Source organism: Salvia splendens, chromosome 2, assembly GCF_004379255.2.
Source record: "Salvia splendens isolate huo1 chromosome 2, SspV2, whole genome shotgun sequence".
In the NCBI taxonomy this organism is placed as follows: Eukaryota; Viridiplantae; Streptophyta; class Magnoliopsida; order Lamiales; family Lamiaceae; genus Salvia; species Salvia splendens.
In genome coordinates this window covers 10520255-10591983 of record NC_056033.1, presented here as the reverse complement: position 1 = coordinate 10591983, position 71729 = coordinate 10520255, and the positions used below count along the sequence as shown (strand labels likewise).

Genomic DNA, 71729 nt, shown 5'->3' with positions numbered 1-71729 from the left:
ATCTGATCATCTGTCTTAATTTGACCAGCGAAAACGACTAATACTTGTGAAAGTAGAAAAGTATATTTATTGTTTAAACTTTTTCACTGACATAATAAAGAGTATTCAAATATTGACTACAGTCTACATGCACGGTTCATTATTTTATAAAGAATAGGGAGTAATCGAATTACTTTTCCTAAAAATATAAAAATTTTGTCATAAGTAAATTATAGCAAAATGTTAAAAATTCACTATCAAAAGTAAAAACATATTGATTCAATTAATTCAGCCAAATGACCGATTCAATGTCTGGTCGAGATTCAAAAACATTTAATATATGCAACTCTAGCCTCTAGGACTATAGTCATTTCAGTCTTTCCGTACTGTTTATTGATGATAATTTAGAATTAATGGGCATTTATTTGATAAGTCTTGTAATTTAACAATCACACAATAAAGATTAAATACCCAACAAAACTCGACAACACAATTCTCTACAGTCGTTTTAAAAATACATCAATGTTTATTATCATTATAAATTTGTAATTCTATACTTTTTTTTTCGTATTGTGGCCTCTAGATTATACCAAAACACATAATAGGAACAGGCCCAAGATGTTTAGTTTTGGGAATATTGCTGGGTTATATAATTGAGCAGGCCCACAGCCAAAAGGTAATTTATCAAATAAATTGAGCCCAATATGGCCCAGTTTAATGTTTCATTTCATGCTTCTATCTTCTACTAGTATACGGGAGTACATTTTACATTACAATAATGATTCATGCATATAAATTATCCACGAGATATTAGTGAGTGGATCTAGTTATTTGGTATAATCTAACTAATTTTTTTTCGCGGAATGATCTCCATTGTATTAGGAATAAAATGATTTTTATTTAACTAAATGATGTGGTAAGATTAAAAGATACAAAAAATATTGGTTTACGCACTCCGTCTCGGATTAATTGTCACTCTTTTACCGGGCATGAGTTTTAAAAAATGTAAAGAAAAGTTTGTTGAAAAAGTTAGTGGAGCTTGAGACCTAGTTTTTTATATTGATTTTATAATAAAATGTGAGTGAAGTGAGTTAATGAAATGTGAAACATACTTACCATTTATAGTAAAAATGAAGTGTGACAATTATTGAAGGACAGACCGAAATGGAAAAGAGTGACAATTAATCGGGGAAGGAAGGAGCAATAGACTAGTAGTGATGATGCGTATAAAGATAGAGATGGGGACATGCATGGCAAATAGTTAATGATTTGTAATTATGGGGCATGAAAGTGTGTGCACTTTGCTTTGTAACCCAAATGCCCCACCTTATCATCACAATATCGATGATGAACTAATAGATTAATTTTAGTTTTTTTTAATTGGATTAAACCAACCCAGCATTCCTCTTGGAGGTTGAAAAGGAGAATTTTGGGTGTCGCTCTTCCTGTTTTAGAAATGTTATATATAATTACCATCGGCCTAGCTCATCAGAATTCAGAAATATATACCTCGTCCGTTTCATAATAAATGACATACTTTGTTATTTCATAATAAATGACATACTTTATTAATAATAGGTGATTTTAAGAGATATTGTTTTCTATGTTAAGTAAAGATAGAAAATATTATATTTATTAATATAATAGAAACTTCTTTTTACATTGTTGGTTCTGTGGATTACAAGAGATACAACCGGGCGTAATACAACCCAAAAGAAAGAATACAAAAGGAGAAACTGAACTTAAAATTACAACGGAAAAACGAAACAACTAAACCGTGAATTAGCCGAGTCGAGGAGGCCTCTTCCCGCAAGACGAGATACGCCCCGGTAGTGCTCTCGGTTTGGCGTGTCGTCCCCAAAGGTAAAACGGCTACGTCTCTTTTGATGCAGCACCGCAATCAGCAGAGCTCCGGCGAACTGGATGGAGGAGAGGGCAGAGCTTCGACAGAAAGACAATGCAGAGAGGGAGAGAGCTTATGATGCAGATGCTTGTGAATGTTATAGTGCAAATGCATGGAGTGGCTAGCCTATTTATAGGCTCAGTCCACTGCTGTGGGTCAACAACCATGAAGGCTCATCATGGCAGATTCGTAACCGCCCGACGGTTACGAGCGTGTGGCAGGAGTGTGCCTTTCGCGTGCGGAGCGTGTGCTTTTCTCACGTGGCAGCTCTGACATGCCACGCTTGACGACGTGTCAAGCCACTTGGATTGCTGACTCTGCGGTGGTATAAAAAGATTAAGTTGGGGCTAGGGACAAGCCCAAGCACCAAGCCCAAAGACCACCCAAAGACCAATTGCCAAGATCCAAGTCCAAGTCCAAGTCCAAGATCAAGATCGAGATCGAGATCGAGATCGGGACCGGGACCGGGGCCCGCGACCACGGGCACGGGCTCGGGCTCGGGCAGGCGGGCGGCGGCGGCGGCGCGCGCGTGTGCGCCCGTGTGGGCTCTTTCACCCATCTTGGTCCACTATAATTATTAAGTAACATAAAGTCACTTAATTTAAACACATTAAAAGATGTGTTAATCCTCCAATATGGGATAATTAACACTAGTTAATTATTCCCTAAGCTCCAACTCCAAGCTTTAATTAAAAGCTAATTATGCTCAACTTTAATCCACTATTTCTCACTCACCGAAAATCGGATTTGAGAAAGTGAATATACTACATTTATCTACGTAAAATGTAGATCGACGCTATGTCATTTAATTTCACAAAATTAAATGTCTCATCACATTTATTATTTGGTCAAAATCCATTGACCGGGCATATTTAATCCATGATTTTTACAATCCCCCACATGAGTGGAAATAGCCGAATGCATATGCATGCAGACACAAGCTCAACCCTCGAGAGGTATATAAGCATAAGGATAGGTAGTTGTTGGCTTTGAACCCTCCATAGTCGACACCATCGGATACACAAGCGGCTTAGTAGCGCGATGCTTTGAACTAATCCCCCACAGCGTGCACCGAGACAATGGTGTTAACGTTTAAACACCTCAACCTCATCCGTTCTTACGTTTTGTGTCCATTGCGGTCTTGGACACCACTTTGGATTCATAAGTGTGTTTTATGAAGCGACCACACTTCGCACTTACATAGGTGATTCTTAGTCAAGTACCTTGCCATACTTGGTCTCTTTGAGAACTTCATCTCTTTGGGATCCTTAAGAACCATTAAAAGTCATAGACTTAGCCTTTACCACTAGGCAAGTTCTCCAACACTCTATTGCTCTCTAGGGAATAGATATAGTTGAGTGTTTCTCATGAACTCTCATAGCTTAGTTGTCCCTTTGAACCAAGTTCTTGGGATCTCCAGTCATCATGGTTGGGTTACCACTATGATAATTCTTTAGTTTGTGGATTTCAAACCCATTCCCTCTAGCAACTTATTCATTTGATCACGGTTTAACCCTTTGGTTAGCGGATCCGCTAGATTATCTATTGACTTCACATAGTCAATTGTAATCACCCTTGTTGTGATCAAATGTCTCACGGTGTTATGTCGTCGACGTAGATGTCGAAACTTACCGTTATAGAAACCATTGTTTGCCCTTCCAATAGCCGCTTGGCTATCGCAGTGGATCAGCACTGGTGGCACTGGCTTAGACCAACATGGAATATCTTCAAGGAAGTTCTTAAGCCACTCGGCTTCCTCACCCGCCTTATCTAAGGCAATGAACTCCGATTCCATTTTTGATCGGGCTATACATGTCTGTTTTGTGGATTTCCACGATACAGCTCCACCCCCAATAGTAAAGACGTATCCACTTGTTGAAAGTGAGTCTCTATTATCGGATATCCAATTGGCATCACAGTACCCTTCAAGTACCGGGGGGTATCTCGAGAAGTGTATCCCAAGATTTTGAGTGTGTTTTAAATATCTCAAAACCCTCACAAGAGCTCTCCAATGCTCTTTGCTTGGATTGCTCGTGTAACGACTCAACTTGTTCACGGCACAAGCAATGTCAGGTCGAGTGCAATTAGTCAAGTACATAATGCACCCGATGACCCGTGCATACTCTTCTTGTGCAACGGGCTCGCCTTTGTTCTTGCTCAAGTGAACGTCGAGTTCAATTGGAGTCTTAACCGGCGCGCCATCATAGGCCTTGAATTTGTTCAATATCTTCTCAACATAATGTGATTGTGTTAAGATGATTCCATCAGACGTTCTTAGAATCTTCATTCCAAGAATTATATCAGCTAGACTCATGTCTTCATGTCAAAGTTTCTCTTTAACATGGTCTTTGTATCGTTAATTACTTGAGTGTTACTACCTAAGATTAACATATCATCAACGTATAGACACACTATAACATGGTCGTTATTAGTGCTCTTGATGTAGACACATTTGTCACACTCGTTGATTTTAAACCCATTTGATAACATCACATTATCAAACTTCAAGTGCCACTGCAATGGCGCTTGTTTCAATCCATATAGAGACTTTACGAGCTTGCATACATTTTTCTCTTGTCCAGGTACTACAAACCCTTCGGGTTGCTCCATATATATTTCATCTTCTAATTCACCATTTAGAAACGCGGTCTTTACATCCATTTGATGAATCTCAAGATTGTGCAATGCAGCAATAGCGAGAAGCACTCGGATAGATGTAATCCTTGTTACAGGTGAATATGTATCGAAGAAGTCATGTCCTTCCTTTTGTTTAAAACCCTTTACTACTAATCGGGCTTTATACTTATCAACTGTTCCATCGGCCTTAAACTTTCTTTTAAGGACCCATTTGCATCCTAAAGGTTTAGCACCTTCGGGCAAATCAACCAACACCCATGTGTGGTTTAGCAAAATTGAATCAATTTCGCTTTGAACAGCTTCTCTCCAATGCAGCCCATCTGGGCCAGCAAAGGCTACTTTTATCGATGTTGGTTCTTCATCCAACATGAAAGCAATGTAGTCAGGACCGAAAGTTTTTGGTGTTTTGACTCTATTACCACGTCTTAGTACTGTATCTTTTGGATCGGGCCTTGCACGCTGATGTGTAATTTTTGAGTTCAAATATTAATGGTAAAGTTCACCCAAGTTTAATAAATTGACTCTAATATTACAACGAATCTGCAAGAGTACAGAGTCGATTGTAGTACTTCGAGTGTCGAACCACAGGGAGGCGTAGGCTATTTAACTCCAAAACAAAGGAAAAGCATACTAAAAATGATCTTGATTTGAAGGTTTTGATTTCTACAAATTAAAGATGATCTAAAGCTACAAGTTAACGAAAGACGGACTTTTTGAATGGGGAATTATGTCACTCCAAGTTGCTTACTAGGCTTGTATTGCTCTACACCTATATTAAAAGCACATATTTGGGATTAATTAATCAACCTAATCGCGTGCACTGAACATGTTTGCGACGTATAATTCACAGTCAGCTGAACACTTGTTGCATGAATTAATTTTCGAAGATATTAAATTCCTGCAGAAGCGCGGGAATTAAAGATCATCTACTATGCGAACTTACCTAATCCACCATTAAATTATCCTCTGAACAATTCTAATTCAATAGCAATCCAACAATCAAACACTCCTAAACTATGTTAAAGAGACAATAGCAAAGGAATTAACATCACAACGTTATTAGCCAAAAACATAGTGAATAAATATTGAGCACATTGTTGGACACAAACATATGATTTCAATGGTGTAAGAACATCTTTACAAATCCTAGATTACAACTTGGAGCAACATAGAGAGCTTAGCCTAAAAACATTGTGAAATATGCAATAAAAACCGTAGGATTCAAGCTCTCGTTGAGTGGAATCGGGATTTGGAGACGGATAGTCGGAATGTTGGCCGGAACTTCTTCCTCCTCTCTTTCTCCCTTTTCTCTCTTTTTTCCTCTGCCAAAAAACGTCACATCCACCCCCCCCTTTTTCAATCTCCTCCTGCCACTTTCTTTTATCCATTCAATTCCCACTTTTTCTGCCAAACCGTGTCTCTCTCTCCTTGGGAAAAGAAACTGCCACATGAAACTGTCTATTTGCAGTTCAAATCAACTGCCCGGCCGGGTGTATTTTTGGGCATTAAATTAACCCGGCCGGGTGGCCAATTTTGAGAGCTTTCTGTCCTCTCGCTGCCTTCCAGAAATCACCCGGCCGGGTACATTATTGGGCATGAAATTCACCTGGCCGGGTGGCCACTTTTGAGAGCTTTCTGCACAGCTTTTCACCCTCCGAGCTTCCTTCTTTGTTTCACCATTTACTCCTCTTCCTACACCATAAACCACACTTTTGCAAGCATCAAACTATATAAATCATGTAAAGTTATGGGAATAACAATGTAAATTTGATTCACATCACACGCTTGCGCGATTCAGGTTTCGCATCCGCTGATTTAGAACTAGTGGCTTCTTCTTCCACTGGTTTAGAACTAGTGGCTTCTTCTTCAATTCTTGTCTCAGAATTGGTTACGACATTTTCTTTGTCTTTGCAAGGAAATGTATTTTCGAGAAATACGGCATTCCTTGACTCAATTGTTGTCCCTACTGTTATAGTCGATATTTCGGACTTGTGAACAACAAATCGATATGCACTACTATTAAGTGCATATCCAATGAAGATGCAATCAACCGTCTTAGGTCCGATTGTAACCTCTTTGGGCGGAGGAACCATCACCTTTGCCAAACACCCCCACACTTTGAGGTATTTGTAGGATGGTTTCCTTCCCTTCCACAACTCATAAGGAGTAACATCTTTTCCTTTGAGAGGGATCTTATTCAAGATATAGTTGGCTGTCAAAACAACTTCCTCCCACATGTTATGTGGTAATCCTGATGTTAGAAGCAGTGCATTCATCATCTCTTTTAGAGTTCGATTTTTGCGTTCTGCAACACCATTAGATTGTGGTGAATATGGTGCAGTCGTTTGATGGATTATACCACTTGCGTTGCATAATTCCTCAAACGGGGCTACATATTCGCCTCTTCTATCGCTTCGAATCGATTTGATTTTACAACCAAGTTGATTCTCAACTTCGTTCTTATAGTTTTTGAACGCTTCTTTTGCTTCATCTTTACTTCTTAAAAGATAAATGTAGCAATACCTTGTGCAATCATCTATGAAAGTGATAAAGTACTTTTTACCACCTCTAATTTGCACCATCTTTAAATCACATACGTCCGTGTGAATTAATTCAAGGGGTTTTGTGCTTCGTTCAACCGAGTGAAACGGCAACTTAGTCATTTTTGCTTCAAGACAAATTTCACATTTATCTTGGATATCCAATTCATTAGCCTTTAGTAAATCTAAATTTACTAATCTTTTAATGGCTTTTGAATTTACATGTCCCAATCTACAATGCCATAAATTTGAAGACTCGGTCAAATAGGAGGAAGTAGATGCTTTATTATTATTCGCCAATGGCTTTGCAACACTGCGAGTTGCCACACTAAGCTTGAAAAGCCCATCGGTTACATAACCTTTTCCGAGGGATTTTCCAAACTTATACAAAGCAAACCTATCAGACTCAAATACAAGTTTAAACCCCTTATTAACTAGTATTGATCCTGACACTAGGTTCTTGCGGATGTCCGGGACATGCAGCACATCCTTCAAAGTGATTGTGACGCCAGACGTCATCATGAGAATCACGTTGCCAACGCCGAGGATTTCGGACGATGCTTGATTCCCCATGTTGATTTTCCTCCCTTCAACAGCCGTGTAGGAGGCAAACTTGCTCCTATCTGAGCAGACATGAGCAGTAGCGCCGGTGTCGATGTACCAGCCACCCTTGTTATCAACAAGGTTAACCTCTTCAGTGACCACAGCAATGAGGTCGTTCTCGTCCCAGTCTTTGAACTCCTTCTCAACGACGTGGGCAGCCGGCTTCTTCTTCTTGCTGCGGCAGTCTTTAGCAAAGTGGCCTTGTTTGCCACATTTGTAGCAGTCGCCTTCGAACTTCTTTGAAGGCTGTTTTCCCTTCCCTTTGTCATTTGGACGGCTTGGGTGAGGGCGTTTGTTGGAGGGACCGCCCCGCTCCAACAGATTGGCTTTGGCTTCAAGTGGGGTGAACCCCTTAGCCTTTTGGTCGCTTTTGCGCACATCAGCCTCAATGCGCAACTTCACGATCAAGTCTTCAATGGTCATCTGCTTTCGCTTGTGTTTGAGATAGCTCTTGAAGTCCTTCCAACTAGGAGAAAGTTTGTCAATGATCGTGCACCTTAGGAATTTGTCGGGCAAGATCATCCCTTCAGCCACTAATGCGTGGATGATCATTTGGAGCTCTTGGACTTGCTCCATGATGGGTCGAGAGTCGACCATCTTGTAGTCTATAAATTTGGATGCTACAACTTGTTCAGTCCCTGCATCATTATCTATGCTATATTTCTTTTCTAGGCTTTCCCACATTTGTGTAGATGTGGTTACATTGGAGTATACATTGTACAAACTATCATCTAAAGCACTTAGAATGAAATTTTTACAAAGATAATCTCCTTTCCTCCAAGCCTCATAGTCCGCCATGACTTCGAGCCTAGTCTCTTGGTCGCTTGGCACGGGCGGCTCGTTCTCCGTGAGGAAGTTGGCGACGCCCAATGTTGTCAAGTAGAACAACATCTTTTGGTACCACCTCTTGAAGTCAGATCCTCCAAACTTGGGTGGTTTCTCGGCAGGTGGCATCATTCTTGGTGCCAAAGGTGCCGAACTTGGTCCATGGAAGGAACCAATTCCGTTGCCCCCGAAGGAGCCAACAACGTGGTTGGGCATAGAGCCCCCACCATTCATGTTGGGCATAGAGCCCGTCATGGTCGTACGAGCCACGAAGGGACTAGCACCCGCATGAGACCCGAAGGCCCCAGCACTCGTGTGAGACCCGAAGGCCCCAGCACTCGATCCATTAAAGGATCCGAAGGAACCACTAAAAGTGGAACCAACCGAACCACCAAAGGTGGAACCAGTGGACGCCCCGAAAGGGTTGTCCCAAACCCTTGGGACAGTTGAAGAGGCGGCTGGGAAGCCGGGGGTTGGCATCATCGAGGGGATCGTGTATATTATACTGTCGTATATTACAAAGTGGTTTCATGTATATTATACTGTCGAAATAAATTTTAAATCGCCCATTATATATGGAGCTTTTTATTAGGGAGAGATTATGTATTAAACTTTTTTGATAGCATATTAGTTTTCTTAAGAATGAATAAGTACAGAGTCACGCATTGTGATTTGTTTGTTGTGATTGTTGTGATTCTATTGTAGCAACTTCATCCGTTTTATAATATATCCGTTTTATAATATATCTGTTTTATAATAGATATATTATAAAAGATGACAAATTTTCTTTTTTGAAAAAAGTTCTTTCTTCTCACATTAATGTAAGTACAATTTTCTCTTTTCACTTAACACACAAAATAACACCTTTCTTAAAATTATGTATGTACTCTACCCGTCTCATAAAAATATGTGCACTTTCCATTTTCGTCCGTCTCACAAAAATAGGTACATTCTATTTTTGGAAAAGTTATATTAATTAAATAATACAGGTCCCACATTTCACTAACTATATTTTAACTATCATTCTCCTCTTTTCTCTTACTTTATCATACTATTCTCATTATCTCTCTTACTTTACCAATTTTGTCCTAATTCCCTTACCATTCCCAATGCCCATATTTTTATGGGACAAATGGAGTATTAAACTTTTGATTTTGAGAAACTAACCACTCTTCCACCAATACACGCACACAAACTTTAAATTTTTTTGTTTTTAAGCTCGATAGTCAGGACACACATAAGAGCATTTGCAGTGGCATCTCGCTGCGAGCTCGTCTCGCCGGGACGAGACCGAGCCCGCAACGAGACGCCGCTGCAGGTGCTCTATCTCGTCGTTTAGATCGGGGGGAAGCGGTGGGATGCGGGTTGTCTCGCACGCGCGTCGGCCACGTGGCGAGCAGCGGTTGGGGCGTGACGCCCACTCGCCGGCTGTGCGAGTGGGCGTCGATTTTGGCTATTTTTAATAATTAATTTTTTAAATATGAATAATAAAAAATTGGTCTTTTTTCCGGCCGTTTTTTACCGTTTTTTTTTTATTTTTTTCTTTTTTCCCACATTCATCTATAAATAACACTACACACACAATTCTCCCACCATTTTTTCCACACACAAACACTACACTCTCACAAACACTTTATCATCTCTATTTCCTCTCCAATTTCTGCAAAAATGTATGGTGAAGGAAACTCCGTCGGCGAGGGCAGCGGCTACGACTTGGACGCGTTTGTCGACTGGGGGCATGTACAATGTTTTGGGTACTTCCGATTCCGGTTCGTCGCCAGGTACCCAAGGCTCGTCCACGCCGGCGTACCAAACACCATCTTTTCCAGTTGATGCATACTATCGTCTCCCCGGTCCGAGGAATATGCAAACGCAGAGATTATCCCAAATTAGGGAGGATGTTCAGGAGGAACACACTCCTCAGGCGGTGGAGGACCGTGAGGACGACGACTGTCATCCATACACACAAGCGGAGACGATGGCTCTGTTCGACGCTTGGATCAGCACGTTGAACGATCTAATCCTCGGGAATCAACAAACCCGCAAGTGTTTTTGGGATAAGATCACCAACGTATACAATGCAAAAAAGTCAACAGGGGCCTTTAGTCGCAACCTGAAGATGCTTCGCGCTCATTTTGAGCCAGCCGACAGAGATGTCAAAATATTTTGTGGGATCTACAAGAGGGAAGCGGAACGGTACCAAAACGGAGCCAATGGATCCGACATACTGAGAGCGTCTTTGCGAGTCTTCAAATCCGACACCGGTAAAGATTTCAAATTTCCCGATGTTTGAGAGGCGGTCAAACATCTTGATAGGTGAGCTGGCAGTTTTGATTCCAGCACGGGCTCGAGCTTGAAATGCACGAAGCATGCGGCAGGTGGCCAATACTCGTCTAGTGGGGGCGGGGAAGGCAACGCCTCACAAGAGGTTGAGTTCCCAACATCAGATGCAGGGGGCTCCTCCTGTACACGACGTCGGCCGCAAGGGAACAAGGCGGCAAAGACGGCTAGGGTGAGGGGCCGAGGCCGAGACGAACAAGCCAGGCGGGCTCCCAAGGGTCGTCGTCCACCCTAATGTCCATGTACTTCACTGCCACAATGTCTGACACTTCTCACATGACGTCTGCCCAATTTCAAGTCCATTACGCAGGGTGATGATTCGCCGGTGGAGTTGGTTTTAAAATTTAAGTGTGCAATTTTTAATTTCTAGTATTTTAAATTATGTCTTTTTTATTTATTTTTTAGATTTTAATTATGTGTTTTTTAATATTGTTAGGATTTTAAATTGTAATTTTATTTTATCTAGTGTGTTTTTATTAATTGAATTTGTTGAAAATAAAAATAAAAAATGAAATTGAATGAATAGTTAAGGGTTGGGATGGTTAAGAGATGGAGGAATGCAGATGTTGTCTCTTAGTTAAGAGATGGGGTAAAAAGTGCAGTGGAACTCATGAATAGTTAAAGGATGAGACGGTTAAGAGACGGTATTGAGACATGAATGTGGATGACGTAATTAGCTAGCCCCATAGACAGATAATTAAGTTAAGGTGACGGTATTGAGACATGGATGTGGATGACCTAATTAGCTAGGCCATAGAAAGATAATTAAGTTAAGGTGCATTGAATAGACATTTAGCTAATCCTTTATTGACATTATCTCCCTAGACTTCATATTTCACCATTTCATCTTCCTATCTCATAATGATTGACATCAATATCATGAGCCCTTCCTTTTCCTGCTCCAACATTATGAAATCCAGAAAAAATTAATGTCCCCTCCCCTCCACTAAATTTGGGGTAAAAAAATAGAAAAGGAAATCACCAGACCCAAATTCCAAGTGTGGGAATCCTAAGATATGAAAAGGCGCCGTGCTAAGAAATGATGCATGTTGCCACTTAATATAATGTACACTTGATGAACAACAAAATAGCATGCTTCTTTGGAGTGGGCCATGTGCATGAGTGTTATTGTTTTTATTCAGGAACAAGATTGAATGGACGAAGTTATATTTTTGTTTTGTTTATAGAAAGCTGCAAAATGCAATCGAAATATCGCAGTTGAAAAAATTGCCACAGAAAGTCTGCCTTCACCATTAAGCTTGTGCGAGTTGTCTAGAATGAATATGATCAGTGGGAAAATTGGAATATTGAAGTTATTTATAGAGAGGATTGGGTGGCAACTAATCCATTAGGTTTGGTATATTATCCCAATTTCACATGGGAGATAAACAACTTTTTTAGTAGATAAGGAATCTCCAATTTCATCAGTTGAGGAGTATCCTATGAAATGTTTCTGAATGGTCATTTCGCTCAGTTTTGACTAATGATTTTGTCAATGCAATGTGATAGGTCTTCAATCTAACTAGTCTTCTATTTTCTTTTTTATAAATAAATATAAACATAAAATTATAAATGCCAAATCATAGTGGACTTGATCCTGAGACCTTTGCCTCATACATTAATCTAAGCCAACCCATAAACACAGATATTTTCTATTTTACTCCTGATCAATAATAATTAATGTGCAATGTTAAATGCTCAATGCAAATCACCCAAAAACATATTGCAGTATATAAATTAATGCGTAATGCTATTTACGCATACATTTCATTGATCAATACCTATATGGAGTATAAAGCAACACCGGATTAAATTTAAAGGAAGAAAGTTCTAACCTTTTATACTTACATGCAGAAAATAAACAAAAATAAAGTGCATCTTTTCCTATATAGCAAGTGTAAGATGCACCAAATTAGTTAGTAGAGAATCATAAGGGACAGCGAAAAATCACTCTTTTATGGCTTTTTAATGTGATTTAAGGGAACTTGAAACGTTTTCTTTGCATTGGATTCCTCACCAAAAAGGACCTTTTCTTGTTCATTATTCATACTCATCTCACTCTCACAACCAACAAAAAAACATTGGAAAAAAAAAAGGCAAAATCAGAAAAAAGAAGTCAACAAAATTAATCAAGAGAGATATAGCAAGATTATATTTGTTGAAAAACTCTCCCCCTCATTATATTAAGCAACAACAATTTTCAAACTCAAGCAACACCAAATGTCAAACACCTCTTGCTTCCTCCCAAGAAATTGCAACGTGAGTTACGTTCACCAAATCCAAAACCCAACATATTTGATCTGCACTAATATTCTTGTCATAGTTTAAATCTTTGATGCAAGCAAATTTGAAGGCATTTTCCCAAATGGGACTGCCCAAGAAGATGAGTTGTAAGGAGATAAATCTGCACGTGACAACCAAAGGAGATGTCTACAAAGAAGAAACCCTAAAGGTTGATGAAGGTGGAGGGTGCACTACGCCCAAGACAGAGATGGTTTTACCGAAATGCCCTCCTCCTCCACCGCGAAAACCCAAATCAGTGCCACAGCCAATGCACAAGAGGAAGGCGCAGATGGTTTTGCTAGATTTGTCTCATGAAATTGAGGCCATGTTTCCTTCCAATATTCTCAGGGATTTTAGGTGTGGTAAGATCAAGAAAATTAGGATTTGAATTAATATGATGCTCCCAACTTATATGAAAATGAAGTGCCCTTTTCTATATATAACTCTTTTCTTTTGCTTCTTGGTGATAATTCAAGAATGGTACTTACAATTTTGTTAGAAAATGCAAGTTTTGTTCATGCATACGATGTTCTTTTTTATCTGTCTTTTTATGGGATAGCTTGCCTAATTGGATCCTACATTTCAAAATCTTGTTAATTCATTTGTATTGATATTTTGACTTTGTCACATATCTTTAGAAAACGATGCATGCTTCTTATAGTTACCTTTTCTTCTTTTTGTCATTCTTTTCTGTTCCTCGGTTAAGAGTTAAGACCATCCCAGCGTGGATGTTCCAGCTCGTCCCGTAGAGACTTCGCGCTCTGAATGCGTTGTAAGAGATAGACATTAGTAGTGGCAAAACCAGGACTTTATATTCTGGGGGTACGACCAATAGTTATATATACGAGTATCAAAATCTGAATAGTCTTTTTTATTCTTTTAGTTATGAATGTCTTGTATAGATGCGAGTATAATGACTAAACAAAAGAAATCATGTAGTTTAGAAATAAATCTTTTAATCATAAATTGTAAGTCATTTCTGGGTATAAAATTTTAGAGTAAAGTTTGAATTGTTCTTTTAGATAACATTGTCATTAGAAGTAAATCTTGCGAACATAAATAATTTTTTGATTATTTAAGACTTTACTCATGCAGAATATATAAATTTATTCTTTAAATTGTTTTAACAAAAAAAGAATAATACATATATTCTATCGATTATTTTAATAATACAAAATAAAAAATAAATAAATCAATTGTTTTGATAAAACAACATATAAAAAGAAGTAAAATGCTAGTATAAAACTTTTAATTGTTTGAATAAAATAAAACATGAAAAAAGGTAAACAAGTTCTTTTAACAAAACAAAATAGGAAAAGAATTGAAATAAGTAAAAAGATATAGAACTTTTGATTGTTAGAATAAAACAAAACTTGAAAAAAAATTTAAAAAAAATTGCAATGTGCATTAAGAGTGATTCTCATGTGAAACCTCTGTCTTGAAACTGGCGAGTAAACCAACATACCGTCAATGCTTTAGGTGGATCTGCCACTGGTTGTCACTATAACTATTATACATATTCTATATAGTGTGGAAGAGTGCTTAAAAATAACTAATCTTAAAGGTCATAACATACTTCCAACCTCACGTTACACATATAATACAAAATAATAATATTATAATAAAAATACAGTAGTAGATATCATAGATAGAATTGTGTGTTGATTCTTAAGTAATGAATGTTGTAGAGCTAAGGAATGGATAAAAACGATGGATCGTGGATGCTCTAAATCACTATTTTAAGATGGACATGGTCAATATATAATCAAACAATTTTAGGAAATAAGGTTATAATCATGGACATGTTTAGTTCGGCCCTAACAATAATGAGTTTTCAAGTGAAAAACAATGATGACTTTTTGAACCCTAATAATAATAATGATATCAATCGAGAGATAATAGATATTTATGTCAACTAATTAGCCATAGTATTATACGTAGAGGATGCGTTATAATGCTAATTTTTCTTATATTGCTAACGTGTTAACTCATCAACGTAATGTATTAAAAATGTCAACACAATCACATTAAAACGTCAACCCATATTTGTGTTGACATTTTAATAAGCTGTGTTGACATTCAAATATTAACGTCAGCATAATGTATTAAAATATCAACTTAAGTTTATATTGACATTTCATTATCATAGTGTTGACATTTTTAATACACGACGTTGATGAGTTATCAAGTTAACAACTTAAGAAAAGTTAGCAACGGATGACACCTCATTACACGTAGTATTTTGAATAGAAGACTAAACAATGTTATTATTACATGTAATGTTTGTTTGAAACTAGAAGACTTAACAAAGTTAATGTGCAATTTGCAATTTGCAAACCCTAATTCAGAAGGTGTTTTAAACACAAATAAGGGGGAAGAAAATATATGCTAAAAAGATGTGTCATTACTCATTATTAACTTCAAATTCATGACGAATAGCTAAGAAACAAAAAAAAAGGAAACCTTATAATCATTCGTCATTATTTTGGGGGCATGAGTTGTTCGACTATAATTTATTACTGATGTATATGAAAAAATCTCTTAACTTGTTCGTGAATGCAAGGATTGAGTTGTGAAAAGCATGGAAGATTGCAACGTTTCGAACAAAAACTGGGGGTGATTAGATACATGGTTCAATTGGCATTCACAATGTCATCATAGCTTGGCCACTTTCACTCTCTCTAATTTAAACCAATAAATTACTTTAATTAGGATGGGGCAGATGATCTTCCACCTTGCCCTTCTAACCAAGCTATAACTCCAAAAACAAGATTCATCAGCTATTTTAAGCCTGATTCTGTGTTTGATTCTCCGCCTTCTGTGTCTCCACAAATCTGTTCATCCGCTCCAGCAGCTGGGTGGCTTTCCTCTTACCTCTATCCGTGCCATGCTGAGCCAAATCGAGCAGCGGCCCCATCACGCCGAGTTCCTCCGCCTTGCCAAGGTATTGCTGCTCTCCCGAGCACAGGTGCGCCAGCACGGCGGCCGCATTTTCTTTATTCCTGGGTGAGCCGTTGCCGATGACGTCCACCAAAACCGGTACTGCTTCAGCAGCTCCAATGGCTGCCTTTCCTTCCGGGTGGCTGGACAAAATCGCCAGAATCGCGAGCGCTTCATCTACCATGGTGCCTTGAGGCTCGGTCAGCAGTCGCATCAATGTGGGAATGACGCGCGCCCTCACAGCCTTACCCTTGTTGCCTTGGTATATGCACAAGTTGAAGAGCGCTGTCGCGGCATCTTTCTTTCCCCGTTGGGTGCCTTCGCTAAGTAGTGTCACCATTGGTGGAATGGCCCCTGCAGCACCGATAGTTACCTTGTTTTCGTCTATTACCGAGAGGCTAAACAGTGTGGCGGCAGCATTTTCTCGGGCTTCCATGCTCCCTTTCTTGAGCACGTGAACTATCCTAGGCACTGCGCCAGAAGATATTATGCTTCCTTTGTTATCTTCGAATATGGAAAGGTTGAGAAGTGCAGTAACAGCATGCTCCTGTGTGCGGGAATCAGAAGTCGTCAAAAGCTGGACAAGCAGAGGGATGGCGCCAGCTTCAGCAATAGCCACACGGTTGTCAGCATTACGCTTTGCAAGGAGGCGGATTTCACCTGCTGCAGACCGCTGATCTTCAGGGTTGCCAGATGTAAGCTTACAGAGAAGGTCGACTATCTTGGAACACTCCGCGGGGGAGCATGCAGATCCAGGCTTGGGGCGAGAGCTGCCCGGTGGCTTAGGTGGTTCGATGCCGTATGACTCGCACCATTGTGCTATGAGACTTCTGAGAACGTAATTTGGTGTTACAGTAGTGTTAGTAAGAGCTTGCTGCGTCTTGGGACACGTACTATGCCCTGCTTCCAGCCATTTCTCGATACACGACCTTTCATATGTCTGCAGGAGAGGGAATAGACGAGTCAAAATCTAGTCATTTAATCATACAACTTCAGCAGATTCTACGGTATTGACAGTTCATGAAGCATATTAATATATTGACACTTAAGAAGTGCATATGATCAGTGAATAAGGAAAAGCACGTGCGTGCGTGTGTCAGCATGTTGGGTTTCCGTTTTAGCTGAAGAGAGTGCATCCATCACAATGAAATGCAAATAACTGCAAAGAGTTTAGTGCATGCAATCTTCTCAATTAGAAAAGAAGTCCACATACAGACACAAAGAGGGAAAAATTACTAAAAGAAGACAAAAGAAATCCAATAAAATCTTCGCAAGACTACATATGGGTCAGAGCACTAAACCCAACTTCCTTATAGATGCACAAATCTGATGAGGATCTAAACGTAAACTTCCAAATGGCACAAACAAACCCCAAAAGACGTAAGCTCCAAATGTACCGGAGAAAGAAGATCCTAGAAGGGAGAGGGGAAGATACTTCCACTTAAGATGACAGAAGAAAACTACTTCCACATAGGAAAGAAAAGGAAAACTTATACCATCAGTAGAGGATAGGGGAAATAGAGAGCCTTGCAGCTTAGAGTTTTTCCGGAGAGAAGTTTTGAGAGAGGATGTGTCTATGTGTGAGCATGAGGCATTAAAAATACAACATGGCATACTGCAGTTGCTATAAATACAAGAAAATTTTGACAGAAAACTAGAGGGATGACAATTTGATGTAGACACTGGCGTCACACATGAACAGAGGCATGAATTTGATTGAAACAAAAAAGGACCCATATAGACCAGTTTTTCCTTATAGCAAATTGCCATTGGATAGCACTCTACGAGCTGACTTCAAGATGCTGTGTTACTCAAAACCAAAGCTTATCAAAGAAGTTAAGCATCTTAATGCAATTCCATTGTTGAGATTTTATCAATACAAAAGTCAAGTTAAGTGATACTATGGCTGCAAGACAGTCAACATTGTCTGTCCCTAATGCAATGAAAGTAATTAGAAGCAGAAGAATAAATGATATTACCAGGCATCATTCAGTGATTAAACAGATGAGCATTACAATTACAAAATAACAAAAAAACTTGTCGAAGTTAGGGCATAGCTTTATTGGTGAAGGAAGAGAATCTAAGAAGGTACCTGTCCAGTTGAGACAATGACAGGATCCACCATCAGCTCTAAGGAGATAGGACATCGAAAGTCATCTGGTATAACAAAGTTCTTCTGATTTGCTTCAATCCGTTCTTTTCCACCACTACTTTTCAGGGAAGAATTCTCAGCTGCAGTGGAATCAAGATTTGGATTTGTTGTCTGCACAAATTCCTTAACTTTCTTTAACAGCATTGACATCTTCTCTATGCTCTCCTCTGGGTCTCCACCAGTGGCTCCAACCATCTCATGCAAAGCTAGTGATTCTTGAGTTAAGTCGGCAATACCACTAAGCTGTAGTCTGTCAACCAATCTCCTTAATACATCTATATCTTCTTCAGCATCATTGTTCTTGTTGTAAATACACATAAGATCCTCGTACAGCTCAGCATCTGGTGCATCTACCCTTCCCTTGGCTCTTCTGAACTGAGCAAGAACAAGCTCAACCTGGAAATACATAGATACACGTAGTAATTTGAGATAGTTTGGTAAGTCAAAGAGACCATTACAATTTAGACAACAAGAGTGCAGTAGTTAACTCATCCCATAATTCATAATTCATCACTGGAACTGGAGAAACTGAATGTGGAGTTTGCAGTAAATAACAATAATTCAAGCAATAATCTGAAGGATAATAGCTTACCTGCTCCTTCACTTCATCTGATATGTCAAGTTTCTCAAAAGAAATTCCACTCAGAGCTTGCTCTAACTCAGCTGTCACTTCTTTAAATCTATTCATAATTTTATCTCTCTCTAAGACCTGCATGCATACACTTAGATTATATTGCAATTGGAGAACCACGTGTATCTGTACCAAACGGCACCCACATTTTAAGTTTTGAAGAAGGTGATCAAATAAAGAAAAACATGCTGCAAAGTTTCTCGAGCTAAATTAACATTAAGAAAATATGTAAGTTTCATGATTAGCAATTGAGATTATTCACCAGTTTCTTCTCCTTATTTCTCTCACTTCATGCATCGAGATTATTTTTCTCCTGGTCATTGGAATTTTCCTAAGGTCCTCTTGTGAGCAATAAGCAGATAAAACTTGGTGATGCAAAAGACAAACTTATGAAAAAGAAAAAACAAAGTTTACGTCACTAATTTGCGAACTTTATCTGGTTGTCATAAAATTTGGAATTTCCAATTACTGGCACTATTTAAACAGCTGGAGTGGGGACATTAAATTTATGGTTAAATCGGTTAAATGCCACATGTTTTTCAATCACTTCCCCAAAGAAAAATGAAGAACATACAAAAAATTGATGTTAAATACAATTATTTAGAACAATACTTCATAGGATGAAGAAGTGCTTTGGTTTATGTTATGTACAAAGAATTTATTGATTAACAAGGATCAACCAAAATGAATTTTATGTTCCGATGAAAGGAATGTATGCAGCTTCGATGCTTTCCTGCTTTTATACCAACAATTCCAAGGAAAGTATAGGAAAAAATGGAGGAAGAAAGTCTGACATTTAAAAGTATATTAAGATATAAAATATGTAACGTACGATATAATATATATCGATTTATGTGTGACAAATTATGCGCATACAGATAGAGAGATTTTGACATACTAGACCATTCCTAGCACCATGGATCTAGAAAAGGAAAAGATTAAATAGATCTTATGTAACTTATACGCCCCTAGAGTCATTATTATTATTCAGAAGATCTATAAAATTTCATGGGAACCATTTATATACCACTTATGAAATCATATACGGATCATGTGAATGCCGTGACTTTACTTCAGGACAAGCAAAATAATTTCCTTTTCCACATAACATAATAAATGCGGCTGAGGTTGTCAATCAATGAAAAAGGACGCGTCAAATAATCTTGTTTCGTATCATGTTTCTGTCTCTGATGCAAGGGCTTTTTGCTCAGTAATTTACAAATTTTGGACACGTCAAAAGAATCAACTAGTGTGGACTGTGGACTTCCCACGTGAGACATCTTAATAATTAGCACAATCTGAAATGCTAGCGCATTCCATAATGCATCCAAGCTCAAAGGTTAAATACAGCTGTAACCACCCTAACGCTCTTGCAAAATAGTTCAATATCTTTTTCCTCAACTTTTTGACTTGAGAACTGGAGCATAGAGCATTAATAAAACAAGACACCGAGAATTGCATTAATAAAACAAGTTAAGCCCTCATGATTTCTACATTGGATGAAGATTTTTAATATGGAAAAGAGAATATTCCAAGAATGTGATGCCTTTCATTATTCCAGAAGAAATTGTGGCTGTCTTTCACGACAAATGGAGAAGCACCATTAGCACTTTATCCGACTAGAGTTCTACCGACTTGCAACCTTTCAGATTTAATCTATTGCAGTCTGGAAGTCTATTGCAATTAGTGTTTCATCTTACAGAATCCAGTATTATTTCTTTCACTGTGGTATTGCCGTTTTGGGCTACAAATTTAAGATTAAAAGATCATAAAATTGGGAAAACTAGCTGCAAATGCAATTATGACAATGAAGCTGCAAACTTTCGGGCATTTGACATGTCGGACAAAATTTCATCTGCCCAAGGCATATTCCTAGTTCTTCACTAGACTTTTACATCAATCCCAGTGAACTGCGGGAGTAAGTACGCTTCAAAGCATAACAGCAAACAAGATCCCACCAATGGATACAGATCTTGCATGGACTCCAATCTCTTATATGAAAATAATGAAATTAGCTTGATTCAATTTGCTTCCTTCATTTGCTCCGACTAATGCCAGGAAATCGTGTACATAAACAAGTCTTGCAACGGCTTCCCGGACCACCAAAACTAGCATGTATGAGATCCTAAGAGCTGTTAACAACCCATCCTTATGTGTACTTTCTAACGAGGTTGATCAAAGAGAACTGTTTGGGACAATCAACTACAGGTAAACCCCATAAACAATTATAGCCCAAACACAAATTCAAGCAGATCAAACAAACTAACAAAAATCACCGAAAACAATCACTGAATGATCCAAGACCAGAGATATATAAGTAACAAGAAATGCCACAAAATAAAAGAGTAAACAATAAACCACGGCATACCGACCAGATAAATTTTGCTGCCCTCGCTACCGAAGCGGAGCAATTCCTTAGCCGAGGCGAGCGCGGTGACGAGAGCCGCCAGCGCTCTGATGGAGTCCTCGGGCAGCGCCTCTTTAGTATCTCGAATCTCTTCGAACATTGGGATCAACAGCTTGAGGCGGCGAGCTAGATTGGTGTACTGCCTCTTGACGGAGATTCTGTAGTCGGGAATCGATGAGATGTCGGCAACCAGATCGATGAGTTTCCGAGACAACACGGACTTGTCTTCCTCGTCCATCGGGAGATCTGGGGAGGAATTGGCGAAGAAGAATCGCCGAAATAGAAAAGAAATTGTGAGGTTGGAGTCAACTAAATCAGAGTTGGAGTGTAGTTGGAATAGGTGGTCCGCGTCAGGGTCTGGGTAGAAGAATCCTCCATGAGAGAGAGAGCGATAGAGAATGAAGATCTCTTCACTTTTAGCTCAGCGACAATGGTGGAAGCCCAAACTTTAACATTTTACGCCTTTTTTCCGTAATCCCTAAATACTTTGTTTTTATATTTTAGCGTTTAAATATTAGATAAAAACCATAATTATGTAGTGATGGTGTCCACTATAAGGGGCGGACACGCCCAATAGCCCCGCCCCAGTTTTTTTCCATAGCCCCAATTTTATTGTCCATAGCCCCAAAATTCTATTTTTGCCACTATAGTGGACAACTCCAATAGCCCCCAAATTTTATAATCAATTTTCATTTTTAAATATTTTTTAGTTTCAATCCAGTGTAATTTAAATAATCGCAGTGTAAATAACTAGAATACGAGGTAATTAGAGCCGAATATTCGTTGTATTGCAAACCGGTAAAATTATACAACGAATAATTAAAATAAAATACAACTACAAAACTCCGGCACCGTCTACTCGGTGTCGGAGTCGGCTTCCTCGTCTTCCTCTTCTTCTTCTTCTCCTACCTCCTCGGGTCGGAACGGGTGTTTCCACCCGCGCTGCCGACGTATCTGGGATGCCGGAACTGGCGGCGAATGATGGGCCGACGGCTGAGATGGATTGCTGTCATATCACGATTCCTCAGTGTCGGGTGATTCGTCGTCTCCTCGGTGCATTTTGTAGAGAGTGTTTTTTGTAGAAAGTGGGTGTATGGATTTTGTGAAAATGGGAGTGGGGAGGAGGGAGAGTGGTATTTATATAGAGGAAAAAACGGAAAAAAAAATTCAAAAAATCCGGCTATAGCCGCGGCGGATATCCGCCACTATAAAAGTCGTGGCTATTGCCGTGCCTATACACCCACCGTCGCGTCCTCGCCCCACTCGCGGCGAAGCCTCGTCCGCCGCCCTCCCCCCACCAGCCGCGTCCACCCTCGCGGCGGACGCCCTCCACTATAATAGCCGCGCCTACCGCTCCCACCGCCCCCCTTCGCGGCTTCCGCCGCGTCCACTCCATAGTGGACGCTCTGAGAGCGTCAGTTATAGTCATTTACTTTAATCACAACTGTTTAATGAAGGTGATCGGAGTTTAGGAAGGCTAACAGAACATATTAGCGAAATGCAACAAGGTTTAATTGTGTTATGCTGCTTAATAGTATGTACTAGTATAAAAAACAAAATGTTTATTGCAGCAAAACAAATTACGAGTAGTATTTTTGCAATTTAAAGTCCACCCCAATTTTAGTAGGTCAATAGAAAGTTGACCAGTACGAGTATGTAGTATCTAAAATATCAAGATTTGGTACTTGACACCTCAATTTCCGATGCTTGTAAAACGATTGGGGGTGTAACTTTTTCAAAAATGAAAAACGTGACATCATTACATTTCAAGTATAAGGTCATCCGCAATGGTGCCTAGCGCACCGCCTAGCCGAGCGCCGGCGCTAGGCGGTCCATTGCAACCCCCCAGCGGATTTCGGAAGTTAAAACTGCCGAGTGCTCGGCGGTTCCGCGGCGCTAGGCGGTGCGCTGGGCGATCCGCTCGGCGCTATTGCAGCGCCCGGATCACCTAGCGCACCGCCGAGCGGATTTTTTTAATTTTTTTTATTTTCGAAATACTATATATACGCGGTTTGCACGTCATTTTCATTCTCACCACTTGTTTTAACGAGTATTCTCTCTATCTTACTTTATGTACAAGAGCAACACCGAGAAATGAGTAACGCCGGTGGTAGTAGTGGTGGTAGTGGTGGGGATGCTGAGGAGCACGATCGTATAATGAACGAAAGGCTAGAGGCCTATACAAACCGTGAGATTGATCAATGGATGCAGAGGGCCTTGCAGCCGGAGGTACCTCGACCTCGCCCAATGGTCCACCGCCGACAAGTGATTGATCGTGATCACGTAGCTGCACATCAGCGCCTATACGAAGAATACTTCGCAGAGGAGCCGCGGTTCAACGCCAACCATTTCAGGCGCCGTTTTAGGATGAGCAGGGCACTGTTTATGCGTATTGTTAACGCTTTGGAGCATTGATATATGTATTTCCGCTTCAGGCACGATGCGGCTGCCAGACCCGGCCACACACTTATTCAAAAGTGCACTGCGGCAATCCGGCAGTTGGCCTACGGAGGCGCGGCAGACATGTGGGACGAGTACCTCCACATCGGTGAGACGACTGCCCTTGAATGTATGAAGTATTTTTGTCTGGGCGTGATTGAAATATTCAGTGATCAATACCTTAGAAGCCCTACTCCCGAAGACTGCCAGGATCTTTGCGGATGCACGGGGAACAACATGGGTTCCCGGGGATGTTAGGCAGCATAGATTGTATGCATTGGGAGTGGAAGAACTGTCCCGCTTCCTGGAAGGGGTTCTACACGACCGACTACAAGGGAAAGACTCCCACGATGATCCTCGAGGCCGTAGCTGATTACCGGCTGCGGATTTGGCATGCGTATTTTGGGATAGCCGATTCGAACAACGACCTCAACGTCCTCAACTCGTCGTCACTTTTCAACGAGCAGTGCCAGGGTGTCGGTCCGACCATCAGTTTTGTCGCCAACGGCAATCGGCGTGATATGGGCTACTACTTAGCGGATGGGATATACCCTAGGTGGCCCGTCTTTGTGAAGACGATCCGATGCGGATCAAATGAGAGGAAGGTCTACTTTGCGGCACAGCAGGAGTCGGCGCGCAAGGACGTGGAGCGCGCATTTGGTGTGCTCCAGTCTCGATGGGCGGCAGTTAGGGGTCCAACGCGTTTGTGGCATGTCGACTGCATTGCTGATATAATGTACGCATGTATTATCATGCACAACATGATTGTCGAAGATGAAGGTGTACAACTGACTAGTTGAACCAACGACGATAATGAAGCCGGTCCAAGCCACGGCGTGGCCACCCCCAAAGTACGGAGTGGGGTACCTCACGATGAAGCCGGCCGCCTCCAAGCACATGCCGACATGCGCCAAACGGAGGCTCATATTCGACTCCAAAAGGATTCAATTGAAGAGTTATGGGCGCCAAAAGGCTCATATAATTTATAGTAATAAATATTTTTAGAAAATATTATGGAATAATTCTAATCTAACTATTTATATTAAACTCAAACTAAAAAATATTACTGTCCGTGATTGGCATAGAGTATATAACTAAAAAAAATAAACACAATGAAATATGAATCATTGCCCAAATAAAATTTGATAGACGCATAAATAATTATAGAAACCCATATAGGGAGTAATAACTATACTAATAAGTGTCTTATTTGCCATCGTCGTCTTATCCACGCCACATGATTTCCTCAGTTCAAGTAGCCAATTTCAGACCTACTTTCCCATCGATACCTCCTCGTCCTTCCCCGGCATGACACCGCGACCTGCTTGACTGACTTGCAAATCTGCTCTCGCCATTACATATCCACCGCTGCCCATCTCTCCGAAGCTATCACAACTTGGTAACTGGTAGTAGTATTTTTTATACTACCTGTGGGCCTCTGCTAGACTGCTACAATCCGAGAAGTTGAACCACATGATTTCATCAGCTTGCCAAAAAAATAGCTATTCATACTCACTAACTCACATTCTTTATGTCGTTACAGTATGAGTAATTGGTTGAACTAAGAAAAATTATAGTACGTAATAAAACTACAAAACATAATGAAAATTGAAAACGATGAAGATAGCAAAGCTCAAAAAATTGGGAGTAAAATAGTGGACTGAACATATTTCACTGGATAAGCCAATTAGTAACTGAATATTTATAATGGATTAGTTGAAGCTTTGTATAGAAGCCAAATACTCTATAAAAACAATTTTAAAAAATGATTTCAAGCTGTAATACCCAATGTGTGCAGAGCACTACTTATTTCTCATGAAGTAACAGAACAGAGAAGGAATGAAATCATATAGTACGTGTCAGCTACTAAGTGGGTGTAGCGTTTAATAGAGGATTTATTCTCTCCTTCTCTGGTGTTTTTTTTGGGTAATATGCAAAATGTGCAGTGTGCTTTTTCTTGGTAATATGCAAAATGTGCTACAGCGTTGGCTATAGAGGGAAAAGTGATAAATAGGCGTGATAAAAGAACACACACTTCATCTCATTTCCCGCCAAAAAGGGCAGAATTGGTATTTTTTAAAAATGGCAAAAAACTCTCCCTTTACATAATGAAAGATAAGTTTTATAATAGAGCAAACAAGGTAACAAATAGTGTATAATAATCTAATTATATGTGGTGAATTGGTGATACATGCTCCAATTTGGGCACTCAGAAGGAGTATTATATTTGGATTTTTATTAATATTTTTATGTAATTTTAGATTTTTTGAATCAGATTAAATTTGATATTTTTATACACTTCGGATTGGATTCATTTTTCATAAAATTTTAAAAGTTTCACAAAAAATGAGAGCATCCGCAATGGGCGGACGATGGCACGCCCGATGGCGCGCATCGTCCGCGCCATGCATCGTCCGCACCCATTGCGGGTGCGTACCATAGGGCGCGGACGATAGTCGCGCCCTATACTTCGGTCGCGGAGGATAGCGCGGACGATGGCCATCGTCCGCGCCATCGTCCGCCCCATTGAGGCTGTCGCGGACGATGGCCGCGGACGATGGTCATCGTCCGCCCCATTGTGGAGGTCGCGGACGATCGACTCGGACGATGGCACGCGGTTTTGATTCTCTATTTAAATCTCGTTTCTCATTCAGTTGTGCATACGAACATATCTCATATAGTGAAGGCGGAAGCATCACCGACTGGAATGAAGACGACCGTGCATCTAGCTCTTCCGGCTCATCGACCGACACACCCGATAGAGGGTTACCGTTAGGCTTCGAAGAGGTTCTATCTAGACAGGCCTCAATGCGCAACCAACATGAGCATGCACAGCTCATGAGTGACATGATTGAAGAAGTGTGGGCTCGTAACCGTCGTCGCTGAGTTTGCGTTTTTTTAAATTCGCATTGTAATGTATTAATTTTTATTAAATGAAGTTTATGAAATTCGTATTTTAATGTATTATTTTTTTAAAATTCGTATGGATTTTGTAAATATTAAAAAAATGATGACGTGGCGCGCTATAGGGCGCGCCTTAGGGCGCCCCACTGCAGGTGGAGAGGTAGGAGGATAAAACTGCTGACGTGGCGCGCCCCATTGCTAATGCCCTGAATCCAAATGCTCATCCCTAGCACTAATAAGCACATCAGCATTAAGAATCTTAGGGCACCCGCAACGCGTCTCGCGGGTGTCCCTTATCTCGTCCCTCCGAGACGAGACGGGAGCGGGACGCGTTGCAGCGTCCCGTCTCGTCCCCAGCCCGCCGAGACACCCGTCCCGCCGAGACGGTGCGCGAGACAGCTCGCCACGCGCCTGCGCGAAGTGACGCCCACTCGCAGGCCCTCGAGTGGGCATCGTCACGCTGACGCAATAAATCATTTTTTTAAAATTCGAATTTAATAAAAAAATAAAAAATAAAAAACAGTAATATGATCGTTCAACGGTCATTTATTTAAAAAAATTATTTTTTTCTTTTTTTATTCTATAAATACTCCTCTTTCACACACACAAACACACATCTATTCTTCTCAAATCATCTTTCTTTCCACTCCAATTTTCATCTGAAATCATATCTTTTATTATTCTCACAAATTTAAGCCATTCATGGATCTATTTGAGCAAATGCGTCATATAATGGAAGAATCGCTTGAAGAAGATCGACGTAGGGAGGCGGAGGAAGCCGCGCCGCCCCAAAGACGATCCCGGACTTACATCCATCGTAACCGGGAGGAAGCCGCCGCAAGGTTATTATGTGACTACTTTTGTGATAACCCGGTATGGGAAGATATCTATTTCCGTCGTCGTTTCCGCATGCGGAAACCGCTATTTCTCCACATCGCAAATACATTGGCAGCCCGGGAAGAGTTCTTCCAAGAAGGGTCCGACGCTGTTGGCCGTCCCAGCCATACGACGCTGCAGAAATGTACTGCAGCAATCAGTCAGCTTGCTACTGGACAAACGGCGGATTTGTTCGACGAATACCTCCACATTGGAGAAAGCACTAGGAGAATGTGCTTGATGAACTTCTGCAAAGGCGTCCGGGCAGTCTTCACCGAAGAATTTCTCCGGAAGCCAAGCACGGCGGATTGTCAGTTTCTGCTCCACCTTCACGAAGAAGTGCACGGATTCCCCGGGATGCTTGACAGCGTCGATTTCATGCATTGGCAATGGAAGAATTGCCCTGTGGCGTGGAGGGGGTCATACACGAGCGGCCACAAATGCACCCACCCCACCGTTATACTCGAGACCGTTGCCGACTACCGGCTATGGATTTGGCATGCGTACTTCGGGGTCCCCGGATCGAACAACGATGTCAACGTGCTCAACCAATCCGACCTCTTAGCCGGAGTTTTGGATGGTAAAGCGTCGGCCATCAACTTCATCGCTAACAACGAGTGGTATAAAATGGGGTACTATCTTGCCAACGACATCTACCTGAAGTGGTCAACCTTCGTGAAGACGTTCAACAGCCGGTGAATGAAAAACAAGCTCTTTTTGCGCAGAAGCAAGAGGCTGCTCGAAAGGATGTGGAGAGGGCATTCAGGGTTCTCCAAGCGCGCTTCAACATTATCAAAGCCCCGGCTCGTATGTGGTTCATGGAGAGTATGGTCGACATCATGTATACGTGCCTAATCTTGCACAACATGATTGTCGCCGACGAAGGACCTGAGGCGGGAAATTAGTTCTACCCTGAAACCCCCGGAAGCTCTACCGCAAGTAGTCCGCCTCGCAGTGGAGTGCATCCGTCTTTGCAAGATCGGTTGTCTATTCGGGCAAGGACACGTGATTCTACCGCCCACGCCCAACTCCAAGATGATCTAATGGAGCACATTTGGGCAAAATATGGCAACCGGTAGAGAGAGTGAGCGGAAGAAATTAAATTATGTATTTTTTTATTTTTTAGGATTTTTAATTATGTTTTTTTAATTTTTTTTTACGAATTTTAAGTTGTAATTTTTTTTTATTTAATGAAGTGTGTTTTTATTAATTGAATTTATTGGAAATAAAAATAAAAAATGAAATTGAATGAATAGTTAAAGGATGAGATGGTTAAGAGATGGATGGTTGTAGGTTCTATCTCTTAGTTAAGAGATGGAGTGAAAAGTACAGTGGGCCCATGAATAATTAAGGGATAAGACGGTTAAGAGATGGATAAGAGACAGCGTTGCAGATGGTCTTAGGCATTTGCTTTAGTAATCAACACATTATGACTCACTAATCGGGTAAAAATCCAATAGAGTACTAATTAATAGGTACAAAATATGTCCTTTATTATTCATTGTGAATGTGTATCGACATTAATTATTATAAAAAAACAATAAAACTTTGTGCTCAGTTTTTATATTTTCCCACTTAACTTTCAAGATAAGGCTATAAAAAGTCAGTTGAACTTTCTCCATTTATTAAAGACATGCGGTCATTGACGGAGATTTCTGTGAAACAATTATATCATATTCTTGTCTCACTAAATTACAACTCAAGTAAAAATAGAAAATTTTAATTAACAGTTTATAGTACTCCAAAATATACGATAGTGACTAATGGCGGATCCAGAAAATGAAATTTATGGGGTCGGCTGTAATAAAGAATATTTTTAATATTTCTCAACTCTGGTGGCATCCTTTTCGTTTTTTATGCTTTCTCTTTTGCTGTCATCTTCATAAATCCTACTAAAGTAATCAGATATGCAAATATTATCAGCATCTAAAATGTTCTTTTCATGCCTAATCAGAGAAGATCACAGCTACTATATTATATACTACTAATATTTTAAATGACGTTGTATCCTTTTTCTACTTCATTGCTAAAGCAATAAAGAGTAGTAAGATAGGACAAATATATCTGACATTTAAAATTGTTATTTGTGATTTGTTTATATTAGACAAAAATAATATGTTGCATTTAATAACTAATTAAAATATTCCGTGATACATGGATTAGAAATAGCAACTCGCCTTAAATGACTTTGTATCCTTTTTCTACTTCATTGCTAAAGCAATAAAGAGTAGTAAGATAGGACAAATATATATGACATTTAAAATTGTTATTTGTGATTTGTTTATATTAGACAAAAATAATATGTTGCATTTAATAACTAATTAAAATATTATGGAATTATTAAAACAACCTTTTAATATTATGAAATCATATATTGTTATTCATTTTAATAAATAAGATAGATATGTATAAAAAATTATCAATCTATTATATGAAAAAAATAGTAATTAAATTTCTTAGTTGGCCGACCCCACCTGGATCCGATAGTGATATATAAACTAAAAATTTAAGGCAAAAATAGATTTATACTAGTGATATATGTACGCATATACTATTCCAAAAATATTTAAAGCAGTAGACTTTACAGCAGAATTTTGAGGTGTGGGGATTAGTAGATAGGTCCCACTTTTAGGTACAGCCTATACTGATTTGCCTAAAATACTGCCTTTCTTCATACTATATTAGTAGTATCCCGCTTCATTTTCCAACAAATGCCCACATTTTTAATTTATTTGGATTTTTGTAATTTAAATTCATATTCCAATACTTTTAGATTTGTAACTAAAAAAAGAAAGAAGCTCATTGATTCCGAGAGTAGCTTCTTCCGACGATAACTTCTACCCAGAGAAGATCACAGCTACTATATTATATACTACTAATATTTTAATAATTAGATCATAGAGTTTCTAAATTTTGCAACGTTAGGATAAAATAATATTTCATCCATCCAAAGCGAGATACTCCAAAACAACATAGTAAGAAAAAATAAGTGTTAACAATAATAAATAAATAAATAATAATAATAACCAGCCCAATAATTTTCACAAAACAACTATGGTGATACAGGAAGAAATCATTTTTTACCCACAATTCAATATGGGCTCCAGAAAGTGCTGTTAAAATGGTGGAAAGGCCCGTATACGGATGGGCTGGGCTGAATACCCACTGATCCCATATTCCCATACCAATATCAATTCCAAGCTATTGCTTTACACTTCTTAAATCATGCTTTTTAAACTTTATAATATTGCTACACGATCACAAGTCAAATGTTTAATTTTTATGCAACACAAATAAGCTACTTCATTCATCTCTTCCATAAAAATAGACTTATTTTATCGTTTCAACCCATCTAATAAAAATAAATACTTTTATTTTTAGCGTGTCCAATAAGATCATAGTTTGGTTCTATTTTCTAATAATAATATTTCAATAAATTTTTTTTATCTCTTTCATACTTTGAATGTGCACTAAAATCATGTCATTTATTTGAATATAATTTTTTCTTAAATGTCATTGAAAAAAATCTAATTATTTGAATATATGGAAAGAACAAAAATAAAACTTTATTTCCAACCTTATTTTCATGATTTTTAAAATTATTTTGCCAAAATCTTATTTTAAATCTATAAATCCTTTTTCATTATGAGTGATTAATGCCAATAAATAGAAACATATCTACAATCATATGTCTAGTCAGTGGCGGAGCCAGAGATTTCATAATGGGGGTCCAAAATTAAACTTCAAAAAAAATTACATAAATTAAATTATAAGGTTCAAAATGTAAAAGTCAAATGCAATCACATCATAACATTTGTCTTTTATTCTTCATCTCCTGAAACCGCTGCATAATAGTTTCATTGGTAACTTTAACAAACACATCCTTTTCGATGTAAGGAACTAAGCAATCATTCAATAGTTGGTCTCCCATGCTATTACGTAGAGAAGTCTTGATGATCTTCATTGCTGAAAAGGCTCTTTCTACTGATGCAGTGGCAACTGGTAAGATCAATGACAACTTAACTAATGAATAAACCATTGGAAAAACTTCATGTTTCCTTGTAGAAACCATCTTTTGAGCAAGACCACTGATTCCTGATATTTGTGAAAACTTTTCATCTATGCGCACATCGAAAATAAAGTTCTCAAGTTGACTTTTAAGCTCGGACAAAGCAACTTCAGAAAATTCAGAAGGATAATACCGTGCAAGACGAAGCAGCTTCTCCAAATCAAATGCAGAAAATAAATCCCTAGGATCAAAACATGACATGCATAAAACTAAGTCTGTGTTGACTTCATAAAAACGTTGATTCAACTCTTGAGCTTGCAAGTCAATAACAGAACAAAAGAGCTCAACTCGATAATAGTGAAGATTCTTCATTTTCTCAGCTCTACGTCTTCCTTTTTTTCGAGCTACAAACTCATCTTCCATGTCAAGCACATCCAGTTCATATTTGCTACAAAACTTAGAAACATCAGCAAGCAATACATCCCAATCTTTTTCCCTCATTATTTGCAGACGTGATTTTGCTACCTTGACAAGATTCATCGCATTAACAATGTCTTGATCTTTCTTTTGTAGCACTTGGGAGAGTTCATGTGTGATTCCCAAGATTTGCTTCATAAGATGTAACATAAAGACAAACTCAAAACTATTTATAATTTCTAGCACATCATCAGCTTCAGCCCTTATTGAATCGTCATGACCATTCTCCCCAACATACTCAAGAACATCAACAATAGAAGAATATAAATGTATCAAGTTGACAAGAGTACCGTAATGTGAACTCCAACGAGTATCTCCAGGTCGCTTCAATGACATTTCTTGATTTAGTCCTCTTCCTGTGCTTATTTCATCACTTGCAATCTCTTTAATAATATTCTCTCTCTGTTTCTCCCGAAGTATATCTCTGCGCTTACAAGAACCTCCAACAGTATTACACAAACGAGAGATAGAATTATAAAAAGATCCGACAATTTTATGTTTTTTAGCAACAACAACAATCGTGAGCTGAAGCTGATGAGCAAAGCAATGTACATAATAAGCACTGGAATTTCTCTTGAGTATCAAACTCTTCAACCCATTGAATTCTCCTCTCATGTTGCTTGCGCCATCATATCCTTGACCTCTCAAACTAGATATACTTAAATCATAAGTAGATAACAAATAATCAAGTGCTTTCTCAAGTGAGGTTGCAGTTGTATCACTAACATGAACAACACCAAGAAAACGTTCTATAACACATCCATTCTTGTCCACATATCGCACCACAACACCCATTTGCTCTTTGGCAGATACATCTCGACACTCATCAACTAATATGGAGAAAAATTCACTTCTCATATCATGTACAATAGCTTTCGTTGTCTCAACAGCAAATGCATTTATAATATCTCTCTGAATATCTAGTGATGTAAGTTTGAGATTGTCTGGAGCATTTTTTAGCACAACACTAGCTATCTCTTCATTGCAAGAAGAAATAACTTTCAAGAACTCAAAAAAATTACCTTGATTTAATGATTCTTCTGACTCATCATGACCGCAGAAAGGCAATCCTTGCATTATAAGATAACGAAGAGAAATAATCGTTGCATTTAATCGCAGGCGGTAGTCAAGCTTAGAATGTGTTGACTGTTTTGCCAAAGAGACCTCAATGTGTTGGGCTTGATTCATCAAATCCTCACATGCTAATCTGCACCTGTTATGAGCACTTTTATGGTTTCCAACATGATCTCTTAATCTTTCTTTCTTGCGCCAGACCGTAAATCCCCCTGATACAAAAGCATCTTGTCCATTTCCGTGGAGTCTTGAAAAAAGATAGCAATATAAACAAAAAGCTGCTTCCTTTGTAACACTATATTCCAACCAATCCTTAAATTCATCAAACCAATGTGAGACAAATTTACGTTTTCGATTTCCATCTACTGTAGGACGAAAATCATGATTACGTGGTTGACACGGACCTTTAAGTAAGTAAGCTCTGCGAACTTGTTCTATTAAATTTGGTGGATAACTCATTATATCAGGTCGTTCTCCTGGATCACTTGGAAGATTCTCTAAATCAACCTTACTTTTATCTTCATTCGATAATTCTTGAGGTTGAAGAAGTGAAGGTTCAACTGATGAAGAATCAACGGAAGAAAGTTTCTTGAAATAACGATCCATATACCTACAAAAATAGTCAACACTGATTAAGTTCAAAATATTTGATATTTTCTGTATGCAAAACTATTAACACACACATCAAATAAAGAATTGGAGTTATAAAATTCCAACTACAGAACCACCGTAGCCATTGAATTACATAAGCTATCTTCTTTCTCCCCCTTTGAATTATTATTGCAGCCAAACAAAAAAACAACCTATGTAGAAAAATTAATTGAATTATATTTGAGTTTTGAATATACCTAGTTCTAGTTTACCAAATTTCAGACTTGGAACGGCAGAATTAATACGCTAAATTCAGACTTGGATTGGAACGACAGAATGAATAGCTAAATTAAGAGGCACGATTCATATATATTTTGCTGAAACCTATCTCTAATATCATATTTATTATAAATTATAATTATTGTGAAATTACTAAAATACCCCTAAGTTTTTTAAGAATTAGTGGGAGGACCATGGGCCCCCCTGGCCCCACCCTCCCTTCGCCCCTGTGTCTAGTCCTAGTGAGTAAAAATGTAGTAAATACCAAGTTGGCATAATGATGTGGTATGTCATATTAATAATTAATTGATAAATGGAAAGTCCATACCCTATTAGAGCATCTCCAATGGCGGACGTCCGGTCGAACTTCCGCGACGGGCGACCGGGACGTTCGCCATTGTAACATATACAATCGGATACGGACGTCCCATAAGGACGTTGGATGTCCTCGGATATCCGCGCGACGGGCGGGTGGATGTCCGCCATTGTGGCGTGGGTCGGACGTCCTGGATTAATTTTTTTTTAAAAACTCTATATATACGGCTCGTTGAACTTCATTTCATTCGCACCACTTGTGTTAACAAGTTTCTCTCTCTACATCTCTATTTTCAAGTATATCTAGAATGACTAGTAGTCGTGCGGGTGATAGTGGCGGGGGCGCTAGTGACAGTGATAGCGAGGATGAATTGGAGGTCGCTGTGGAAGTTGCGATAGATAGGCTGCTACACCAAAGGGAGCAGCGGCGGCAGTAGGCGGCGGTACATCGGCCGATCCGTCGTCGAACTACAATACCCCGTGACCATCATGCTGCACATATTCAGTTGTATCAGGACTACTTCGCTCCGCAGCCGCGTTTTGGGGATGCCTTATTCCGGCGACGTTTTAGGATGCATCGTCCGCTGTTTATGCATATCGTGGGTGCTTTAGAGAGAAGATACCTGTATTTTAGGATCAGGGAGGATGCAGTTGGCAAACCCGGACTCACGCCCTTACAGAAGTGCACTGTCGCAATCAGACAATTGGCGTACGGAGGCGCGGCCGACATGTTTCGACGAGTACCTCCACATTGGCGAGTCGACAGCCGTCGAGTGTCTGCAGAATTTTTGCGCAGGCGTGAGAGCGATATTCGGGGAGCGGTATCTTCGGAGTCCGAGCCCCGAAGACTGCCAGAGGCTGATAGATATGCATGGGTCGGTGCACGGGTTCCCTGGGATGTTGGGCATCATAGATTGTATGCATTGGGAGTGGAAGAACTGCCCCGCCGCCTGGAAGAGGATGTACACTACCGGCTTCAAAGCCAAGCATCCCACGATGATCCTTGAAGCTGTAGCTGACTACCGGCTGTGGATATGGCATGCTTATTTTGGAGTCGCCGGGTCGAACAACGACATCAACGTTCTCCAGTCGTCGCCCCTGTTCAACGCTCAGTGCAATGGCGTTGGTCCCGCCATCAGTTTCGTCGCCAACGGCAACCAGCACAATATGGGATACTATTTGGCGGATGGGATATACCCAAACTGGCCCGTCTTTGTAAAGACAATCAAGCATCCGCTCGGACAAAAGAAGACATACTTTGCGAGCCGTCAGGAAGCAGATCGCAAGGATGTGGAGCGGGCATTTGGTGTGCTCCAGAGTCAATGGGCGGTAGTGAAGGGTCCTGCACGACAGTGGTATATTCCCAACATCGGCGATGTCATGTACGCATGTATCATAATGCACAACATGATTGTCGAAAATGAAGCCGCAGAACTGACTCAGTGGACCAATGAAGATGATACGGGTGCAGGTCCAAGTCACGGCGTGGCCACCTCGAATGTGAATATGGGGGTACCTCATGGAGAGGTCAAGAGGACGCGTGCATTTGCCGGCATGCGGCAAACAGATGCCAATGTTCGACTTCAGCACGATATTATCGAAGAGGTTTGGACGCGGAGGGGTTGGCGTTGATGTGATTAATTTTTTTTGTTTTATTACTATGTAAATTTTTTTTTCGAATTATGTATGTTTTTTTTAATGAAGTTGTTAATTTTTCCTGTTCGTATTCGTGTTGAAATTTTATTTCCATAAACGTAAATTGCTTTATTTGTGAATTTGTGATTTTTTTTATTGCGGGAAGTCCTAGTGGGAAGGACGATGGAAAGGGCGGATTGTGCATGGGAAGTCCTAGTGACGTGTCAGTGGGATGTGAAGTCCTAGTGACGTGGCAGGAAGTGTTTTTGGGAAGTCCTAGTGGATGTCCGAGTTGGACATCCGCGCATTGGAGATGCTCTTAGCTAATGAGAAATTCTCTTTTTTATGGAATGAAATAAATACTTTCAAAATATGGTATGTTTTAGACTTCCTAACTATATAATATATGAACTTTTATTTATATTACACATAGTAGCTAGTGTATAAAGACCCTAATATGTGACAATAGTCTAGAGCCTTTGTCCTAGCGGCAATGAGTTTAGACATTAATATATGAGGTGCCGAGTTCGAGCCCTCTTGACATAAGTTTCAATTTCCTCCTTTCTATAGTATAGGAGTTTATTTGTAATTTCCTCCTTTATATAGGAGTTAATTTTTTTAACCCTAACATGTGACAATGGCACTCCTTTTTCCGTGTACAAAGTTAGGCTATTAATATAAGTTGTCATTTTTACGAAAATTGATCCTTTATAAATGAGATTCGCACGTTTTAGATCTTTGAAATTGAAAAAATATCATTATAAGTCTCTAGAAAATTATTAATTACGTTTAAGGTCCTTCTTCATTTATTCTTTTTCATTTTGACCTTTTAACTCCTTAGGCCATTAGTAATGGGGTGCCCTAAGGCACGCCCTATGCACCGCGACGTCATCATTTTTATCCTCCTACCCTCTCACCTGCAGTGGGGCGCCTTAAGGGCGCGCCCTATGCATTTTCTTTTATTTGAATATTTAAATAACTACAAAAATTGGGGAAAAAACTTCATTTCATTTATAATAATTAATACATTACAATACGAATTTAAAAAATACGCAAACTCAGCGACGACGGTTACGGGCCCACACTTCTTCAGTCATGTCGTTCATGAGCTGAGCATGATCTTGTTGGTTGCGCATTGAGGTCTGTCTAGATAGAACCTCATTGAAGCTCGTCGGTAATCCTCTAGCGGGGAGCTCGGTCGCCGTGCTGGACGAGCTAGATGGTCAAGACGATGGCCGAGTGGCGGGCGGCGGTGGACCCCGTGGAGAAGAGTTTTCTTCAAACATTGCTCCTGAGCATGCAGGAGGATTTGGAGGCGCCACGGAGGGAAGCTGCCGGGAGTAGAGGCGACGGCGACGGAGGCGGAGGCGATGGTGCCGTAAAGCCTTCCCCCTGAAGGGGGTGTACAAGGACTTCACCTACTGGAACTGCTATCTTGTGCTGAACGACTCCGAGAAGTTCCGAGTAGGTGTCGACTCTGGCTGGCCGAAGAAGCAACGGCTGAACTATTCCGGTGATTTCAGCGGCAGTAGCGGCGGTTCCCACGACCTCCCTGAGACGGCCCAGGAGGTCCCGACCCCTCGTTCGTTTGCTCGCCGTACTCGCCCGGTTGGGCACAGGCGGGAGGCGATGGGGGTCGCCGGGGGTACACAGGAGGTCCAGTCGGCAGCCCCCCTTGGCCAATCCACAGCGGATCTCAAATTCTTCGCGCGTCAACAAACGCGCGCTCAGATGGTCAAGACGATGGCCGAGTGGCGGGCGGCGGTGGACCCCGTGGAGAAGAGTTTGCTTCAAACATTGCTCCTGAGCATGCAGGAGGATTTGGAGGCGGCACGGAGGGAAGCTGCCGGGAGTAGAGGCGACGGCGACGGAGGCGGAGGCGATGGTGCCGTAAAGCCTTCCCCCTGAAGGGGGTGTACAAGGACTTCACCTACTGGAACTGCTATCTTGTGCTGAACGACTCCGAGAAGTTCCGAGTAGGTGTCGACTCTGGCTGGCCGAAGAAGCAACGGCTGAACTATTCCGGTGATTTCAGCGGCAGTAGCGGCGGTTCCCACGACCTCCCTGAGACGGCCCAGGAGGTCCCGACCCCTCGTTCGTTTGCTCGCCGTACTCGCCCGGTTGGGCACAGGCGGGAGGCGATGGGGGTCGCCGGGGGTACACAGGAGGTCCAGTCGGCAGCCCCCCTTGGCCAATCCACAGCGGATCTCAAATTCTTCGCGCGTCAACAAACGCGCGCTCAGATGGTCAAGACGATGGCCGAGTGGCGGGCGGCGGTGGACCCCGTGGAGAAGAGTTTGCTTCAAACATTGCTCCTGAGCATGCAGGAGGATTTGGAGGCGGCACGGAGGGAAGCTGCCGGGAGTAGAGGCGACGGCGACGGAGGCGGAGGCGATGGTGGCGACAGCGACGGAGGAGACGACGACGGCGACGAGGAGTGAATTATTGTACTTTTTTTTAATTATTGTACTTTTTTTTTAATTATTGTAATATTTTTAAATTATTGTACTTTTTAAATTTTTAATCGTATTATTAATGTTTCCCGTATATGTCTCGTAAATTAAATTCCGTATATTGTGTGATTGTTAATTATGTCATTTTATATAACTCCTTTTGCTCCGACTCCGAACCCTAAGGGTGTCCACTATAATGAGGCGCGGCTATAGCCGCGTTGGGGGAAAAAGCGGGGCGGGTTATAGTGGGAAGGGTGTCCGCCGCGGGGGTGGACGCGGCGAGTGGGGCGAGATGCGGCGGATGCGCGATAGCCGTGTGCGCGGCGAGGACGCGGCGGGGGTGCTATAGCCGCGCCTATAGGCGCGGCGCCTATAGTGGAGACATTAGCCGCGGCGGTTGCATGCGATTTTTTATTTTTATTTTTTTCACTTCAATTCACCTATAAATACACCCCACTCCATTCATTATTTTCACACTATTCAAACACAACATCTATACAAATTTCTCTCACTACAATTTGGGGTCGGAAATGAACAATTTGTGGAGAGACAACTGGAATGCTCTGATTCAACAGGTGCAACACCAGGCCGCCCAGGAGGTAGCGGCCCGTTTGGCGGAGGAGGCGGAGGATGCGGAGGATCCGATCCCTCGCACCATTACTCATCGGCGGACAATCCCACGACACGTCGGTGCTCACCAACGTTTAATGGATGATTACTTCGTGGATAACCCCCGTTATCCACCCGAGATATTCCGCCGGAGATTCAGGATGTCGCAGCGGCTGTTCAATTATATAGCGACGAATTTGGCGGAGCGTTACCGGTGCTTCACCCTCCGGCGTGATGCGGCTGGCCGGATCGGGCTGTCCACACAACAGAAGTGCACCGCTGCAATCCGACAGCTTGCCTACGCCGGACCAGCGGACATGTTCGATGAATACCTACAGATGGGTGAGACTACTGGCCTCACGGTGCTTAGGCAGTTCTGTAAGGGGATCCGGGAAATTTTCGGTGGGGAGTTTCTACGGAAGCCCAACCCGGATGAGTGTCAGCGCCTACTTGATATGCACGGGTCGGTGCACGGCTTCCCAGGAATGTTAGGAAGCATCGATTGCATGCATTGGGAGTGGAGGAACTGCCCCGTGGCATGGAAAGGCCAGTTCACTACTGGATTCAAAAGCAAACATCCAACGATGATACTGGAAGCCGTTGCGGACTACCGACTGAAGATCTGGCATGCGTATTTCGGCGTGGCAGGTTCGAACAACGACATCAATGTTCTTCAGTCGTCACCTCTCTTCAACGAGGAGTGCCGGGGGGGAGGGGCCAGAAATCAGCTTCGTAGCCAACGGTACGCAGTACAGTAGGGGCTACTATTTGGCAGATGGAATATATCCGCGGTGGCCCGTATTCGTGAAGACTGTCCGCCAACCGGTAGGACCGAAGAAACAATATTTTGCGCACAAACAAGAGAGTGCTAGGAAGGACGTTGAGCGGGCTTTTGGTGTCCTCCAATCGCGGTGGGCTATTATACGGTGTCCGGCACGAGTTTGGCACGAAGATGATGTCGCGAATATTATGTTAGCCTGCATCATATTGCATAATACAAGTCACGGTGTCGCCTCCGCGCCGATCCAGATGGGCGTACCACGGAGCAATGAATATTTGATCAAACGCTTCGCTGATATGCGCAGGACCACATCACATAACACAATGCAGGCCGATTTGATTGAAGAAGTGTGGGCACGTAGGGGAGGTGGTGGCGTTGTGTAAACTTGATAGTGATTTGTACTAGATTCAATGTAGTGTGTGATTTTAATTTTAAATATAATTTAGTGTGTAATCCTAATTTTAATTTTAATTTGTATTTTATTTTTATTTTTATTTTTTATTTTTATTTTTTATTTTTATTTTTATTTTTTATTTTTATTTTTATTTTTAATTCGTATAGTCGGCTTCTTCTAATTACGTATAGCCCGATAAAGTTGTTCATAATTACTTGAAATATTATAAAATAAAAGTTGATTATAAAATTTTGGGGCTATTGGAGGTGTCCACCATAGTGGTGGACACAAAATTTTGGGGCTATGGACAACAAAATTGGGGCTATTGACAAAAACTGGGGCGGGGCTATTGGGCGTGTCCGCCTTATAGTGGACACTCTAAATTCATCGGCACCTGTTTCAGATCTTTCTCGCTCGAATCGTTTGTACGAACCCTACGCAAGCGAAGATGTCAGGCGCTGCGCTCGACATGTCTCTCGACGACCTAATTAAGAACAACAAGAAATCTGGCGTCGCCCGTGGCAGAGGTCGCGCCGCCGGTTCTGGCCCCGCTCGCCGCCCCACGAACCGTTTCGCGAATCGCGTTACACCCTATTCCGCTCCCAAGGTCAGATCGTCTTCCGTATTTTAGTTTTTACTTCAGTTATTGTTTAATTTGCTCGATTTTGTTTTCGCCTGTTGAAAGTAGCTGACTTGATAGGGTTTAAAGAGTAGGGGATGTTTAGCTTGTTAGTTTTGCAATTAGTTTCTTCGCAGTGTGGTGTTGTAATAGGAGTAGTAATTTACTGATACGTCATGGTTGTGATAATGTAGGCTCCTGAGACGGCTTGTGGCCATGACATGTTCCCAGCTGGCGGCCGATCTTCCAGTATAGAGACAGGGACCAAGCTGTATATTTCCAATTTGGATTATGGGGTATCGAATGAGGATATTAAGATGTTTCTCGCAAAGCCCGTTCTTTTTAATGCCTTTTTCTACAAATGTTTCTCGATTAATCAAACTGTTAATGATGAGGTTGCTCACTCAGACATCTTGGACAAACATTGTGGAACCTGATATGATTAAGATACTGAGAATACAAACTAAGACTCACAATTCTTTCTGGGTTATAAAGCTATGTATACTGTCGAAAATTGCGTTACCTTTGAACTCACAAGGTAATTTTTGCAATGATAGGAACTGTTTTCGGAGGTTGGCGACCTGAAAAGATACGTTGTACACTATGATAGGAGTGGGCGATCGAAGGTATTTAAATTTCAGCACTTCTTACTTGTTCTGTAGTTTGTGTTGCAAATTGCAATTGCTTAGGAAAAATGATTTTTTACAGGGTACCGCTGGAGTAGTCTTCTCAAGACGACAAGATGCTATGGCTGCTATCAAGCGATATAATAATGTTCAGCTTGATGGGAAACCAATGAAACTAGAACTTGTTGGAACAAACGTTACAGCACATGATGCTGGCGCTGGAGGGTTTGCTTCTGCTGGCTCTTTTGGTGATTCAAATGTAGCTCCTCGAAGGTGTGTATCTACTCCTGACTTGACATTTGTTTTTAATATTTTGGCATTTTCAAGTGTTTCTCTTTAGGAAGGGTCTCAATTGCTCCTTTGATCTTCTTGGGCAATAATTGATGCAACATTTTGGTTCTAGTGAGTTGTTGCTAGTGAAACACATTGCTTGTGTTCCTGTTAGTTTTGATTTGTAAATTCTTCCTTTTGTTAGTGTCTTTGCAATTGCCTTCTTGTAAGTGAATTTTGAGATCAACATATATTCTAGAATCAGTGGTGTTACTTATCTGTTTTATGTGTTTATAGTCTCCTAACTTCGATGAAGAAACACGTTTTATAACTTTGAGTAGAGTTAACCTTGTCCTGTGTAATGGTGTTATTTTTTTTGTTGGATTGCTAGAATGTTGAACTAAAAAGGAATGAGTTGAGAGAACTGTTGTTTAGATAATTGATGCTTCTGAAAGTAACTGTTGCTTGTTGAATAAGCAAACATGTGTGGAAAATGGGATAGATTTCAGTTAGTTTTATGTAATTCTGCATAAGTTTCGAAAGAAACCTTGGGAGATGAAAGATAGTATTTCATATGCTAATTGTTAATTGAATAAGTCACGATTATAACTTTGTTGTATCTTTTATCTTAATATTCATGAATTTTTCATGTACAGTGGACAAGGAAGAGGTGGTTTTGGAAGGCCACGAGGCGGAAGAGGTCGTGGATTTGGAAGAGGCCGTGGACAGGGAGGTGGACAAGGAAGGGGGGGCCGCAGTGGTGAGAAGGTATCTGCTGAAGATCTTGATGCTGATCTAGAGAAGTACCATGCAGACGCAATGCAGACAAACTAATTGTTCCTTTAGCACAATTGCTGGATTTACTTGCACCTGCATGTTGGGGGAACGAAGTCTGTTACATTAGCTCCTTTAAAGAAGGCAGAGATCTATAGTGCAGGGGCAGCGAGGAAACTAGTTTTATTTGATCGACTGTAACTTCCGTTGGATAAAGAGACAAGTGTGTAATTTGGATTTATGTATCTTGTCTTAACTAAGAGGAAAACAGTGTGGATACATTGCTGTTGTTGTGCTGCCTGCTTATAGTGTTGATGAGGACATAAGGTGGAGATTCAACTACGTGCGATGAAGAAGTTGGGATCATGGAAGATGAGCAATTCTGAGGGTGCATGTTTTTGCATTGGTGCATCCATTGTATCGGTTAAAAAGGTCGATGTGGGTGTTTTCTATGTGGATTTAACATTGGTGTCATCTCAAGGAACTACTATGAATCTGGCAGTGACGATTTTCATTAGAGAAGTAGTATCTGATGTCTGTTTAGGCTTTCTTATATTGAGATGCAGATTTTCTGTTACCAGAGGTCCTATCTTGTGGTGGTTGTCTGTTTTACAGATCAACCTCATCTTGCTCGGGAAGGAACAACATTAGTATAACACAGCAATTTCTAAAAAATTGTTTTCCTGCAAAATATTCATTACAGATCTGACAATTTATTACTCCCCCGTTTCGGAGGCATTTCTTTTCATTGTGTGATTTAAGAAAAAATTGTGTTAAGTAGGAAATGAAAAGGGTAGGGAGATAAAAGATACTCCCTCCGTCTATAAAAAATAGAGCACATTTGTCATTTTTGGTTGTCCACGAAAAATAGAGTATATTTAAAAAAGAAAAGTTTTCAACACCACCTCACATTCCACTAACACTACTTCTCTCTTACTTCTTCTCATTCTCTCTTAATTTTTTCTTTTCTCTCTTCTTAATAATATAGACCCCATATTCACTTTTACTAAAAAAAGAAATGACTCTACTACAACTACTATAGAACATTAGAATGTACCAAAATGACAAATTGATTCCATTACTATTGAACGAAGGAAGTAGTATTTAATAACTTAATTATTTATTTCTCAAACATTTTAAATTAGTAATACAGATTGGAATCAATTTTGCAAAAACTTTATATTCTCTCGTACTTTACTCTTTTTTCATCTCTTTAACCGAAAAAAAATTCTCAAGTACCTTGGAATAACATACTAGTACATAAGGATTACATATTTACATTATATCAAAGCATCATCAAAATTGTGTGTTTAAATTGATAAGCGGTAAGGAGGTTAATAATGTCTCACGTCAAAGGTTTCAGGTTTGAGTCTTTTGAAGCGCGCCTTTAAATTTATATTTATTTAAGAATGAAAAAAAAGGAAAGAAGAGCATCATCAAAATTCTCTGAAATACACTTATTGGCATCTCATGAATTTTGATAGAATCATTATGAATTCTTCATACCATTCCTCTCACTCGTTTTCTGTATATAATCTCAGCCGCCAAATGAGATTCTTTTCTGCTTATCCCAGAATCGATTTGGCATCTTTGCGCACGGCCGATGATGCTGTCACTCTGTTTCGGGAGATGATGAGATCGCGGCCACGCCCTTCTGTGATTGAGTTCAGCAAATTGTCGCGCTGTGGTGAAGATGCAACATTACCACGTTGCCCTTCACCTGTTCGACGAAATGCTCAAGAGGAATGTTCCTCTAAATCACTACTCCTTGAATATTACAATCGATTGCTTTTGCCGGCTGTAAAGACCTGAGTTCGGGTTTGCAATTTTAGGCAGTTTTTTCAAGCGGGGGGCTCGAGCCTAATGTGGTAACCTTTACCAATCTCATCAAAGGGCTCATGTTGATCGGAAAGATCCCGGAGGCAGCAAAATTGCTATGCAAGTTGTCGGCAGAACAACTCTGCGAGCCCAATGAACGAACGTATCATGTTATGATCAACGGGTTATGCAAAGCGGTGCGTACTCACGAGGCGCTTCAATTGCTCAGTCTACTGGAAAGAGGTAACTGCCAACCTAATGTTTATACTTACAATGCGGTTATTGATGGTCTATGCAAGGATGGAAAGGTAGACGAAGCTCTCCGCCTCTTGTCCACTCTCGGTCGGTGATAACGGGATATCTCCCGATGTTGTGAACTTTAATTCGATAATTGAGGGGTTATACAATCAAAGTAGATGTAGTGAGGCTCTAGATTTGCTAAAGGTGATGCTGGCTAATAAGGTCCATCCAAATGTGATCACCTTTAATATTTGTGTGGTTGCATTGTGTAAAGAGGGAAGGATGGAAGAAGCAGATAAGATTTTGGTGATTATGAAACAAACAGATATCCAACCCAACATTGTCACATACAATGCATTAATGAATGGTTATTGTATGCTAGGCAACATGGTAGAAGCTGAAAATATTTTTCAATTTGTAGCGAAATTCGGCATCGAGCCTAATATTGTGGGCTGCACTAGTTTGATGAATGGATATTTCAAAATGGGACGATGCGATGAAGTTTCGCATCTTTTTGCCATGATTGGTGACAATGGGTTGGAACACAATGCGGGAATAATGCTCCAAACCTTATCTCGTCTAGGCCGATGCGAAGATGGTTTGAATCTGTTCAAAGTTATGCAATCCCAGCCAGTGCCGCCTGGTATATATAATTATAATTTCTTGTGTGGAGCTCATCGTATTGCCGAAGCATTTTCCATGTTGCAAACCGTGGAAGACAGATGCATAGTTCCAAATATAGTAACATATAATATGCTCATTGATGGATTGTGCAATGATGATAAAATTTCACAGGCAAAGGATGTGTTTGACGAACTTCCATCCAAAGGTTTGCGGCCTGATGTTATAACATACTCCTATAACACTCTCATTGGTGCACTATGCAAACAAGGGCAAATTGATGAGGCTAAGGATTTGATGACACAGATGCTAAGCAATGGCTGCTTGCCTAATTCCGTGACGTACAATGTTTTCCTGCAAGGTCTTCTCAAGTGGAACGATGCAATTCCAATTTTGGAAGAGATGGGTTCAAGGGAATTCACTCGGCGCCACCACTTTTTCAATGCTGGTTGAACCTCTTGAAAGAGAAGGTAGGAATAGTGTTCTTTTTGAGAAGGTCAAGAAACTTGTACCAAAGGAGCTAGTATTTTCTTGATAAGTAGTAGTATTAGTATATATTTACTGTGTTAGATCTATTTTCTATGCATATATTTTTTTAGAACATTAACTAAATAAAATCATTATGAAACACATACACATGTCACTGTACACATTCCCTAAGCAATATCATTTCTTCTCTTGCTTATTCTTTTGGCCTGTTTCTTCTCTGCTCATAATTTTTGTGTTTGAGTTTCATTTTAGCATTTTAATTCTTCTGCGCCTTATGGTCCTACTCTTTGAGTTGTAAGGTTTCTCACGGGTTGATAAATATTGAGAATCTATCACCCTTTTCAGTTTCTTGTCATGTATTTGAGTGAAGAAAGGAGCCATGATCAGGAAAAGACGACAATGAAAAGAATATGAATTTAATCTCCATATGAATATTATATGCTTGTAATAACTTAGAAATGAACAAATCATAAAATTAACTTGATAACCAAACCTGATTAAGATGCTAAAAGCATAAAAAATACCATACACATTAATGAACACACAGAATAAAGATAAATTCGAAGATGGTAAACTTCCAAGCTAGTTGCGTACATGTATATTTATTTAGTTATTGCTAATTAGTTCTGGCAATAACCATTGGTTCATAGGTAAGTCTATTTGCATACGATTTGCTCCATTTCTTAGGAATTGTTTTACAACTTATTATGTATATGTTGACAGATATTGATCTTTTATGTTTTTTTACTGACATCTGAAATTTGAATTTTCTCTCCAAGATGTTAGCAAACAGATTTAATATTTTCCCACAGATTTAGTAGTGTTATCACACGACTGACATTTCCGTTTCGGATTGATAGCTTTTAGAATTTACATCCCATCAGAAAATAAGAATTCTCTTTTTATATGTTCCAAATGAAAGTGCTCTATTTTTCGTGGATGGAGGGAGTATAATTTTAAGACATATTTGTTTATATGCCAACTAAAAGACCAAATATGAACAGCAAACATAAACCAACAAATGACCAACTAAAGGTTCGATTTATATGATGTACTATATTCCAATTACAATGATAAGCTCATTCAAGCCAAACTTTCACCAACAAAAACTTGAAACTGCCATAGAGAGAGAACTACATGAAAGTTTTAGGAACACCAAAAAAAAAAGAAAAGCCACCCCCGATCAGGGTTCACCAACAATTGACACGACCGACCCCCACATCCAAGGACGCCGAAAGGACTTGCCCCGCTCAGTCATCACGCTTCGACTCCAATTCCAGAAGTATCTTTTTTCTTGGACCCTGACACGTTGATGCAGAACATGAAATGAGCAGACATTTTCCGATGACAACAAAATCTCAGAATGCACAAGACTAGGAGCCTGAACATGTTTTTACCCCAGCACATATCTTTCCAGGCATAGAAACATCAACTGAAAAAGGATTGATTACAAGAGTTTTTGTATTATCAAATGTCTATTGCTTCTAAACTCGATTTACAGAGTCAATTAGCTTTTACTTTCGTTCTAGTTGTTGCAACCCCTATTTCATGAATGGTGTCTAGACAGATCATGTAATCTAGTTTATATAGTTATGGCAGCAACATAAGAAAACACAATTCAAGGGTGGAAATAACAGTGTATGATAATAAGAAAAGATTAATAGGAAATAATCACCATTGGAATTCCCATAGCTTTAAGATATTCATCACTCATGTGTACCAGAGCTGCCATATCAACCTGTAAAATCAAAAGCACAATAACTAATTGAACATACTGAAATCGGAACTGAGAATAACAAAGAAACGAAAATTAAGTAGCCATACTTCTTCAGCCTGAAATGTAATCGAATACTTATCGAGGCCCAGCGACTGCAAGAAACTTTCCACAGAATCGACCTGCATATAAAATAATCAATCTTACTTCTCCAGCCTGAAGGATAACACTCATGTCAAGTTACTAGAAGACAAGATACTCTCACAACCTAAGACAGTCAAAGGGATAAGATGGTAACGTTTTACCTCCTGCTGAACCTTTTTCTTTGATACAGAGGAAGAAGACAAGATACTCTCTTCCCCTTTCTTGTCGTTCTCAGCAAAGCTGCGAACAAAAATGAGCATGCTGCCATTTAACGACATAATTACCAAGAAATTCCAAAATCAATTCACGTCAGCAGACTTACATATAAATCTCATAAAAGGGACCGACTCTCAGGACACCCATCATTTGAGATGTAGCAAAGTAATCCCCGCCCCAACCTTAGACAACTTCGACCTTGGCGTATCCAAGATCACAATAGTTACTGCGCATAGGCATGAATATGTACAAGATCCAACTAGTACTTTTAATATCTTTGTTGCCGGCATAGAAAGCTGCCTTCACTGGCACACGCTTACGCGTTGGCTTCCCCTTCACGAACACTTCCCCTGCCTCCTTTCTGGAGGACAGATCATAGACGAACCAGGTAGATGCATAGTCGATAATGAATAGAATGTCGCCCCCCACATAAACCAGGTTCCTCGTTTCAGAATCATATAATGGTGGAGGGAGGTTGTCCGCAAAAATTTCCCATTGTTGTTCAGCAATGTTGTAAGAGAGGAGAGATGGTTGACATGGTTTGTGAAATTTCCTTTTGGTGTAAAGCAAGTGGTGATAGTATAGCATAACAACTTGGTCGGTCCACTGAAAGCAAGAGACTGGATCGGGACAATCGAACTTGCCACTATCCGAGTTTTGGATCTCACCCCAACCTTGTTTTGCACAAATGCTCCCGTAGGTGAATATCCTGTCATCCTCCACTATGATGGGAAGAGGATATTCCATGTAAGGAAAGTTCGTACCCTCAAACTCGCCTTTCTTTGGGTTGTAGATCTCAGCCCAACCTTCTCGTTCATTAGTGCCTCCGCAGATGAATATCTTGCCATCATGCAACGGGACAAGAATGGGGACGGATCGCTTTACATTCATAGTAGCGGGGCAAAGAGTCCAAGACTCACTAAAAGAACCATCAGGTGGTGGCAGTGCAGACCACAATCCATTTGTTGGTTCCAGATTTTTCGTCACGCCTCCAACCATGAACAAGGAATCACCCACACAGAAAAATCCAACATCAATCAGAAAGTCTTCCGGATTTCTTTTAAATCCAGATAATACAAGATCTCGATCATTACAATCCTTCAGACCCAACTCGTCGAAACTATGATAGTACATATTACCATCGGCGGTAGTCCAAAGCATCCTGAAGCGTGAACCGCCTTCCATATGCTGCGGAATGAAAACCAACACAAAATATTACTCATTCACGTACTAATTCGTGAAAATCATTATCTAAATTTCCATTTCATCAATCCATCATAAACTAAAGTTTAGAACGAACATGAACAGAAGAACATGCACAATAAAATAAGATTGTATTCTATTGATGATCCAGATAAGTAGTAATTAAATAAAAAGAAGACCGAATCTATCCTGATTTAGTACAAAAATCAATGCTCAGCTCTTTTCCTGAAATTTATTTTATCATACAGCAAGATTAAGTACTACAATGTCGCCTATTGAATCAATGAAACTAATAAGCCACCAAACAATGAAATTTGCCCTAAAAAAAGAAACCCGCATCGATATACAAAGTGTAAGATGAAATTTAAAAGGAAAGATGGGAAGAAATTTGGATCATTACCTAATTATCAATCAATCGATCATAAGAATGAAGCGGTGCGCAGAGAGAAAGCAAGTAGGGCACAAATGGAAAGATGGGAAGAATTACATAATTAAACAGGGTAATAAGCCTACAAATTAATAACATTTCTTTTCCATGGTTTGATAGATTAGATCTACAATACATAAAATTTGAATAATTTCAAGAATTATATGATCAAACCCGGTAAATAAATCATAGATTGGAAATATCAACCGTAAAATACAGGGTTTTTTCTTCTTTTATACTAGACTACATATATCATTCCTCGTTTGTACTGCAGTTTTTTTTTTGTTCCGGATTTGGGAAGGACGCATGACCCTCATGCGTTACCCGTTAATGAAACGCATGACCGTGATGCGTCTAGGGTTAAGACGCATGAGGGTCATGCGTTTTTTAATTTTTTTTTATTTTAATTGAAAGACGCATGAGGGTCATGCGTCTTAGGGTAAAACGCATGACACTCATGCGTCTCTCCTACAAATATAAATTCGCTCTGTAGCTTAGTGGTAAGAATTATGTGTTGTCATTGTGGAGACCTGGGTTCGAATCCCAGCGGCCACATTGCAATTTTTTTTATTAATAGTACAAAATACTATTTAAAAATTGTAATTAGTAACAATTCAAAACGGTTACTAAATAAATTATTGGAACTTTTAATTAATATAAATATCTTAAATAATTATGTGCTAGAAATTGACATAAAATACTCCTTTTAATTAACTTTTAAATAATTATGTACTAGCAATTAATCAAAAAAATTGTAATTACTAGTACAAAATACTATTTAAAAATTATAATGAGTAACAATTCAAAACGGTTATCAAATAAATTATTGGAACTTTTAATTAACATAAATATCTTAAATAATCATGTACTAGAAATTGACATAAAATACTCCTTTTAATTAACTTTTAAATAAATATATACTAGAAATTTCCCAAAAAAATTGCAATGTGGCCGCTGGGATTTGAACCCGGGTCTCCACAATGACAACACATAATTCTTACCACTAAGCTACAGAGCGAATTTATGTTCGTAGGAGAGACGCATGAGTGTCATGCGTTTTACCCTAAGACGCATGACCCTCATGCGTCTTTCAATTAAAATAAAAAAACGCATGACCCTCATGCGTCTTACCCATAGACGCATCACGGTTATGCGTTTCATTAACGGGTGACGCATGAGGGTCATGCGTCTCTCCCAAATCCGGAACAAAAAAAAACTGTAGTACAAACGAGGAATGATATATGTAGTCTAGTACAAAAGAAGAAAAAACCCTAAAATACATCGCAGTGGATATCCATAATTTCAGTATTGACAATAAGGATCGAGAAATACATCATTGGTATCGACATGACTAAGTATAAAACAAAGAAATACTAATAAACAGATACAATTTTAGGAAGATCAATCGCAATAAATGAATGCTGGTAGTTCGCTAGGGCTTCATCATTTAAAAACTTACAAAACTTGAAAGCCCAGTTGATGAATCGAACGAATTTGTCGAAATGAGGCTGAAATCTTGATGATATCGAAACGCCTTTGGAATTTGATGAGCGATTAACAAGAGTGGAATCGAGAGAGAATCGAGAGCGATGAAGGGATTGAAAAGTTTGGACTGTGTTGCGTGTAAAAGCTTCTTCGAATTTTTTTTTTCAGTTTTTTGAGGTAATTAATTCATTTTTTTAAATTTTTCATAGGAGTTTAAGCAAGTATATCTGTATATGTTAATTGATACGTATTCTTTTATGTTCCAAATTAATTAACTTATTTCATTTTTTTTAAAATTTACTAACTTTTTATTCTTTTGTTTTTATCTCACATATTATCCTATTTCATTTTTTGTAAAATTTACTAACTATTATTATCTTTCATATTTTATTCCTTGTTTTCATCTCTCATACTATTTGATTATCTTATTTCATTTTTGGTAAAATTTACTTAACTTTTATTCTCTTTCATATATTATTCTTTATTTTCTCTCATATTTAATTATCTTTCCATTTAACCGTATACTTGTTTTTTCCCCTTAAATCTTGCAAATTTGATTATCTTTCCAATTAACTATGAAATTTGATTATCTTTCCAATTAACTATGTACTAGTACTTGTTTTTCCCCTTAATTCTTGTGTTAAATAAGTCTCACTTGAGCCGGGACGAAAATAAGTCTCATGAGATGTTTTGGGAGCGAGGGGTGAATGAGGAGAGTAGTTTGAGATTTCACTATAAGTAGTTGACACATATATTCGTTAGTAAGAGATTCGATCATTGACTTTGTTTGAGCATCCACAATAGATCGGACTAGCCGACGGACTAGCCAAAAACACCTCCTGACACATTGATAAGGCTCATTTCATGCATCGATCTTGGGTAAAAATTTCATATTTTTGGAGCGCATATGTTTGTTTCTAAGTTCAGGTGCTTAAAAAATCTACCGGACCCAGGAGATGGTGTTACCTGACCTGGTAGATGCAAAAGAGATGAATTTGAAGTAATAATCAGAAGTCGTAGCCCGAACCTAGGAGAATCAGAAAATTGACGACAGGAGCAGAATGGAGCAAAAAGCAGATTTTAAGCATCTTATTTAAGGGCATAAACATCAATTCACCAAGAGGATGCCCTAGGAATCAGAGCCTCACCTATATAAAGAGCTCAACAACAAAAAAGAAAAGGAGACTCTCAAGCTCACCTAGCTCTACACTTCAAATTCATTTTTTACTTGTTGCGCACTTGGATATGGAGTGATATCCGGCTACTGTGGTGGTTCCATCGTTGCTGCTATGTAACACCGCCTTGTGAAGGCGAAGAAACAATATCTACATTTACTTTGTCTAGTTTTCTTCCGTTGCATGTACTCATGGTTTCTAGCTTATTAATTTGGTTTCTTGCTTGGATCTACTGGATTTGCACTATTTTTGCATATTACGGAAGTTCATGTTGGCTTTTGTTGGATTTTGCCTACTTGATGTTTATTGGTTGCTTTTCTAATTCGTATTTGTTGATTATTGGATGTTTGGAGTTAAGATCTGTTGGATCATTGTTGGAGATTGTGGAATTAAGTATGGAGATGATGAGATTTGTTGAATCGTGGTGGATTTGAATGGTGTTTGGCAGATCTGGCGTTATTGTTTACACTCTGCATGATTATGGCTATTTACTGTCGATTTCTTCATCTACTAGGCCTAGTAGTTTAGATCTGTTAGTTTAGGCTTTAATTTCGTGATTTAAGTTTGGATTTGGAACTTGCTCTGTTTTATGATGTTTAATACTTTGTTCTATTCTGTATTCCTCGTTAAATTCCCGAAGAAGATGAAGTTTGTTGGTAGTTAGAATCAGATCTACTAGTGTTTGTGCTTTCTGCTTGTCTTTTGTACTTTTACGCAGCTTTTCCAGAATCTAGTTGTTTAAAGAAATTGTTCCCCGCTTTGGTTGAGTCCTTGTTTGTCCAAATTAGGAAAGTCTGTTTAGTCCTTTAGCTCCAGTTACTCAAAACAAACAAAATTTCGTTTCTCAAGTTATGCATGTTCCGTACGTTCTCATCTCCCAGAGCCAGTAGTTTTAATATTCAGTAGTTTTTACCTTATTTTGAATTTTTACAAGTTATGTGCATGCATTTGAATATTTGATAGAGATTGTAGGCAAGTTTGTAAATTATCAATAAAATATGTAGGAAAATGACTTTTGAAGCATAAGATGAACCGAAAGTGGGGGGAAAAAAATGAAAATCCACAATTATTTTTGGAATGAATCAACGTATATTGGATTTATTGTTTCATTTAATTAGTATTTGAATTGCCGTTATTGTGCGCAAATAATTAAGTTTATAAATACAATTCTCAATACCTTTTAAATACTATGGCATTAAATTTTTGACTAACTTTTAAAACCTCATGCGTAGTATCTATACATGATTTCAGCCTTAAACATTGAAATTTACATTCAATTTAATTTAGAGAGGTCTTCAGTTACAAAAACTCCATGAATTATCAGCCCTTTCCTCTTCCCACAAACTCACGCCATTAATTTTGTGTTACGGACGTACTCCGTAACGGTCCCGACAAATCGGAAAGGGACAAAATAAGACAAAACCGGCGCCTAGTGAGGGTCGGCGGTGGACGAACTCTGAGCGGCTGTGCGCGGGATCACCCGTCGGGCAGCGGCGTCAAGAGGTGTTCCGGCGCCCTGATTTAGGGTCGCGGAGATGGGGTAGAGTGCTGCGCGCGGGGAATTCCCGTCAGATCGACGCTACCGTTTATAGAGATTGAAAATATGATAGGGAAAATACTTTCCATTAATTAATTGATTCCTCAAAATAATATAATCTTACATATTTATAATACTAGAATATTACTACCTTAACTTATTAAATAAGAAACAAATATCTAAATATAAATTGGAAAGATAAGGTGAATTAAATAGGAAACTAAATAATTGGGTTATGGAAGATATGAGATCGTAACAACTCCCCCACGGTTGAAATCCACCTTGTGAAAGATATGGTGAATTAAATAGGAAACTAAATAATTCACCGCACCAATTGTTAGGAGTGAAAGGCGAGAGGAAGGGGGGAGCACGAGATATGCTCTGTTTTACGATATGTAAATTGTAAAGATAGTAATGAAGGAATCGATCGCTTGAATTGCTGAAATAATAAGGGAATAACACTCCTCCGCAGAGGCCTACGACCAAGTAGTCCAATACAAATGATCTCACCAAGATGCTTCTATCATCTATGTATCTCCCTATTTATAGACGATTGCTAACACTAAAATAGGAACTGAAATAACAATAATTGGTGAAAGATAGGAATTGAATTAGTCAATTAACAAACCCCGAGATATTTGTGCTAGCCCTAACTTCCAAATCTTCTCGCTATTCCTGATGGCCAAACAACCTCCCTCTTTCCTCGCTTGTAGACCACTCCCCTCCAACAACATCCGTATCAATGTCGAACTGCTTACAACAAGGAAAAGATTGTTGGAACAACTGCAAGTTGTGAAAGGTGATTGACAACCAAAGTTTTGTTGATCATTTGATGATACTCAATGTGTATTTACAAGTTTACTGACCCGATCCATTCTATGTTTGGAATAGGCTGGTTTCAGAGATGAATGGGGAGAAAAAGCCCAAGTCATCCAAGGGGAAGAACAAATCATCTGAAGGAAGGAAGCAGCTTGCTAACATGCGAGTCATCCAGCGAAATCTAGTTTATGTTGTGGGTTTGCCAATGCATTTGGCAGATGAGGATGTGGGTGCCCTTCCTGCCCTTATTCTTTGGTCCATTCACGGCACACCTGTTGCTTCTCTAATAACATGATTTCTCTGTTGCAGCTTCTTCAGTGCAGAGAGTATTTTGGTTAGTATGGAAAGGCATTGAAGGTGTCTATCTCCCGGACAGCTATGGGTGCTATACAACAATTTGCAAATAGTACATGCAGCGTGTGCGTTCAAATTCACTTTAGTTGAATTGTTAATTAAGATGTTAAAAGATCTCCTAATTATGTTGTTGATTGTTTGTTATAATTGTTTCTCATCTTTCTGTGTTTTGTTTACCCATTTTGATTATCATTATGATTCTTTTTTATTGCCTAGATATATTATGTATTCAAAGGAGGATGAAGCTGTTCGTTGTATCCAATCACTACAAGGATTTGGTAAACCTTTGAGGTAATTGTCATCATTCATTTGTTTAACTTAATATCTCTTGTTATATCTGATGGTCTATAAAAAATTGTCATAGGGCATGCTTCGGGACAACTAAGTACTGTCATGCATGGCTGAGAAATGTGGTATGCCTATTATAGATTTGTCAAAAATCAAAATCAAACGATGGGAAATATCATGATATAGACTGAACTTTACATGCTCAGAAGATGCATGCACAGTGGTCTTTGTGTAGTGGTTCTTGATATTGAATTTCTACTGTGTTCCAGCCATGTAGCAATCCCGATTGTTTATATTTGCATGAGATTGGTTCCCAAGAGGACAGTTTTACAAAGGATGAAATTGTAGCTGCACACACAAGGTATTTCTTCTATGTCTGGTTGCTAGCTGTTGTATATTTTCTTCTCTGTCAATTTTATTTCCTTATCATGAACATTTGTTATATGTTCCTATATTTCCTTCAATTGATGATACTTCATATCTCACCATGCTGCTTCTGATTCTGTTAGCATTTGGGTTTCATCTATTATAGTGATGTCTCTGTTAGATGGTTTTCCAGGCACCGCACAGTGTAATTCTTACTTCGTACGGTCCAACCTATTGTGTATGTATCAGCCTATCAGGTTCACAGAGAGCCCATCTTTGGTTTTGCCACTGCAAAACTGGATCCAACTCCTATTTCATGCCCCTTCCCACAATTTTTTCATTATGACCGCAAACTTAATTTTCCTCTATATGAGCTAGCAGAAGTGTTGGCATTTTAATTAAGACGGTCCAGCTTCCTCATGCCTTTTAAGCTTAAATTGATAAATACCGGTGATCCTCTTAGAATTTCCCAATAATACTTCCTTTGTTTTTTTATACTTTAGTCTGGATTTGGTTCTCACGATTTTTTCTCAAGTATCTCATCCATATAACATTTGTTGAAAATGAGTAGGGTTCAACAAATAACCGGATCCACAAATAGTACACAGCGGCGTTCAGGATATGTGTTACCTCCACCTGCAGATGAGTTCTATAATAGCACTTCTGCTTCTTTAGCGAAGCCTATAAATAAAACTTCCGTGAATACTAATGTAAGATTTCCTTATTTTGTATCATCGCCACCATATGACTTTTATGTATCCTCCTTACTACTGTTTTTTTTCTGCTGATGTAATTCAAATTTTTGTTATTTTTATTCATGTTATATTTCTCATCTGAATGCTTATGATCCATGGAGTATGCATGAGTTAGTTGAGGATAGATTGATCATTGCCATACATGGTTTTGGTTGTTGATAATCCACTGTCATTTTGTTTATTGTTTTTTTTTTCAATTACGACTTGGAAATGATTGCTACTACGATAACCAAATCTACATTCCCTTACTATTACAGTATATGATATCTTTTGTGTGTTCATTAGAATACTCAAACTGGTGCTAGAGTTTCTCCTCTAAATAGCAGCTCTGGAATATCTGCTGGATCCTTGTGGTGCTTCCTTACTGATTTAGTCCTAATTTTATGCTTCTTGTTTTTAAAACCTTGTAATTTCCATGACCAGGGGCACTCGTGTTGCCAATAATATCCCTTTACATACCACTACACAATGTTCCAAAGTGGCATTTAAAAAACAGGATTTGAGTGATGGACCTGTGAGCCAAAGTCAGCCGTCTTCATTGCAGAGTGATATTTGATTACTGATAAAGATAGAGGAGTTTCTCAGGGTAAAAGTGAAATAGAAGCTTTAGGACCAGTGGTCAAAGAATGAAATACGGATGGGAAACCTACTTCTTCTCAGAGTCCCAATGCATATGTTCATCCAGCTACGCCGCCTGTAAATAAAAAGCCCCATGGCTCATGTACTGCCAAGCTGCCAGCTAACAGTACTAATGATGTTAATTCTTCCTTGGTCTGTGTTGGATTTGATTCTACTGGTACCACCAATGGGAAAATCGAGAAAATACAACCATCTCATTTTATTCCTAATCATGTCCAAGAAAACCTGATTTTGGATGGGGATGCTCAGTTTGTTAGAGGAGCGGTGACTTCTCAGCCACCTGAAACAACTGCACATACGAGTGAGGAGGTGGATTCCACAGAAGTCCAATCTGATTTTAGATTAGAAACGGCGAGTATAGTAACCAAAAATAATTTGTCTGATATTGAAGATGATATTTTGTCTTTTGAAAATCATAGGCTCAAGGATCCCGAGGTTGCTTCTAACAGAAGCAACTTTTCTCATGCCTCTCATCTTTCAAGTCAACCTGTAGGCAGGCTATAGGTAAAGTTTGCAACTATCCCATTGGACATTCTGAAACTATTCTCAAGACTCCTGAGGTTGAGGTTAATAACGCTGAGCATTCTAATTTGTTTCCTTCTAAGCTAGGGTTATATGATGGTGAACTAAGCTCAGATTCTTTTGATATGGGGGGAGCAGGATAATATCAAATATTTTATCTATGGATTTTGATCCATGGGATGAGTCACTGATTTCACCTCAGAACCTTGCTAAGTTGTTGGGTGAAAATGATAAACAACAAGGTTCTTTTGGATTTCCAGGTTCACGGAAAAATAACACTAGCACTAAATCAAGGTTGAGCCCAGGAGCCATGCCTCTGTTGATTGCTTCACTCGAAATTCTAACCAGCTCTCCTTTGGCCATGAATTCTCCAACAGCAATAGCTTCCAGCTTGAGAAGTTAGATAGTCTCAATGGTTTCCCTGCTTTGAACAGGCTAGAGTCCGAGCTTTTTGCTGACAATCATTCAACAGTAACTCTGGTAAGTTTGATCTTGTCCAGTTTTCGAGTAAATTTATACAGTTATCTTATGTGATACTTTGGGCTTTGTGTAATCTTATCTTGAATTGTGCCAATGATATGTGATCAGAGCCATACAACATAATAGATCTATTACTTGATTTTATGTATCATGAGGATTTGGAATTCGAGGTTTTCCTAGACCAGTACACAAAAGTAGGGCTGACAATTTTTGACACGATACGATAATCTGACACGAATTCGCACGAAATTATTGGGTTGAGGTCAAGTCTTATTGGATTCGTGTCCTTATCGGGTTGACCCATTAAGAACCCGATAATTTCGGGTTGGGTTCGGGTCGAATGCGGGTCGGATACGGGTAACCCATTAAGAAATAATATTATTATTTTTATTATTATTTTAAAAAGTATATATTACTTTAATTTTTTAATTTCTTATAAATTAGGTTTAAATAGTATAAAACGAATTTTAATTATGTAAATTAGGTTAAAAATTAAGGTTTAATAGTGTAATATTAGGTTTTAATCGTGTGATATTAGGTTCGGGTTGTTATCGTGTCGTGTCAACCCATATTATATCGTGTCGGGTGCGGGTCGTGTTCGGATTTGAAGGTAGCAGGTCGGGTTCGTGTTCGGATTTACAGTTTCCTTAGCAGGTCGGGTTCAGATTAGGCCTTATTGGGTTGTGTCATTATCAGGTTGACCTGATAACGACCCAATCCGCACGATTTGTCAGCCCTATACAAAAGAGCTTTGTTGTTCTCACTGTGATTTGATGACTGGAAATTTCCCACTAATGACGTCAGCAACCCAGCCCCATTTCAAACCCCATATCATACATACCACATCTCACTTTTCAGCTGTCACATAAGCATTCCACTCAAACCCCAAATCATACCATACCCTACCACAAAATCTCCAACCCATACTCCAAATCACACCGGAACCTTTTTTATTTATGTTTTTCAATAACTCTCTAATTATTTATCTTTTTTAATAACTCTCTAATTCCATGTTTTATTTTAATTTTTGTTATTTGTAAAAATGAAAATAAATAACTAAAATTACATTCGCCTTGCTGTCCGTGCCCAACAACATTTCGAGACCTTACCGCAAATTTCGCGGTCTGGTCCCATTTTGGTATGCGTTACCAATTCCCTTTAGGTACTAGAGCTCATACCCCCACCTTTTTTGTGTCTGGTTGTGTCATGCGATTAGGGAGTGCTTTGGGTATTTCCTTGCAGTAGCTTTTAAAAGTTATTTAGGTTCAAAGGATAGATTGATTAGAGCATAACAGGTTCAGAGGTTATGGGTGTCAATTTGCGGATCGTAGAAGTTGTTTCAACACTAAAGTGCCAAAAAATGACTGGGTCTCCAAAATCAACTCATTTTAGTGAGTTGAACTAAGGTGACTTCAAGCATTTTGCTTATATTTGTTACAATGTTACTTTGACTTGGTGAGGCAGGCTTGTTACTACCTAATTAGGCATACTTTTGTTGTGGCTAATTTTTGCTCCTCACTAGTTTTATGATTTGCCAGTGTTAGTCCTGACATTATTGGTTTCCCTTTAGATCCAGTACTTGTTATAAAAAGAAATAATAACACCAGTTTCAACTTGTCTATCCTCTGTTTTTTATATAGTACTCGTGTTGGTTTGTCACCCTCCTCATTTTCTTTGCCATTGAACAGTTTCGAGACCTCAGGTATTAGCACCGCCAGGGTTTTCAGTGCCTAGTAGGACACCGCCTCCAGGCTTTACTTCTCAAGATAGAATCACTCAAATTTTTGATGGCTCTGGTTAGTTTCATGGGCTGTCTTGCTAGTCAAATTTAAGGTTTTTGCTATATATATTGGGACTCTTCATCTGCATAATCTAACCTAGTTTTGTTTTTTTCTCAGGAAATCATTTAGATGATTCTTCCTCTTTGTTAAGACATAGTTATCAGACGCCTCCACTTAGTAATACCATTAGTAATGGAGATGTTGAATTTATAGATCCTGTGATACTGGCAGTTGGCAAAGGTCTACTTCCAGGTAGCATTAATAACTCAGGCCTGGATGATGTAAGGGCACGTTATTCTTCCCAGTTGAGTACATATGAAGAAGCAAAATTCCTACTTATTTTGCAAAGATCTTTTCCTTCACACCAGAACCAAAAATTTTCCAGCATGGATGAAAATTTATCTCCTCTTGGTGATGCTTATTCTATTTCCTCTAGGGTTCTGGAGAAAACACTAGCCAATAATATGTCTCCGTTATCCCAGTTTAGTTTCCCTCAGTCGAGGAATGGTTTAATATCTAATGGCCAATGGGATGGCTGGAACGAGCTTCAGGCTGGAAACAATTTTGGCATGTCAGAACTTCTTAGGAATGAGAGGTTGGGATATAATAAATTCTATGGTAGTTATGAAGATTCTAAGATTCGAATGCCGAGTTCGGGTAGTCTATACAACGGAACTTACGGGTATTGATATTTGGGCATGGTTGGTGCTGTCAAGAATCATGAGATAGGAATAGTAGTATTTCATGCCACTTTGACAAACCTGCCTAAATTGATTGAACCAATTGGCAGTCCGAATAACTTTGTAGTATTTGCTTTAGAGAGTGGGCCAAGATTTGGAAATATTACCAAGTAAGCCAATGGGAGTGAGTTGTGCTTAGTCCGTCAGAGCTACTTTCTGGTTGGTAAAAGGATGAGCCATTCACAAACGTGGATCTGGAAACCAACAGGTAAAATTTCTGCCTCAATTTGTCAAATTCTCTTATTCATTATTAAAGAATCGAACATGAGATCATTTGATGTCTTACATGGTATTCATGATGTGATGGACGATATAAACTACTACACGTTCCTTGCACTCCCTATAAATGTGAAATATGTCAATGACACGGTGTATTGTTGTAGAACAGTTTGTTCCATATCACGCTTGCTTGCTTGTTTCTTTAGTGAATATATTTTGATCTTGTAAACTCTGCAGCCGGAGCATTAGGCTTGGGGGTTTTGATGGCTACACGATATTCGTCTCTCGGCTGCTGATCCAATCGGAGAGAATTGGATGAATGATATCAGATAAGCGATGCCTTTAATACTCTCATCTGTTCCTGTTGATAATAGAATAGGCAGAAGGAAGTTAGATTTCAGTAATTGCTTCAAACACTTAAATTCTTTGCAGAAACAAGAGTTATAAAAGATACGAATACATCTTCAAAATCCTGGTTGTGTAAACTCTTATTATTCGTTTTGGCATTTAATATTATCTCCTTTGGTGCAAATTATTCGTATTTGTTAGTTTATGTATTCCTTGTATTAAGATGGTTGTTTGTTTTAAAAAGGAAGCACATTCGGAAGTGTCCTACATTTCACACTTTCCAAAAATGTCTTCTTATCATTTAAACCATAATGTTTGTACTCAATTTTGAACAATGCACAACAAAAATGTGTCAATGTGTTACGACGGCGAGCACGTAAATATCCAACTCTAAATTTTTGAAGCACGAATCAATAATATTCTAGAAAGAAGCTCATAGTATTATAACGTGCAGCATAATCAAAATAAGGGAGGGGATTAAATATTGAAATTATGATACAATGACACTCTCTGTATCTGCATGTCAGGATCTGATCTGAGAGATGTCGGAGGGATTGGACGAGAAGCAGAGACTGAGGGACAAAGCAGAATTGGAGACGATGAGAATCCTGATGATGCTGCTGCTGCTGCAGTAATTGGTGTTGCACGAACCTGATCATGCATTCGCCACGCCCACTTCACCACTTCCTCTGAACTCGAACCCAACCCGGTTTCCTGCCAAAAAAAAGCAGCAGCATAAGTGAAACATAAGATGTAACATGGGGTCATCATTCATATATATGGAGCTGCAAAACAAGCAGAATGTTGAATGCATTAATTACGTTGAACATATTTGCATTTTGAATATGAAACTGAAACCCCCCCAAATTTCCAATCTCTTTGGAAGAAGGCGTTGAAATCCCCAACTTCAAATCAAGACTGTTATCGTATGAGCTCGACTTGACAGCTTCCTTGTCATAAGCCCTAATTTGCATAAGAGAAGAGATGGAGTTGGGTGTCGACAGGTTTGCGATATCAAACGAATAGCCCAAGAAATGCATCGAATTGCAATGAAAACGCAATCCCCAAACCACTTTCTTTGGCTAATTTACACATTTGAGGAGATGACGAAAGAAGAAATGGCATACTTGTTGGCGGATAGCCCTCTGTATTTGGAGAATCCGGTGGTCCGTCGACGTAGTGTGTGGACAAACTCCTGCTTGGACATGTTCTTCGTCTGCATCATAATATCAGAATATTACACGAATTATATATGTAGAAGATGATGCATCACAATCTTAATTCCCAGACCTGTTTGATATCTTGGTCATACTCGGTGAGGCTGAAGTTGATATCGGCTTCCACGCCACGGAACTTAATTGCAGCTTTGTCATAAGCTCTGGTCACATTAAAAACTCCATCAAACCAAACACCCAATATAGTAGGAGTAATCCATTTGCTTTTACCTTGCTGCGGAAAGAGCTGTGTCAAATCCACCTATTTAAAACAAACACATGAGCATCACGGCCAACCCAAATCTAAAACATATAGAAGTGCATTGCAATTGCATACCCAAATAAACTTGCTTCCCACAGTCCCTGCATAAAAAATACTAGTAGATTAATAAAGTTAAAAGTGAATAATGAAAAAAGAAGGTGAGTAGGGAGTAGTAGTACCAAATATGCGACTCCCATCGCCCGGTTCTTCTGTAAAAAGTAACCCCTCTGTATTGGGAGCTTCTAGACCTGGGTCCCCTACGCCCCTTCCGAGGTGGTGCCGGGAACAGCTCCCTCGTCACCACCACCCCACCATCACCATCACTACCGCTCAACCTCGCCTCCTCGTTGCTCAGATTCAGATCAAACATCACGCCCTACTCTCTCTCTCTTTCTTCAACCTTTTCTCTCTCTACAAATGGACGACCATTGAGAGGAGTTCAATTATAGAAGATGGATGATTTCAATTTAGTAACAACCAAGATTCAAGAATATAGTAGGATTCAAGGCTATACATACATACATACATTTTATTCAAATTTTTTATTCCTACAGAGAGATATTTTGCCTTGTGTAGATGTAGGACTACAGTAGCATGTTATGGCCTACTCCAACTCTCACTGTTCTTGATTTTTTGATTCTGTTTCTCTTGGCCATCCACAATAGGAATAGCCCAGCAATAGCTCAGCCATAGCCCAGTCACTGTCACATCATCAGCACTAAAAATCCTCCTGCCACATCATAAATAGCCCAGTCATAGCCTAGCCACATCATAAATAGCCCAGCCACATCAATAGCCACATCACTAATAACAATTATATAAAATGACATAATTAACAATCACACAATATACGGAATTTAATTTACGAGACATATACGGGAAAAGTTTAATAATACTATTAAAATTTAAAAAAGTACAATAATTTTAAAAAAGTACATTAATTTAAAAAAAAATACATTAATAAAAAAGAGTGACAATTCACTCCTCGTCTCCGTCGTCGTCGCCTCCGTCGCCACCATCGCCGCCGCCACCATCGCCGTCGCCTCCGCCGCCTACGCCGCTGCCGCCGCCACCGGTATCCCTCCGTATAGCCTCCAACTCGTCCTGCAGGCTCATGAGCAAGGTTTGAAGCACGCTCTTCTCCACGGGATCCGTCGCCACCCGCCATTCGGCCATCGTCTTGATCAACTGAGCGCGCGTTTGGGCGCGAGCGAAGAATTTGAGCTCCTGGGTGGATTGGCCAAGGGGGGATGCCGACTGGACCTACTGGGAAGCTCCGGCGTTCCCTCTCGCCGCCTGCTGAGCGCGCTTGCGCCCAATCGGGCGAGGTCGGCCACCGACCGAACGCGGCGTGGGGAACTCCTGCGTCGTCTCGGGGAGGTCGTGGGAACCTCCGCTGCTGCCGCTGTAATCGCCGGTGTAGTTCAGTCGTTGCTTCTTCGGCCAGCCAGAGTCGACACCTACTCGGAACTTCTCGGACTCGCTCAGTACAAGATAGCAGTTCCAGTAGGTGAAGTCCTTGTACAAACCCTTCAGTGGGAAGGCTTTCTCCGCTATTCTCCTGCAGTCATCCTCCGTTTGGCCACTGCTCATCATGCGGAGTGCGTTGGTGTACAAACCCGAAAATCGGGAGACCGCCGCCCTGATTCGGTTCCAGCCCTTCCGGCAATCCTCCCCATGTAGCCGGTACGACCCCCGGAGTCCCCCGTGTAGCCGGTACGACCCCCGGAGTCCCCTGTGTAGCCGGTACGACCCCTGGAGTCCACTGTGTCGCCGGTACGACCCCCGGAGTCCACTGTGTTGCCGATGCTCCCCCGGGCATCATCTGCATCCCGGGTACCCACCCCGGTATCGGCGGAAACCCCCCCGGCGGACTCCCCCCATTGGGGCCCCGGGCATCATCTGCTGCCACGGGTACATGTTGTAGTACCCGGGCACCTGACCCCATCCACTTCCCACAGGGATCGTCGGAGTTTGTGACCCGCTACTCCAGGAACTAGGCTCGTTGTTGAGATCCATTTCCCGTTGTTGATCTTGAACAGAAATTAAGATAGAGAGAGTACTCGTTAAAACAAGTGGTGCGAATGAAAATGACGAGCAAAGCGCGTATATATAGTGTTTCGGAAAAAAAAATTAATTTTCGCGCTAGGCGGTGCGCTGGGCGATCCGGGCGCTGCAATAGCGCCGAACGGACCGCCCAGCGCCACGCGACCGCCCAGCGCTGCGCGGTTTCTCTCTCCAATCGCCCGCTGGGCGGCTGCTATAGATCGCCCAGCAAACCGCCCAGCGCCGGTGCTCGGCTGGGCGGTCGCTGGGCGCCTATTGTGGATGGCCTTATAACATTTTTATAAGGGGCAGCAAGTCTACTTCTTTTAGCTTACCGAATGATGTTTAGAGCATCCACAACCGTGCTCTTGCCAGCGGCACGGTTGTGGGCCCGGGCGGTACTATTCATGCCTGCTCTCTGGCAAGAGCACAACACCCACAACTGTGTGTGTCCGCTGGCACGGACGTTGACGAATGGGAGCGCGCCACGTGTGCCGTTGACGTTGACGAATGGGAGCGCGCCACGTGTGCGTCCGCTGGCACGGACGTGCTCGATACATCGAGCAGCGCCGTGCCAGCGGCGCGGCTGCAGCGGCGGCGGTCCTGCGCCTTGCCAACGGCGCGGACGGCGGTGGCGTCTTTCGCCACCGCTGCGGATGCTCTTATGGAGTTATTACCGTGCCTACTTGATTACTTATACGTTATAATAAAGATATGAGTGATTTGTTAGTTTTAACTATTAAGAATGTATTTTTACATTATTACTTGGTTCCATTCAAATTCAAACTTAGTGCATGGAGTCACAACTCACGACTCAAACTTTAATAAACAAGGCACACTCAAGCACATTATTATTATTTAGAATTTGATTACGGTTAGTGTATTTAAATTATAATATAAACTATTATAGGATTAAATGCAAAATGTACAAATTATTGAATAAGCGTGTTTTAAAATGTTTGCAAAAATGTCTACGTTGAAAAAGAGTGAACTTCAAATTGAGTCCAATAGAAAATGAGGTTTAGGTTCCTAGTAAGTACTTAAAAATTATCATAACAAGTCTCTAGAAAATGAAAATATCACAACAATTTTCTTTTTTCTGTTTTTCTCCGGAATCCATAAGAGTTTGTTTTACAGTTGGGTTAAGATGAGTTTACTGGAGTTAGCACAATTGTTTCCACTGTTTGTGTTGGGTGCATGGCGGGCGCAGAAAAAAACTCGTGTAGAGTCTATATTTTCCAAATATTAATTGAAAGTATATTTTTAAGTGATTTAGATTATTAATAGGTGCTTTTGTATAACAATTTACACAATCTTCAGATAAATTTAATTAATTTATTAAAGAAAATATTTAAAAGAATGAGTTAATTAGGGGCTTAAGCCCCTTGTCTCCTTCACCTAGTTCCGCCAATGGTTCGGTGGACATCGAATCCATTGGACTTAGGTTTGTTGTCCACAACCCGATAATTTTAGACCTAGCAAATGAATAAATCATGTTTTTAAACCCATAAATTTGTGAGTTTACAAACCTACTTTGGATTCGGTATTTGAATAGTCATCTACATTTCCATTCATACTTCTTCGATTGCACATGAAAATTTAAATTGTATGAATTGTGGTTTCACACATAAATTGAGGGCAATGATGATGTGGCAGAAGAGATATATGACATGAGGTAGCATTGTGAATCGTCTTAAGCCACACAATCGACTCACACCACCCCATATCCATATTGCTCACCAAGGGAAAAAAACAATAGATTCCAATCTAAGAATCTTAGAGCATGCGCAGCGGTGGCGTCCGTCACCACCGCCGTCCGCTCCGCTGGCACGGACGCCATCCGCCGCCGCTGCGCTCGCGCCGCTGGCACGGCGCTGCTCGATGTATCGAGCTCGTCCGTGCCAGCGGACGCACACGTGGCGCGCTCCCATTCGTCAACGGCTCGACCGTTGCATTTAAACATTTTTATATATATATTTTTTTAAAAATCGGTTTTTTATTAAAAAAACCGATAAAAAATTAAAAAATAAAAAATTTCACTTCCCCAAAAAATATATCCGTTTATAACCGTTTTTTACACCTTTTTCATTTTTTTTTCATTTTTTTTACCCCAAAAATACACACTTTCATCTATAAATACCCCCAATTTCACCCCAAAAATTCACATCAAACTACACAACTCTCATCATCATTCTCCAATATCCATTCTCATCTCCATTCTCTCATATCCATTTTCATCTTCATTCTCTCATACCCTACAACATCACTATGTCCGGCCAAGACGATAACCCTTCGGGCTCCCACGGTTGGAACCCCGAATGGTTCGGTTCACAACCGTTTCCTAGTCCAGAAACGGAATATTCGGCCCCTCCTCAAACCCAAGATTCGGCCGTTCTGGGTGGCTACCGTCCATACCCAATCGACGACCAAGGTGCCTCCGAAGGGCGCTACGGGTGGACACCGGAGCCTAGGCCTCGCACCCCTTCCCAAATGCCGATTCCTCCATCTCGCGCCGGTGTCCGCACACCGTAATCACCGGCGGAGATGGAAAGATTGTTCAAGGCGTACTTGGAAATCTCCGAAGATGCGGTGGTTGGAACGAACCAATCCGGCGATCACTTTTAGTGGCGCGTCTCTAGCCGGTACAATGCAAACCGGCCACCCGGAACGATCGAGCGCAACTGCATCGGCCGAGCCAACGAAGAAATTGGCAAGTTCAACGGCTATTTCATCCAGGAGTCCCGGAATGCCGGGAGCGGCCGAAGCGAGGTCGACATCATCACCGCCGCGCTGAGCACCTACCAATCCATGAACGGCAAGTCGTTCAAATATCTTAACGTTTGGCAGGAGACGCGGACGCACCCGAAGTATAAGGGAGGCATAACATCCTCCTCTAGCGGCTCCTCCAAACGATCAAGGTCGGTAGCCCTATCCGACTCCGGCTCGGAAGAAGTGGCTAACCAACTCGCCGGAGCTAACTTAGGTAGCCCCGACGCCGGACCGAGCGGTTCCCAACGCCGCCCCCAAGGAAGGAAGAAGGCGGCGGCCAACCGTCTTCGTGGCTCGACTCCCGAAGCCACTCCCGAAGCCGCTCCCGCTCCCGCTCCCTATGTGCCACCTCCACCCCCGAACAACTCGCTGTGGATGCTCTTAAGCCAACTCAATATGGCCGATAGGTCATCTATGACCCCCACGCAACTTGAAACACACGAGACTATGATAAAAGGTCTCCAAAAACAATTGGGGTTGATCCCGCCGGATGCATAGTCTTATTAGGAGTTTAATTATGTAATTTTTAATTTTTAGGATTTTAATTATGTAATTTTTAATTTTTAGGATTTTAATTATGTAATTTTTCATTTTTAGGATTTTAATTATGTAATGTTTAATTTTATTTGTCATTTGTAATATTTATTGTGGTTTTTAAATGAATTTTAATATTATGGAAATGTTATTGTTTAATTGAATTTTATATTAATTGTGCTCGTCCTTGCGGAAGAGCATATTTGTGGGTGTTGTGCTCTTGCCAGAGAATAGACATGAATAGTACCGCCCGGGCCCACAACCGTGCCGCTGGCAAGAGCACGGTTGTGGATGCTCTTATGCTTGACTACAAAATAAAAGTCGAGGCATGATGTAAATTGTAAACTATGCATATCTCTCCCAGTAATCAAATCCATTCCTTTATTACTTTTTATCCCCACTATAAAAAAAACAAGCTCTAATGATATCTTTTTATTCTTTAAGATTGTAATAAGATTTGGTTTTCAGTTATAAAGAAATAAAATTTATTTATTCTATATAATGAATTAGGTATTTTATATTTATTGAAATTATTTAAGTATTTATATCACTTAAAATTTGAATGATATTAGTTCAATCGATACTTATTTATTGGGGAGCTATTTTTCAAAAAGGAAATACAATCTAGATTATACGTGTAGGTTAATCTTTTAATATAATGGTTATATAGAAGTAAACTATAAAAACAAAGTGTGTAAGCAATATATATCATCTGTGGAGCCCATTAGCCCAAGACATTTTAGATTGGGAAGGTTAGATGAGAAGTCATTTTCCAAACAAAAATCCACGTTTCTGAACTCGGTGTGACTATTTTTTTTCCCAAAGAAAGTGCAATTTTAAGGATAGTACACAACCCTTTAAGCAAGCATATATTCTTATTTCTTTTGTGTTGGGGTTTTTCTTTCTTTTGTGTTGGGTTTTTTCGGGGGTGGGTGTTGTCGGCTGGAAGCTATATAACACCGATACGCCACCCTGTTGCCGTATCACGTATCGGATACGTATCCGATACCGATACGCGACGGATACACCGTCGATACGTATCCTGGGCGTATCCGCGAGCTGGGCCGTATTGGGCCGGGAAACCTCAGATTCGATACGTATCCTTCGGCGTATCCGCGAGCTGGGCCGTATTGGGCCTTCATCCTCCTCTATCTGCAAAGATCTGAGGTTCTCCTCTTCGAAATCAACGTCCATCTCTGTCGAAGAACTTCGCAACTTTCAATTTACGAACTTCAATCCGATTTGGGAACAAAATTGACAGTTAATCGGATATGAAGAAGAAGAAGAAGAAGAAGAAGAAGAAGAAGAAGAAGAAGAAGAAGAAGAAGAAGAAGAAGAAGAAGAAGAAGAAGAAGAAAGGGGAGGCGCCGCTATTGCCTCAACTAGGGATTGAAGAAAATTGGAAATGGGAGAATGAATTGGGCAAGAAGTAGTCACGATGGAAAAGGAGTATATTTGGGGCTCATTTTTTGGGCCAATTTATTACTCCATTAACTTTGTCTAATTTTGTAACTATAAATAAATATTTTGATCAATATTATTGGTAATATGGATAAGTATAACCAAAAAATCGATGTGGTGTAATCGACCATAAAAGAAATTGACTTTAGCTTTTAATATTTTGTAATTTTATTATTTTTATTTGTATAATAACATTAGAATATCTATTTTGTAATTTATTATGCACTATTATTATTTATTAAAAAAATAGTTAAAACGTATCCGCGTATCGGGTTGTTTGGGAAAGAGCCGTATCCGCGTATCCGTATCCTTCGGATACTGATACGCGTATCCGTATCCGTGCCGCATAGGCTGGAAGTGGGTGGGTGCAGTGGCGGATCTAGGGGGGCAGGAGGGGGCGGTCGCCCCCTCCGTGCGACTATTTTTCCCTTATCGGGATGTAATTTTACCATGTCCGCCCCCTCCGTTTGCCTCCGGCGTCGCCCCGAATAACCCAAAAAATAGTCATGTCCGCACTAAACTAAGCTAATATTATATATTCCGCCCCCTCCATTTCCGGATCCTGGATCCGCCACTGGGTGGGTGGGTGGGTGGTGGTATGGGGGTAGAACGAGGAGTAGACCTACCAAGGTAAGGGAGACGTGGACGCTGCATCTCCATTCATGAAATCTATCTTAGGCCACCCGCAAAGCGTCACGCGGGTGGCCCGTATCCCGTCACTCAGGGACGGGACGGCGGCATGACACGTTGCCGCGCCCCGTCTCGTCCCCAGCCCGTCACACGTCCCGTTCCGCCGTAATGAAACGCAAGACGGCTCGCCAGGCGCCGAGGCGACGTGCCGCGCTCCCAGGCAATGCTTAACGCCCACTCGCCGTCCCACGAGTGAGCATCATCACGCTGTCGCAATAATTTATTTTTTAAAATTTGAATTAAATAAAAAATAATTAAAAATGTGATACGGTAATATTACCGTTAATAGCCGTTTTTCCTTTTTATTTATTTATTTATTTACTCTATAAATACTCCCAATTCATCATCATTTCACACACAACTATACATCTATTCTTCCGAAATCATATCCATTTCCTCTCCAATTTTCATCTAACATCTCATCACAAAATGTCCGGCGACGAAACTCCGGCAGTGGCGGCTCCGACGGGTGGGATCTCAACGCTTTCGGCGACTGGGGGAGCATGTACAACACATTGGGTGGTTCCGGTTCGTCGACGCCGGGCACCCAGGGTTCGTCTACGCCGGGGGGTACCAACCACCCAATTTTGATGTTGATGCATACGCCCGTCCCTCCGCCCCGCGGTATTTGCAGGGATTATCCCAGATTCGGGAGGATTATCCGGTTCAACTCACTCCGGAAGAAGGCCGAGGTGGGGGATGCTCCAGGGCGAAGGCGGAGGCGGACGAGGAGAAAGAGGAGGAGGAGGATCTCAGGCCGGCATCCGTACGACCCCAAAGGAATGCTGGCGGTGTACAACGCCTGGATCAACGTCTCGTACGATCCCATCGTCGGGAATTAACAACCCCGGAAGTGCTTCTGGGAAAAGGTCACTGAGGCCTACCACGAGATTAAGCCGAAAAAGACCCGCCACCGCACATATAAGATGCTCCACGCTCACTTTGACAGAGTCGACAGAGAGGTCAAACGATTCTGCACCATCTACAAGAATGAAACGGCTCAGTACCAAATCAGAGCCACCGGAGCCGACATTCTGAGGTCGGCTTTGCGGGTCACTTCGAAGACACCGACAAACAATTCAAATATGCCGATGTTTGGGAGATCGTCAGGGACGAGGAAAGATGGGCCGGCGGTGTGCGGTCCAACTCGAGCTCGACCTCGAAGCGTACGAAGCACACGACGAGTGGCCAATACTCGTCTGGTGAGGATGGTTCGGGCAGCGGGCCACAAGAGTTTGCCTTGCAGGAGGATGAGACCCCGACAGACGATGCCGGGGGGTCCTCCCGTGGGCGTCGTCGGCCGCAAGGGAAAAATGCGGCGAAGGCGGCTAGAGGGAGGAGGGGCTGAGCCGAATCAAACCAGGCGGGCTCGGGGGACCCCCCAACTCCCTTATAGCCATGTACATGACCGCCACAATGACGGACACTTCCCGCTTTACGCCCACCCAATACCAAGCCTGGCTTAACGGAATTATGTTTATGGCAGAACAACTTGGCATTACGCCTCCTCAAGGCTTCAGTGCACCTCCATCGCCTCCTCCGGGGGATGATTCACCGGCGGAGTAGTTTTTTTTATTTTCTATAAAATTGTATTTTAAATTATGTCATTTTTATTTTTTTAGGATTTTAATTATGTGTGTTTTTTATTTTTTTGAATTTTAAGTTGTATTTTTTTATGTTGTAATTTTATTTGATTTTATTTTTAATGAAGTGTGTTTTTTTAAATTGAATTTGGTTGGAAATAAAAATAAAAAATGAAATTGAATGAATAGTAATTTAAAGGACGGTTAAGGGACGGTGGGTTGCATGTTCCGTCCCTTAGTTAACGGATGGAGTAAAAAAGTACAGTGAGGCCCGCGAATAGTAATTTAATGGACAGTTAAGGGACGCTTTAGTGACAGCAGTGTGGATGGCCTTATTCAATTGATTAGTCAACCTTTCCATTTATGCCATGGGATTATTATTTTTAATTTTTATTTGATCATATGCGTGCATAATTCATTTTTTG

The 71729-nt window shown here is 40.4% G+C and overlaps 5 protein-coding genes and 2 pseudogenes across 7 annotated transcripts; 3 read left to right on the top strand and 4 right to left on the bottom strand.

Annotated features, from left to right (window-relative positions):
- Positions 1-15707: 15707 nt before the first annotated feature.
- LOC121787753 (U-box domain-containing protein 13-like) lies at positions 15708-21711 on the bottom strand. Its single transcript, XM_042186596.1, has 4 exons — positions 21206-21711; positions 18795-18911; positions 18143-18598; positions 15708-16990 (listed from the first exon to the last, which is right to left on the bottom strand). Exons 1-4 carry the CDS (start codon positions 21476-21478, stop codon positions 15896-15898), a joined length of 1941 nt encoding a protein of 646 aa, XP_042042530.1. The 5' UTR covers positions 21479-21711; the 3' UTR covers positions 15708-15895.
- Positions 21712-31264: 9553 nt separating this feature from the next.
- On the bottom strand, positions 31265-33478 carry LOC121773455 (zinc finger MYM-type protein 1-like). Its single transcript, XM_042170320.1, has one exon. The coding sequence runs from the start codon at positions 33476-33478 to the stop codon at positions 31265-31267; it is 2214 nt and encodes a 737-aa protein (XP_042026254.1).
- Positions 33479-40480: 7002 nt separating this feature from the next.
- LOC121760838 (THO complex subunit 4A-like) lies at positions 40481-42644 on the top strand. Its single transcript, XM_042156444.1, has 5 exons — positions 40481-40683; positions 40890-40991; positions 41253-41321; positions 41404-41594; positions 42248-42644. Exons 1-5 carry the CDS (start codon positions 40525-40527, stop codon positions 42423-42425), a joined length of 699 nt encoding a protein of 232 aa, XP_042012378.1. The 5' UTR covers positions 40481-40524; the 3' UTR covers positions 42426-42644.
- Positions 42645-43673: 1029 nt separating this feature from the next.
- On the top strand, positions 43674-45712 carry LOC121787736 (annotated as a pseudogene).
- An 831-nt stretch (positions 45713-46543) lies between these two features.
- On the bottom strand, positions 46544-49361 carry LOC121787745 (Usher syndrome type-1G protein-like). 2 transcript variants are annotated; one of them, XR_006047530.1, is made up of 6 exons: positions 49211-49360; positions 47714-48795; positions 47553-47631; positions 47358-47429; positions 47209-47271; positions 46544-46834 (listed from the first exon to the last, which is right to left on the bottom strand). XR_006047530.1 is itself a non-coding variant. In XM_042186584.1 (6 exons), exons 2-6 carry the CDS (start codon positions 47755-47757, stop codon positions 46784-46786), a joined length of 309 nt encoding a protein of 102 aa, XP_042042518.1. In that variant the 5' UTR covers positions 47758-48795; positions 49211-49361; the 3' UTR covers positions 46544-46783. The 2 variants fall into 2 exon arrangements, 1 of the variants encoding a protein (XP_042042518.1); XM_042186584.1 differs by having other exon boundaries at positions 49211-49361.
- Positions 49362-52540: 3179 nt separating this feature from the next.
- Positions 52541-60932, top strand: LOC121773446 (annotated as a pseudogene).
- LOC121787724 (ethylene-responsive transcription factor RAP2-7-like) lies at positions 60620-62791 on the bottom strand. 2 transcript variants are annotated; one of them, XM_042186556.1, is made up of 8 exons: positions 62401-62791; positions 62297-62322; positions 62191-62221; positions 62036-62123; positions 61873-61961; positions 61567-61708; positions 61245-61459; positions 60620-60758 (listed from the first exon to the last, which is right to left on the bottom strand). In XM_042186556.1, exons 1-8 carry the CDS (start codon positions 62589-62591, stop codon positions 60749-60751), a joined length of 792 nt encoding a protein of 263 aa, XP_042042490.1. In that variant the 5' UTR covers positions 62592-62791; the 3' UTR covers positions 60620-60748. The 2 variants fall into 2 exon arrangements, with proteins under 2 accessions (XP_042042490.1, XP_042042482.1); XM_042186548.1 differs by lacking the exon at positions 60620-60758 and having other exon boundaries at positions 61127-61459.
- Positions 62792-71729: the final 8938 nt, after the last annotated feature.

Coding starts and splice junctions, on each gene's coding strand:
- LOC121787753 (XM_042186596.1), bottom strand. CDS start 21,478: ATGGACGAGGAAGACAAGTCCGTGTTGTCTCGGAAACTCATCGATCTG. Junction 18,912..21,205: donor AGGGCAGCAAAATTTATCTG/GTCGGTATGCCG, acceptor GTATGCATGCAG/GTCTTAGAGAGAGATAAAAT. Junction 18,599..18,794: donor CAGATGAAGTGAAGGAGCAG/GTAAGCTATTAT, acceptor ATGTATTTCCAG/GTTGAGCTTGTTCTTGCTCA.
- LOC121773455 (XM_042170320.1), bottom strand. CDS start 33,478: ATGAGTTATCCACCAAATTTAATAGAACAAGTTCGCAGAGCTTACTTA.
- LOC121760838 (XM_042156444.1), top strand. CDS start 40,525: ATGTCAGGCGCTGCGCTCGACATGTCTCTCGACGACCTAATTAAGAAC. Junction 41,322..41,403: donor ATAGGAGTGGGCGATCGAAG/GTATTTAAATTT, acceptor GATTTTTTACAG/GGTACCGCTGGAGTAGTCTT. Junction 41,595..42,247: donor TCAAATGTAGCTCCTCGAAG/GTGTGTATCTAC, acceptor TTTCATGTACAG/TGGACAAGGAAGAGGTGGTT.
- LOC121787745 (XM_042186584.1), bottom strand. CDS start 47,757: ATGATGGGTGTCCTGAGAGTCGGTCCCTTTTATGAGATTTATAT. Junction 47,632..47,713: donor CCCTTTTATGAGATTTATAT/GTAAGTCTGCTG, acceptor TTTTGTTCGCAG/CTTTGCTGAGAACGACAAGA. Junction 47,430..47,552: donor AGAAAAAGGTTCAGCAGGAG/GTAAAACGTTAC, acceptor TTTTATATGCAG/GTCGATTCTGTGGAAAGTTT.
- LOC121787724 (XM_042186548.1), bottom strand. CDS start 62,591: ATGTTTGATCTGAATCTGAGCAACGAGGAGGCGAGGTTGAGCGGTAGT. Junction 62,323..62,400: donor CGATGGGAGTCGCATATTTG/GTACTACTACTC, acceptor TTTTTTATGCAG/GGACTGTGGGAAGCAAGTTT. Junction 61,460..61,566: donor AAAATGCAAATATGTTCAAC/GTAATTAATGCA, acceptor TTTTTTTGGCAG/GAAACCGGGTTGGGTTCGAG.